This window comes from Lotus japonicus, chromosome 4 (assembly GCF_012489685.1).
Source record: "Lotus japonicus ecotype B-129 chromosome 4, LjGifu_v1.2".
In the NCBI taxonomy this organism is placed as follows: Eukaryota; Viridiplantae; Streptophyta; class Magnoliopsida; order Fabales; family Fabaceae; genus Lotus; species Lotus japonicus.
In genome coordinates, this window is record NC_080044.1 from 74,266,238 (window position 1) to 74,338,161 (window position 71,924).

Here is a 71,924-nt window from a genome sequence, read left to right on the forward strand (position 1 = left end):
CATATTTTACTTGTTATTATATATTTTTGAAATAATAGTGAAATTGATGCTATGAATAAAAAATAAATTGTAATGTAAATATATATAAATGAAACAAATTTTGTGTGTATAATGTGTACTGTCCATTGGTCAGTCACGGTTGGTTTTAGGCATCCAACACCGATTTCATTTGATGAAAATCACCAAAAACCAAAGTTTCACTATCCGTGTAAAGCGTTGGTTTGGTCGGATTTCAAATGTTGCGGGTGTGGACTGATCTGGTTAGTTAAATGGTAACTAGTGCGAAAAAAATGACGAGGATGATTTTTTTTCCAGTAATGAAATAAAAAAAATTCACAAAATAAAACTCAGAAGAAATTAATACATCATACATACCATTGATCTTGAAAATCCTTACAAAACAAGAAAAGAACACAAAAATAAAATAAAAGGAGGCACCAGATCCAAAGATGACACGACCTAAGGGCATGAAACATAGCACATATTTGGGGATTGGCGGTGAACCATGGTTCTTTGAATCAGTGGCCAAAGGGGAAGAGAGCAAGAGACAGTAGTGGTAGAGCATGGATTTTGACCATGATGTCTTTATTGTGATGCTTGTCAATGGTAAGGTGGATGAAGCTTCTCATAGGATGTTGTTGAAAAAGGTTGGATGGCGATCATATGAGGTAGATTTTGCTTGCTAAGATGTAACTCACTGCGTTTAATTTCTTGTGAAATGTCAATTCTACTAGTCATAAACACTTGAAAATTTTGGTAACTTTTTAAATTAATTCACACTCAACTTTTTCATTCTTTTCAACTCTTATTCACCTTTTTCTTTTTAATTTATTTCTCACTTTTTCATATCACATCTCATTATATATCTCATTTATCTTATTTTTTTCTATTTGTCACTTCTCATTTCTCATCTCTCATACCAAACTCTACCATATTTCGAAGGACACACTCCAATGTTCCAAGCATGCTTTATAAATCCAACTATAAAAGCCAAAGATGAAAAGAGTGTGGAATAGACATGGACACATCACAAACCATGTGGGATGTGTGAGTGAGCATCACAATCAGTTACAAAAAATCATCACAAAAGATAAACTATGCTTGCACTTTTCGTCGTGTTACGCCTTTTATTTTATTTTATTTACTTTACCACATTCATGACACATGCATTAGATAAGGTTGGGCTGGGCAACACGGTAGTGCGGGTATCCTCACACGTGAGTGTTTCATTAAAATTGGTATACAAGTGGAAATACATTTTGAAAAATCTTTTACCAACTTTGCTAAAATGAAAATGTTTTACCATAATTTGTTAAACAGCCACAATAAAAAAGAAAAAAAAATTGTCTTTGTTATCAAGTTGCCTGTTTGGAAATTTTGAATAGAAATAAATAGAAACGAATTGAACCCTATTAATAAATATAATTCATTTGTACTTTCTTATATTATATTGAGAGTTTTGGTTGCTTTTCTTCTCTACTTTTAATCAATTTTCAAATAAATCTAACTTTGCCTCTTGAAATTTCCTCTCAAGCTTCCTCATGGTGGAGAATATGACCGAAAAATCGAGAATTAGGCAACCTCACTGGTCCCTCTATACTCAAAAGTCTTTTCTTTAATTTCTCTCCATTCATTGATAAGAACACCTACACATGTCATTAAAATGTAGCCATGTATGAGGACATTTTGTTTTCATGGAGTAATTAAAATTTGCTTTGGTTGGGATTTCAATGAGAATCAGCATATGTCAGTTTCGATAATCCAAAATTTTTGCAATGAGATTCAGCGTATGACAGTTTTGAGAGAAGCTTAAATTAATTAGAGACACTGATTTGTATGTGGATATGATATTCAAACAATAATTTAACAAATTGTTTAAATATGTTAGTAAAAATATTTCTAAAAAGAAAATTACACAAATACATACAATTAATCGATGTGAAAAAGATTTTTTAAGAGGTTGTATAAATGATCTAGGCAAAGTTTTGGTTAAGCCACTCTAATCTTAGATGGATAGATAATATTTAAAATAAGTAAACTAGAAATTTCACATTTTATCACTTATTTTAAATAAAATTGGTCCACCTAGAATTAGGATAATTTAACCAAAACTTTACCTAGGCCCATTTCAACCAATCGTTTTTTAAATCCTCCACCTTATGATTTTGAAAATGAAAATAAAAAATATTTTAATTAGTTTTAGATAAATATTTATCTTAATTACACTTTTAACCCTATAGTACAACTAATGTGTGATTTTAGTCTCTTTATTTTTTATTAGCAAATTTAGTCCTTCATTCGACTTAAAAACCCTTACATTCTAATTTTTTTAGTGATTTTTTCACAAATATAATTTGATTAAATTATTTTAATTAAACCTTCATCCACTCAAAACTTACAAGTTAAAATAATAAATTTCATCTACAATTTGCGAAAATCTCAAAATTCTTTCTATTGAAACCCTTGTAAATTCTTCAAATTTTAATATTTTTCACTAAAGCTTTTTACTTTTAAATTTTCAAATTTATATTATATTATATTATGAATCCATCGGCCCCAAAATATATTATGTATGAAATTTAACAAAGAGCACCAAATTTACTAATTTTTAAAAGCACATGGACTCAATTAGCTGGAAAAAACTAATGAACTAAAATTACACAAAATTCAAATAGGGATCAAAACTATAATTAAAAGCCTAAGTATTTAATCACATCTATCTATTTTTTCGTTTTAATTTAATTATAATATGTTTTTTAATTTAATTGCTTTCACAATTTCAAGTCGGATAGAACCATTATGAACAACAAAGTTATGACTACCAAGTATTTAAAGTAGTGTATTCACAAAATGAGTGTTTAAACTATAACAACCTCGTGTCAACTGATCTACTCGCTTCTTCATGATAATTATAACATGCTTTGATGATTATATCTGATCAATTTCAATGCGTAAAAAAAAAGTCTAATTGAATTTGGTGTAAAAGTACTATACTGTCAAAATAAAATAATAGAAATATAGTTATAAACTTAATAAAATAATTACATCAAATAAAATAATCTCATGAACATACGTCGGTACAACCGCTAATCTTGGGGCATCCCAAACAAAGATATTTTAAAAATATTTATCGTCGCAGAACAAACAAGTAGAAACTTAAATTGTCCTTTCTGATCCTGAATATTTGTCGGAATCTGACCATCCAAAATATTTTAAACTCTTCAAACATATAACACAATAGTGTTGACCCAAATTTATAGATACGTTTGTACAGAAAAAAAGTTATAGATACACTTTTTTTTTATGACATCGATGAAAAAATGTACACCTCTAACTCTAACCATGCATCATGGTCAATGTGAATGCAGCCATAGGAAGAGACAAGCTTGCTGGTTTTGGGATGGTGGCCAGGGATACCAATGGCGAGATTATAGCCTTAGCTTCCATGTATTCGTCGGTGGTGGTGTGTCGCCAACTATTGGAGAGACTCTTTCGCTTCAATGGGCTATGGAATTAGCTACTCAGTTGAGGTTCAGGAGGGTTATGTTTGAAACCAATTGTCTTCCTTTGTTCCAGGCTTGAAAGAAGGCTACATGAAACTCTTACTTATTTTCTGTTATTCAGAATTATTGCTTTCATTTTTGTAATTTTTTGACTTCGTTGATATTTCTTTTGTTCGTCGTGATGACAATACTGTAGCTAATTATCTTGTGCAGAATGCTTCTATCTTTTCCAATGAAGTCTGGATGGAGGAATGTCTGCCGAGTTTAATACCTTTATTACACAATGACGTTTTGACTTCTATGTCGATTTGATTTTAATGAGAATTTGCTAGTTAAAAAAAACCATAATTTCTTAAAAAAAAAACCATCATTTCCAATTATTTCTGGTAGATAGAGAGAGAATATTCGGTCAAAATAATTTGGAGGAAATCTCTTATGTAATATCTTTGAAATTAAATCCAATTAATGATAAAGATGAAAAAGAAATGTAAGAGAAAATGACAGTTTATAAGCCACTATATAAGAATGAATGTTTTATTTTAATCAAAGGACCTACAAGAACATAACACTCGCCGCACACTCACTAGGAACACGCTCGCGTAAATTCTTCTTTGCCTCGTTTCCTAATTCCACAGGTTTCAAACGCATTCTTCCATTTTTCTCTTCTTCTTAATTTTCAATTTTTTTCATTCCACAAATTGATTAAATTATTCACAACATTTTGCAGATTCTTCATCTTCATCATCATTGTTTTGTACAAAAACTTACCACTGACATAACAATGGCGGTTCTGGATGTCCTTTTCGGAATAGCCAATGTCACATTCTTCTACACAATCTTAATATGGGTTTTGGTTGATAGTTTGAGACAGAGCAAGCTTAACAACAACATTGTATATTCCAAACAATGGCCAACATTTTTCACCACCGTAACTGTTCTCTTTAATGTTGTTATTTCCCTCTTGAACATGGCTTTTGTGTTTCATGAATACACAACTCAGAAAACCATAGGGTATAACTCATTTTCCTTAGCTCTAACATGGGTTTTGGCCACAGTGGTTTCATTTTACTCAATGAGGACTACACTCAGGGAGAACAATAAAAGGTTCCCTCTTGTTCTAATTCTTTGGTGGTTTTTCACCACTCTGACAGAGATTTTCTTAGTGTGTTTGGAGCTAGTGAGAAATGTTGAATCTGTTAATTGGTGGGTTTTCTTGTCAGAGGAGAACATAGTTGGTACTGTTTCTTTGCCTATGTTGTTACTTCTCTGTTGCAATGTGTTTTGTGGAAGGGAAAAAAGTGATGTGGAAGAGCAATTGCTTCAGAAAGAGGTGGAATCTTCAATGGAAATGAATGAACAAGAGGCTTTTACAGAGGCTAGTACATGGAGCAAAGTAACTTTCAGATGGCTGAACCCTATATTCCACAGGGGTAGGGTTCAAAAACTTGAGCTTGGTCACATTCCTTCTGTTCCTCTTCCTGAGACAGCAGAAAGTGCTTGTTCTGTGTTGCAAGAATCACTTCGCAAACAGAAACTTGAAGGGGCTTCATTGACAAAAGCTATTTTCCATTCTGTGTGGAAGCCATTGGCATTTAATGCAGTTTTAGCAGGTATGTTTTATTTAATCTTATTTCTACTGGATTTTATGTTCTTCTTTGTAGCATTAAGCCTCGTTTGGAAGTGCTTATATGAGCTTTTCTTACAACATAAACAATTATTTCCATTGCTGTTACTTTCTGGATTTTATGTACTTCTATGTAGCATTAAGAGCTTTATGTAAATAGCTTATAGCCTACATTTTAGTTGTTTTGAGCTTATTTCCATTAGCCGTTGAGAATTGAGATTAGCTTATAAATAAGAGGCTAAGAGCTTATGCTTACCTATAATATATTTTAAGTTTATTTCAATAAGTTTATCAAATTAGCTTATGATATTTATTAAGTTATCTAACCAAACGCATCCAAGTCTTTTATATACTGATTATTAATTAATTTATTTGTAGGTGTGAACACTATTGCCTCTTATATTGGTCCATTGTTGATTTCAAGCTTTGTGAATTTTTTACTGGAGAATGATGATAGTTCAAGTATCCAATATGGGATGGTTCTAGCATTCATTTTCTTCCTCTCTAAGACGGTGGAGTCATTGAGTCAAAGACAATGGTACTTTGGGGCTCAACGAATTGGAATTCGGGTGCGTTCAGCTCTTATGACTCTAGTTTATAGCAAGTCTCTATTGATGAAATGTGCTGGACCAACACATGGCAAGATCATTAACTTGATCAATGTGGATGTTGAAAGAATTGGGGACTTTTGTTGGTACATTCATGGGATTTGGTTGCTTCCAGTTCAGGTTATTTTGGCCTTAGTCATCTTGTACATAAATCTTGGTTCTACCGCTTCCTTTGCTGCATTTGCTGTCACGATTTTTGTCATGGTGTGCAACACACCTTTGGCCAATAAGCAAGAAAATTTGCACTCTAAAATCATGGAAGCTAAGGACTCAAGAATAAAAGTGACTTCTGAGACCATGAAGAACATCAGAATCTTGAAAATGCATTCATGGGAATGTAGTTTCTTGCAGAAAATCCTCCAACTTAGGGATAATGAGAGGAGGTGGTTGCAGAGATACCTCTACACATGCTCAGCAATTGCTACTCTATTCTGGGCATCTCCAACTTTGGTTTCTGTTGTCACTTTTGGGGCTTGTATCCTAGTGAAGACAGAGCTAACTGCTGCTAAAGTCCTCTCAGCGTTGGCCACATTTCGTATTTTACAAGAACCAATCTACAACTTACCTGAGCTCATTTCCATGATAACACAAACAAGAGTCTCGGTTGATCGAATCCAGGAATTTGTGAAGGAAGATGATCAAAACCAATTCATGAATAGGGATCCTCCAAAAACTTCAGGATTTGCTATTGAAATCAACCCAGGCGAATATTCATGGGAGACAAATAATCAAACCTTCAAGAAACCGACCATTCAGATTATAGAAAAATTAATGATAAAGAAAGGAAAGAAGGTAGCAGTTTGTGGGTCGGTAGGATCGGGCAAATCAAGTTTGCTATGTTGTATGCTTGGGGAGGTTCCATTAGTCTCTGGGGCCTTAACCAACATCTATGGGAGTAAAAGTTATGTAGCCCAAAGTGCCTGGATACAATCTGGAACTATAAGGAAGAATATATTGTTTGGAAAGAAAATGAATAGAGACTTTTATGAGAATGTTTTGGAGTGTTGTGCTTTGCACCAGGATATCAACTTATGGAGTGATGGAGATTTGACTCTGGTGGAGGAGAGGGGTATAAACTTAAGTGGAGGGCAAAAACAGCGAATTCAACTAGCAAGGGCAGTTTACAATGATTCAGACATTTATTTTCTTGATGATCCTTTTAGTGCGGTCGATGCACATACCGCGACTCATTTGTTTAAGGTTAGTAGTGCTGATGATTATTGCTATGGTGTTTTTTCCATTCATGCTCATGAACTTCATTATTTCACTTTATTTTTTTTTTCAATGAACTTCACCAAAAAGTGGAAATTTTATGCAGAAATGTCTTTTGGAGCTATTATATGATAAAACAGTTGTGTATGCTACCCATCAGCTGGAATTCTTGGAAGCTGCAGATCTTATTATAGTAAGCTACCGAACACTTTTCTTTCACTGATAAAATTAGAATGATTGATGGAATTCTCACCAGTAATATACTTTTGGCAGGTATTGAAAGATGGGAAAATAGTTGAGTCAGGAGGATACAATGATCTCATAGCACGCCCCAATTGTGAACTTGTTCGACAAATGGCTGCTCATGAAGAAGCAGTAAACCATATAAATCCATGCCAAGAAGATGATTCTGTTGGCTCCAGACCCTGCCAAAAAAATCAAATTGAAGCTGTGGAAGAAAATATTCAAGAGACTATCATGGATTGGAAGAGAACCAAAGAAGAGGAAGCAATGACGGGTCGAGTGAAATGGAGTGTTTACTCAACCTTTGTCACTTCCGCTTATAGAGGAGCACTAGTGCCGATCATTCTCCTTTGTCAAGTTCTCTTTCAAGTATTGCAAATGGGAAGCAATTATTGGATTTCTTGGGCAACAGAGGAGCGGGGCAGGGTGAGTAATGGGGAGCTTATGGGAACATTTATTCTTCTGTCTGGTGGCAGCTCCATCTTCATACTAGGAAGGACTGTTTTAATGGCAACAGTTGCCGTCGAGACTGCTCAGCGTCTTTTTCATGGAATGATCTCATCACTTTTCAGGGCACCTGTGTCATTTTTTGACGCCACACCTTCAAGCAGGATTATGAGCAGGGTAAGTTTCACCATGGTTATGCATTTGATCATTCATTGCTATCAGTTTTATTCATATTTCAATCACTCTCTTTATGACCATTGCAGTCATCAACGGATCAAAGTACTGTAGATACTGACATACCATTCAGATTAGCTGGACTAGTATTTGCACTCATCCAGTTATTGAGTATCATCATACTAATGTCCCAAGCTGCATGGCAAGTCATTCTTCTCTTTTTTGTGGTTCTTGCTATCTCCATCTGGTATCAGGTAAGGATTATCAATCTTTGAAATTTACTAAATCTAAATTACATCATTTTCATGTTAAGATCTTACAAAGCATGACCTAAAAAGATTATAGGTCAGTTCATTTCATGAGAAACCTCATTTTGCAATAAACCTTTGCATGTTGTGCTCACCTCTTCCATGATTCAACCTAGTATTCTAATGATGAGGGAGTTATGTACTTCTGCAGGCTTATTATATCACTACAGCAAGGGAATTAGCCAGGATGGTAGGGATTCGAAAGGCACCAATCTTGCATCACTTCTCTGAATCAATTGCTGGGGCTGCTACGATCCGTTGTTTCAATCAAGAGCAAATATTTTTAACCAAAAAAATGGCTCTAATTGATGATTATTCTCGGGTAGCCTTTCACAATTATGCCACCATGGAATGGTTATCAGTCCGAATCAACTTTCTCTTCAATTTGGTCTTCTATTTTGTTCTTGTCATCTTGGTCACTCTACCGAAGTCTGCCATTGACCCCAGTAAGTTTCTTACTACCCATTTCTTCTTATAAGTGATAGAGGTTCATACTATTGTGACTACCAATTTTCTACTAGTGCAATTAAGAAACTCCATGTAAAGTTACAGGTTATTGATTAACCTCTGGTTACAATTGTTGTGACTTCACAACCAAAAGAAAAATAATTTTGAAGATAAATTGATTTTTTCTACTTGAGCCTTCTAAAGGTGACTGTAATACCATGATTCTAAGTAACTAATTATTGATCTATGGGAATTGGCAAATATACAACACTAGAATAACTTTTGTTCTATGTTACTTATGTGTATTATTATGTGTAATTTCAGTGTATCATGGAAATATGTTAAAAAGGAAACCTAGTGCTTTGAAGCTACTGCCACGGCAGGGTTCCGCAAAGTGTTTGATCCATCACGGATCTAGGCAGTCTTACATTACATTTTCAAGAGGCTGTTTTTTTGTATATGTTTTTCCTCTCTCAAGATAGTACTCAAAGCATAAGGAGAGGTTCTCGAATAAGTCATTTCTAATAAGTTTAAGCGCATGAGACCAGTATGCCTCAGCTTAAGGCAGAATGTTAGAAGCATCTATTATGTCTAGGTTTTGGAAAAATGCTTAGGCTCAATGTATCAGGTAACTATAGAGTTTAGGGAAATTGTATCTTTGTACTAATATTGCATCTGTGTTGTGGTTGAATACCTCTCAACAATATGTATAAATAATGCCTGTTAAAACGGTAAAGAAATAATTTAGATTGGATCAACTAACAAGTACATCAGATTTTAAAGTTGGTTCTAATAGAAATCTTGGTTTCATATCTTCAACTTATTGCTTCATCTGGTTTTCAGGCTTGGCAGGGCTAGTTGCTACTTATGGTTTGAACTTGAACGTGCTTCAGGCTTGGGTGATTTGGAATCTTTGCAATGTTGAAAACAAAATGATATCTGTTGAGAGAGTATTGCAATTCTCTAACATACCAAGTGAAGCACCATTAATTATTGAAGATTGTAGGCCTGAACCAGAGTGGCCTGGGGATGGAAAAATTGAACTCCATAACCTTCATGTACAGTATGATCCTGCTGCTCCTATGGTTCTCAAAGGTGTAACTTGCGTCTTCCCAGGACGAAAGAAAATTGGAGTTGTAGGCAGGACAGGGAGTGGAAAATCTACTCTGGTGCAAGCCCTATTTCGAGTGGTGGAGCCTTTGGAAGGGTGCATACTCATTGATGGTGTAGATATTTCCAAGATTGGTCTGCAAGATTTAAGATCTAAGCTTGGCATAATTCCTCAGGATCCGACCTTGTTTCTAGGTACCGTAAGGACGAACTTGGATCCTCTGGAACAACATACAGATCAAGAACTTTGGGAGGTTAGTACTAAATTACTTTCTTGAAAATGTCAATATTTATCTCATTACTAAAGAAAACTGTACTTTTTCAGGTTCTAAGCAAATGCCATCTTGCCGAAATAGTAAAGCAAGATCCAAGGCTTCTTCATGCACCAGGTATAGATATATCTGTTAAACCAATCAGATCATTAAGAAGATAACATAATAACCGCTCCTCCTGCTCTTCAGTTATGGTGAAGTTTTTTCTTTTTCTTAAATGCTTGTATTGCAAATTTGTGTAGTGGCTGAAAATGGAGAAAATTGGAGTGTCGGACAAAGACAGCTAGTTTGCCTTGCTAGGTTGCTACTGAAGAAAAGAAAAATTTTGGTGCTTGATGAGGCAACTGCATCGATAGACACTGCAACTGATAATTTAATTCAGAAGACTATCAGGGAAGAAACAAGCGGATGCACTGTCATTACTGTGGCACACAGAATTCCTACAGTCATTGATAATGATTTGGTGTTGGTCCTTGATGAAGGTAATAGAAGACTCAATATGTTCTTCAATATTATAATCATAGCATTAATGACAATTAAACATAGGAGAACATATTTTCTCAAATATAGCAGTGTATCAGACCATCCAGAAGGATTTAACTGGAGGATTTTTTTAGGGAAGGTGAAAAAGGAATTCACATATTGGTGCTAGGTTGAGTTTAACTTAATTTTCATGAATAATGGTAGTACTGCACTCTATTTTGTGAACTTGGAGCTAATAAACACTACTGTTCGGATGTATACAGGGACAATTGCTGAGTATGATCAACCATCTCAATTGTTACTGAACAATTCTTCTTCATTCTCGAAGTTGGTTTCAGAATTTGTGAGGAGATCATCCCAAAGTAACTGCCACAAAGGATAACGAATGAGAACAAACACAATTCATTATTTCAATGCTGAGGAGAATGATTTCTGACAATGGAAAGCAGCTCAACAAGTCCTGAGACATTTACAACCTAACGATGAAAGTCAATATATATTGGGGCATGGTAATCATGATGCATAGTTATTTCACAAGCTTGAATGATTTTCAAACTGACTTTTCCTGTTTCAAACCATTTACCTCTTGCAATATTGGTTTCATTGCAAGTTATTTATAATGTTAATGACAACTCTAAATTTGGAGCTTCAGAGCCCTAGACAAGGCATCAAGAGACCTGTTTTTTATGATCCAATTTTTTGGATGTCATATCTCATATCTCATATCTTGTGCATTAAAATGAACAGTTATGATCCAGGTGTAACTCTTAAGCTGGCCAAGTTACACATACCAATGAAGGTTTTTATGTGGCTGGCGGAGAGCAGTGTGTGGACGGGGTATTTGTAAAAGACTCTTCGATTTTAAGTTAGTGGAAGAACCAACAGAATGAGACTAAGGTGAACAGTGATATGCTGTTGTTACTTTCTTTGTATTTGCTGTCCATCATTAACCAAGACCTGGATGCAGATATTACTTTTCACAGAGGCATTTCTCCTGGTAAATTCTCCAGTTTATCTTGAACAAAACTTTCATTCCTTGAACATATATTACCAAAATTGCAATATTTAACTAGTGCTCCTTTATGTTGTTTGGTTATTTCCTTTGACCTCACAATGTCATTGCATTTGTAGCTGAAAATATTATTCTTCCAGATGTGCATTTGTAAATGACTTTTATACTTAGGTAACAGTTTTCTCCACAAATTAGAATTGTGTGCACTGTTTTATGCCTCTCACCTCAAATTATTAAAGAATCCCCTATCTTGGTCTGATGTCCATCCCTACATTGATTTTAGAGACACATGTTCCCAGTTTTGAGAGAAGTTTCAGTTGAAATTCCAAACTCTTAATCTTGTCTTAATCTATGACTGTTTTAGTAGCTTTTGCATTATAATGTTTTACCACTTTGAAATACAGAAGGATATCACTTGCATTTACCATATTCTGCTGATGATCTTTTTCATTGAGGCTCTAAATTGGATGAGCTTATAACCTCTAGTTTTTGTTTTCTGAATTAGGTATCATCTGTTTATGATCAATCTAGAATGCAAGAAATTTGAGGAAATTCTAATGAGCTGATTTGTAACTGTGAGGAGCTGATCTGTTCAATTTGCAAAGGTTACTGATTCAGAGAATTCTCAGTGACTGATCTGCTATGCTCCAGATTCATGAGGCCCATTCCAGAGCTAGTTGGATAAGTTGGTATCAATAGAAGAAAACCTCTAAGATGGAATATTATGTTGTAGGTGGTAGGTGAAATAATAAAGTATTATGTCCAATTTTGAGAAAAAGGTGAAAGTTACCTTGTTAGAGTTTTTCTATGAAATGTATCAAACTTGCACCAGGCTATTCAATCTGATTCTTTATTGTGCCCAACTCAAACTCTGTTTAGTTGATGCAGAGTTAAGGACCAATTACTCTTTTCAGTATTTTTAAGAAAAATCAGAGAGAATCAAACACTAACTATACAAACGAGAAAAATAAGAGAGAAACAAACACTAACAATTACTCTTTTGGACAAATAAGTTTAACCCCTGCTCCTCAATTCACTATACCAAATACTTCACAAATCACTCCTCTCAAGGTTAATCTTGCTGACAAATATCGCTATGTAAGGTTCTCATGCACATGCCTCCACAACAACATAGTACTCGATCACCCCCTGCAGTTGTGTAACTTTTGTTCTCTTCTTTTACTCTCCGAAAGCAATAGATAAGAAAATGAAGACAAAATTGTGGTTGATAGAAATTTTTAAGAAAATATTCCTTGAAAGGCAAACTAGTACTTGTCAGTATTCATAAAACACATTTGCAATTCGGCCATTCCCATGAAAACAAAGAATCCAATGCTACAATTTTCTCACTCACTCAGTAATGATGCTACAAAATAATGGAGGAGATGTAGAAGAAGCAAAGACAGAATCTGTAAAGGTAGTGGATGCTTTAGGTACCTAGACATGAGACCTTCACGTAATCACATGATTAGGTCAATAAATCACCAAAGGATGTGCCAATTGTTTTAACCTTAGTGAGAATCTTAGGATCGACCACTATACTATTATTACCACCCTCTAGGTACTTTTCCCTAATATCAATACACACATTTAGAAAAACAAGACCCTATGTACTTGTCTTCTTTTATTTCCCAACTTTGTGTTTGCATTGGTGGCCAATTAAGTCTGCTACTTGAACCATTATAGCATAGAATTATGATGCACATCGTCCTCATCAACCTTCCTTCTAATTACTATTAGCCAAAACACACTGCACTATCAATGGCCTTAGAAGAACTACTACCACCATAAAAAGATATTAGTTGATACCTCTTTTTTTTAAGCAAGTGATCAAAATCATATTCCAAGTAGGAATAAGAGGCCCGGTACGTTCATGTGATCTTTGGAGAGAAACACAATCATTCATGCAAAATGCATGTAAGGCGAAAACTGATGGCTCGTGTATGTTTCTACTAAAACATGATAATCTAGTCACCACCTAGTCACTCATCAATTACATTTTCAATTTGAAAAAAGACATGTTGACATTGCAATTATACGAGAAATATATTAATGAAGGTACAAATTAAATGGTTCCTTAATCCATATACATCAATTTGAGATTAAACTTTGCCTTAGGCCTATATATACATATTAAGTCTACCACGTTCTCAGCATCCTCTTCAAGCCCCTCATCACAACGCCTCACCCTTTCTCTCTTCCTCTTTCCCTTCAGCAAAGTAGAGTGCAAGCATTCCTTCCTCCTTTCTTCTTTCATTCATCCCTTCTCGCTTTCTTCTTTTGCATTCCTCTTCCTTTCTCTTTCTCTACCACCACTTCCCTCGCCATTTCCTACTGACTCCTCGGCCAAGGAGGAGCCATGGCTGCCGGAGCCACTCCACCATGTGATAAATCAGACGCAAAAGTAACATGGTTGTTTCTCAATGGTGATTCTTCTTCTCTTTCCATTTTCAGTTTCACTCTGCTTGGTTTTCCTGTTTGTTCTGTTTGTTCCTCTCCCCAATCTCAGCATGACTTTGAAGTTTCTCTCTTTTTTCATTTCAATCTATATATGTACTTATATATAGATCCGCAGAATCTAAAGCAAAATGAACACGAGAGAGTGGCATTCATTCATTCATAGTGTAGCAAACTATTATCTTAGCTGTTCTTTCCCTTCTCATATTCTACCTATTGTGCCATGCATTTTTCCGCTAAAAAAATTAACTTTTCTTTGTTTGTGTTCACTTTTACAGAAGTCATTGCAGTTTTTTACTCTGATCCAGTCATTGAGTATCATAATGCTAATGTCTCCGACTGTCTGGAAAGTCATTCTCCTCTTTCTTGCGGTTCTTGCCATCTCCATCTGTTATTATTAGGTAAGAACTATCTATCTTTGAAATTTGCACAAACTAAATCACACCATTTTCTTGTTACGATCTTAAAATTTATGAAAGTCAGTTCCTTGTGCAGACATCTGTTTGCTGGATGATCCTTTTAGAACCGTGGATGCACATACAAGAACTCATCTATTCCAGGTTAGAAGTGCTGATGATTATTTCTATGGTATTTCTCCCATTCATGCTCATGGATTTTCTTATTTCATTTTTTTTTAAATTCATTGAACTTGACCACAAAGTGGAATGTTATGCAGAAATGTCTTATTATGGAGCTTTGGCATATGATAAGATGGTTGTGTATGCTACCCATCATCTGGAATTGTTGGAAGCTGCTGCTCTCATTTTTTGTAAGATACCAGGCATTTTTCTTTCACTTATTAGAATAATTGATGGGATTCTCACTAGTACTTTTGGCAGGTACTCGAAGATGGAAAAATAATCGAGTCAAGAGTGTACAATGATCTCATAGGATGCTTCAAGAGCGCACAATGATCTCATAGGATGCCCAAACAGCAAATTGATGCAATAAATGGCTGTTGATGAAGCAGTTAACCAAATAAGTCCCTGCCAAGAAGATGATTCTGGTGGCTCCAGGCCCGGCCAAAAAGATCAAATTGAAGTGGTGGAAGAAAATGTGCCGGAGACCATCATGGATAGGAAGAGAACCAAAGAAGAGGAAGCAATGACGGGTTAAGTGAAATGGAGTGTTTACTCAACCTTTGTCACTTCAGCTTGTAGAGGACCTTTAGTTCCCATTATTCTCCTTTGTCAAATTCTCTTCCAAGGGGCAGGGTGAGCGATGGGCATTTTATGGGAATCTATATTAATTCTTCTGTCTAGTGCTAGCTCCATCTTTATGATGGGAAGGGCGCTACTAATGTCGACAGTTGCTCTAGAGACTGTTGAGCGTCTTTTTCATGGAATGATCACCTGTTGCATTTTTTGATGTCACACCTTCAAGCAGAATTATGAGTAGGGTAAGTTTCACCATGATTATGTATAAGATGAAGATGCATCAGTTGTGGCCCTGTTGCCGCCATCACCACTAGGTGGTGGAGGTTTTGAAAAGGAAAAATGTCAAGTGGGCAAGGTACCCGAGATACTGTTGTAATATGGATCATTAGTATCCCTATATAAATAGGCATGTAATACTGAAACTCTAATTATTGTATTTAGAACGAACCGAATCAACTAGACGGAACTATAGCTGCTCTATAGTCGCAGATGTAAGCAATTTGATCGAAGTACGTGACCAAAACTTTTATGTGTTTCTCTTTACTTTCATTTGTATTTGCGTTTTTGTTCAAACACAAGGAAAAGTTGAAGTTTGATAGAAGGAATGCTACGTTTTCTGGTGGCGGCTTATCGATCATTTCTCATGTCTTCATGTGTATGAAAGTGCTATGCCATTGTTGTGTCTTTAATTTGTGTTGATGTTTCAAAAATTGTAAAATGGTCCTTAATATTTTAGAATCAATTTTTATTTTATAAGTAAAATTGAAGTTATAATAGAATATCTATTTTTGAGGAACTATCAGCCCGTTGCTATTCCAAGTTCTTTTTTCAATTTTGTTGGATTTGCTTATCAGTGGTTTCCCAAGTGAAAGGGTTGGTTTGTTGAATGTTGTTTATGTCATGGATGATTTCAATGAATCCCTAGTGCATATTGGTAGTGAGAAATTCTACCAATGCAAAACCTAGCAGAACTTAGAAAAAGAAAATAAGAAAAGACACCAAAAAGAAGAGCAAAGCTCAATTTTCTCAATTCCTTCTGAAACTGAAAATACAATTGGACTATTAGAAACAAGTAATTAACATGGAGGTCAAAAAAGTGATGACATGAGCATGGAGCAATTTTTTTGGATAATCCAATTATTCCATGGGCCTGCTACCTGATTAGTAACCCACAATAGGGACAGGGGACCATGTGAATGATTTAATTTGTAAGCATTTTATTTTCGACAATCCTATTTGATAATGATATATGCAGAAGAAACGGCAAAATATATATATATCTCAGATTTTTCATATCAGGTTCTCCTCCACATAACTAGGTAGTACGATTAATCAAATACTGTTGGGTTTATATTAGTAGGGTTAAATATGTTCTTAGTCTTGATGACTAGATCACTATCATAGTATCACTTAACATAGGAATGCCTTTATTAAGTGTCCATCCCGTACTCCTTCGCACTCTAATTTGTCCAGTTAGCAATCTTCTTATATAATGGCTTGACACTGTGACTAAATGAGACTAATCTGGAAGCTAATAAGTAGTAATTTCATTTATATTCTCCTTCATCAAAATGTGTGCAGTGTTTATTATGAATAATGTTCTCTTACACTTTTATGACACTCACAACAAGTTAAAGATAGGAAGAGAAGCTAGAGAAAAATAAGAGATGTGATCGGAAAAGAAGAGAAATATGAAGAAAAAGTGAAAGTAAAAGTAAAATCTGAATGAATCACTACTAATTAATTGAATTGAAGTTTCATGTGAGCAGGGGTGGATTCAGACTGTATATAACATTAAAGAAATTATAGACTAAAATATGTTGAAAATATTTTTTTTTCGAAAAAGAGAAATATTATAGATAAAACCATGAGAGAAAATTTCTCATGGAAATAGAAGAGTTTACCGTCTAAGGGTGATTAGATGACAAACACCCTCTGTCACAAAGTGATCTCCCCTGTATTTAGAGACATTCTTAAACAAAAAACATGGCAAACAAAATGCTAGGTCTTTAGATTCACTCTAATCAATTGAATCATACAAATCAAACAAATTTAATAATCAATTATGAACTATGTAATATATTAACACAGTCCAAAATTATATACAAGGTATCCACAAATAACAATCATTATTTACTCTCATTCTTGTCATCTCTATCTCTAACTTCATGACTATCACTATGTATTAAGAGTTACCACTAATAATATACAATTAAAAAAAAACTGGTGTGGCTAAAGCCACACCTAGCCTTAACATGAATCCGCCCATGCATGTGATGGAACGTATACGGTACAAAAGGCACCCACCCTTCTGCCCTTCATGCCTTTACATTTCAATGGTTTTTTTTTTTTGGTCGAACATTTCAATGGTAAATGGCAATGTCATTAAGCCTGGTCGGTGTGGGGGCCGGGCTCAGTACATATTTTTAGTCAACGAAACAGAATTCAAAAAGGCCCAACAAGGGCAAAATGGGTTACAAAGCAATCCACACAACCCGAATAGGAAGGTAGTGGATATAGCACGTGATACACGAGGAGAGCAAAATAATTGATGTGGGGAAAAGGAAAAGATGGCAAATAGTTGCCATGTTATCTCTTGCTTGTGAAGATGAGTGAAAAAATATGATTATGGGTTGGGTAATTTATGGAGCAACATGCATCATGTGACTACGTGAAGGTCTCATGTGTAAGTGCTATAGGGGTTTATTGCAGCATCCAATCCATGATTAGCTGACTCATCCAACATGAAGGATCCTTATCCAAGGATGATGAGTAGATTTTCACATAATCACACACGAATAATGTTTTCCTCACACCTTTACACCTAACACCTTTAGTGAGAGATAGAAATACGAGAAAGAAAAATAAGTGATATGATGAGTGTTGTGATAAAAATAAAAGAGAGAAATATGAAGAAAACTGAGGTGAAAATGATATGTAAGAAATTAAAATTAACAAGGTGTAAATATATCATTACTCTTGATACACAATATATAAAAATGTGACTGAACAGAATGAATGTCGCCAAATAATAGATGCTGCTGAAAGCTCCTTTAATTTTGATACGAAGAAATAAGGCATACACAGTTAAAGCTTCCGAGCATTGTGCTTGTATCCTTTACAAGACACACTGCAGAACGAGGACAAGCCTTTAATTTAAAGATGAAGTTTGATATACACTATGGAGGAATGCTACGGTTTCTGTTGGCTGGCCCGCTTATCGATCATTTCTCATGTATAACTTGTACATGTATGAAAGTGCTATGTCATTGTTGTATCTTTAATTGGTGTTGAAGTTTCAAAAACTGTAAAACTAATGGTCCTGATATTTTAGAACCAATTTTATTATAACTATAATTAAAGTTAGGGTCCCTTAAAGTTATAGTAGTATATTGATTCATTAAGAAGGAACTACATACGTACCGTTGCTATTCCAAGTTCTTTTATTTTTGGATTTGTTTATCAGTGGTTTCCCAAGTGAAAGCAGGGCTGGTTTGTTGAATGCTGTATAGGTCATGCATGGATGATGTTAATTCTCATAAGTAAAACTAGTTCAACAAAAAACTGGATGTTTTTTATGTCTGTTCTATTAATGTGTTCACGAATTATTATTGATGAGGTAATTCAATTAGCAACATTATGTCATCATGCAAATTAACCATATATACATGTACCAATTTTGTGAATTGCTTTTTCCTTACACATGTGCTCATAGAAGAACTTGGTGAAATAATGTGGCAAAGTAAGAAGCCTCCACTTTCTGAAAGCAATAGATCAGAAGTACAAGTAGACAAAAACACACACATAAATAACAAGTACTCCTCCATCATCACCATCACATAGGTACTTTGCTTTTTCTCTCTCAAAGTAATAGATAAGAGAAAGGAGGGCAAACATATACCGAAGCTGTCCATATCAATCTTTTCATCCAAGTTGAAGTTTAACATCATTTCCCCAATACATTTTTTTTTTCATTTTTCATTGGTATTCTGCAATAATAATCCTAATGCATACAAAAAGTTCTTTCAACCATGATTGATGTTTACATGACTCAAGTAGGACCCAAAACATCAAAAATATAAGTTGGTAGTTTGAATTTGAAGCACCATTGATTATCAAAACTAAGAAAACCCAACTCCTCCACCACTGTATTGCCTGGGGAATCCGATGAAAATCGATGTGGTGGGTGAATAATTGTTTGCTTCACATGATCTCCAACAAACAAACAATTCATTCCGTTCTCAAACTCAATGTTGCAAAAATGCTGAGCTATTTTGAGTGAGGATCCAAGAAGAGCCACTAGGCCTCCCCGACTTTTAGATTTCAATGCCTGATGAACCATGATTTAGCCACAGGACAGTACTTATCAGCTAACTATTACCTAATCAGATTGCTGAAGTACCAATCTAAGATGAATACTAATTAAGACATACTTCTATGTTAAATTAAACACACTTTATGTCTTTATCAATCCATCCATAAAAAGAAAAGAAAAGAAAAGAAAGAACTAACCATGTGATAAACATGCATCACAAACAAACCATGTGATGTGACCTAATCTTCAATGAAGTACTCATTTAATTGATTGAAGGCTTGTCGATTTCTGATTCTGATAATAAATTTTCACCCTGCTTACAGGTTACCAAATGGAGGGAAATTGCATGTTTGATGAAAAATGACGGCTCATGTTAGTCTATATTGAAATGGTGAAAAGTCCAATCACCAATCAATGAGTACGTTTTTATTTTCTTTTTAGTAGTGTTTGGCAAGCCACTAAACAGAGGAGGAGGGATCGTCATAACATGAAGCTCTGTTTCATGGGGGCTTGGGTGTACCTGCTTGATAATCTTTCAAGTTTCCACTAGCTTGGGTCACTATTATTGTCTTTATGGATTGAATTATTGAATGATAAATAAAAAAGAGCACCTATGAACCATAGCCTCAGTGTTCGTTCAACCACACTCAAAAGGAAACTAATTAACTCACTCCCATTCCTTCACAATCAAAATTCAAAAGGGTAATTCATATATTCATAAACGTGCAAAGACAAGCAATTGCTATATCGGCATGAGGCCCATTCAAATTTTGGAAATTAAATTGACCACATATGAGGTGGCACAAGAGTTTGGGACATGTACACATCACAAACCATGTGATCTGTGGGTCGGGGAGCAAGACCATCATTCATGCAAACACTGTTGTGTTCATGGTGCATGTGTACCAAACTTCAACTTTCTGAAAACCAAAGCTACAAATTAAAAGACATTACATCATGTCGCCTAATTAGCTTGCACGGGATGGATAGGTGTTGAAATATAAGAATTAAAAAACCAACATTAATATATTATTGCACAATCTCTGCCTTTTTTCTTTTTCTGTAAAACTTTCACACAATAAATGTACCACCTGTTACCAAATTGATCATGAAAAATTATGGCTCACGCATCTTGCTATCAAAATGGTGATACTATTACCCATGACATTTTCATTTAGTTAGTGTTCGAGTACTGTTTTGGCGGTAAAGGAGGAAATGAAAAAAGAGGCTAATTATCAGAAGTTTCAATTTGAAACTTCACAAGAATTTTCTTGTTGAAACTTGAAATTTTGTTTCTGTGTGTGATTTAGTACATGGGTACTATTGATTGATAACTTAGTCAATTAACCATCCTCCTTGTTATTTTGAGGTGAAGCAATTCTGTTCGACTGTTCTCTTCTTTTACTCTTTGAAAGCAATACATAAAAAAAGAAGTCATCAATCATACACACAAGTTGCCCATATCAATATTTCCATACTAATTAAGCTCAAATTCAACCTCATGTATGATCATATCCCAATGCATTTTCTTTTTCATATTCAATAAATGGTATTCACCACTTTATTTTATTTTTTATTATCACCACTTTTCTTTTTCACCATTGCAGCGCAACCATTTCCCATCATTTTCCCTATTCATTACCCACTTCAGTGCATGGACCCACGTAAACCTAATTCTTGGAGATCAATCATGAGTGGAATTGATATCACATGTGCCTAACTGCCTAAGTCTTAAATTCACACCTATCCTAGCATCTTCTTGTTGAACATTAATCCATGCATATTCCTTCACATAATCACATCCTTGATCATTAATTAATCAAAGATGTATCAAAATGAAACGAGGACTATTATTTTGCATCAAAAGGAGCTAGTTTACAACATAATCTAAAATGCACAACAACACAATTTGGGAGGTATCAAAAAGAAAATGCACAACAAATTCAGAGACCCTCAAGCAACCAATTAACAAATAATCTAACTCATCATCTAAATTTGTATGGTCAAATGTGATAATTGTGATTTAAATATGACATGCAATAGCTAATGTTCTACATACTCATACATGTAGTGTGGAATGTGTTAGGATGTGATTAGTAGGACAGTGGTTTGAGACTTTAGAATATTATGTTGAAACAGAGGAGCAAAGGTAGCAAGTAGAACGGTGTTGGTTTTGAAACCTGTGTATTATACAAGGCTTTTAGTTTGCTGGAGCTCACCTCACAAATGTGACTATCATGCCTATTTATAGGCTTGTCTTCACCACCGACTGTATATCTCGGTTGTTTAACTTTTTTAATTATTAGATAATTCTAGAGAGTTTCTAGATTTTACAAGGAAATACATTGTCTATATATTTCTAGTTCTATCATAGTATTATGTAGTAGTTTCCAGAAACTTGCAGCATATTTCAACAGAATGCTCTTTTCTTTACCAAGGATATATAAAAGAGCATTCCAAATTGTATGTTGTTTGAGATGATACAGTTCTAATTGAAAAATCAAGGAAATCGGTTAATTCAAAACTTGAGATTTGAAGGAAAACTTTGGAATGTAAGTGTTACATGCACATGAGAGAAGAAAAAAAAGATAAGAAAAAAAAAAGGCAAACATACACAAAAGTTGACTATGTCAATATTCCCTCTCTGCTCAAATTCAGCCTCATTTATACATTTTCTTTTTCATTTTCATTAAATGATATTCACCATTTTTTCTTTTTCATAATAACCGAGCGCGCAACCATTAGCTAGTGGCAATTTCATCTCCACCTTAATTTCCCCAGTTCATCATTACCCATTTCAGTGCATAGTGTAAATCCCTCTTTACAAAAAAAAAAAGTAGTTCTGTCCTTTTATTGAGATGAGATGAGATGAAGTAGTTCTGTGAAATTAGGTTCCTGTTCTATCTTGCATGCTGAATTGTGGGGCATCCTATACATGGTATCAAAATTACCATGGCAAGAGGGTTCTCTAAGATTATGGTGGAATCTGATTCCCAACTACCCATTGGAATGCTGGAAAAAGGAGTTTTGGATTCTAATGCATGTGCTCCATTGGAAGCATATTTTCAGGGAAGCTAATACAGTTGTTGATTCGTTTGCGAAGAATGACATCTCCTTGCTTATGCCAATGATAATTTATGATAGTTTTCCATTTTTTCCTTAGTTCCTTTTATGTTTGATGCTTGTAATACTCTTTATGTTAGAGAGTAGTTGGGTCTAGGCCCCATATTAAATTAAAAAAAAGTTCTGTCCTTAACACTATGTATGTGTAAATATAAAATTTATATCATATGGCATGTGCTGCATCTAACCCCTGCCGTCAAGATCCTTTAAGGGTTTTTATCAAATAATTTTTTTGGGGGGCCTAAACCAAATTAGCACTAAAATAGAGGGACCTATAATATATTTAAGCATATAAATACACCCTTCCTCCTTTCTTCTTTCATTCATCCCTCTCTTCTTCTCCGTCTCCTTCTGCATTCTTCTTCTTTTCTCTTCCTCTACCACCACTTCCCTCACCATAAACATGTGGTATTGTTAGGTAGGAACTATATATCTTTGAAATTTACACAAACTAAATCCCCCATTTTCTTGTTAAGATCTTAAAACAACTATTTTTCTGTATGGTTAATTTCTCTGCAATCTGAATTGTCGGTTTGCTGTCAGTTTGATTGTTTATCTCCCATGAATACACCTCGGGCTAGAATAGAGAAACAATGCCTGGAGGAGGAAAAGAACACAGTACTTCATATTGCTTTATTGAGAGAATCCCAGAGCACGCCTAGATCAACATTGCTTCCTAAAACAACAATTCTGATATTGTTGTAGTCTTTCCAAGCAGAATTCTTCTGGAAAGCATCTGATAGAACCGTAGCAAGTCCAATTGCTCCACTTGGTTCCACAACCACCTTCAAAATTTAAAAACAGAGCTTCATTTCTTTCAAGATCTCACTGTCTTCCACAGTTATCACATCCTCAACTAGGTCTCGAACCACAGGCCATGTGCAATCTCCAAAAAGTGGAAATGTTATGCAGAAATGTCTTGTGGAGCTTTTGCGTGATAAGACGGTTGTGTATGCTACCCATCATCAACTGAATCTTGGAAGCTGCTAATCTCATTTTTGTAAGATACCAAAAAAAAAAATTATTTCACTTCTTAGAATAATTGATGGGATTTTCACCAGTAATATACTTTTGGCAGGTACTTGAAGATGGAAAAATAATTGAGTCAAGGATGCTTCAAGAGGGTACAATGATCTCATAGGATGCCCAAACAACAAACTGATGCAACAAATGGCGGCTCATGAAGCAATTAACCAATAAATCCCTGCCAAACAACAAGCTTTTGATTCTCTAGTTTTTAGTATCTTACAAAAATGAGATCAGCAGCTTCCAAGAATTTCAGCTGATGATGGGTAGCATACACAACCGTCTTATCATGCAAACGCTCCATAAGACATTTCTGCATAACATTTCCACTTTTTGGAGATTGCACATGGCCTGTGGTTCGAGACTTAGTTGAGGATGTGATAACTGTGGAAGACAGTGAGATCCTGAAAGCAATGAAGCTGTGTTTTTAAATTCTAAAGGTGGTTGTGGAGCCAAGTGGAGCAATTGGACTTGCTACGGTTTTATCAGATGCTTTCCAGAAGAATCATGCTTGAAAGGACTGCAACATTATCTGAATTGTTGTTTCTGGAGGCAATATATATTGATCTAGGCGTGCTCTGGGATTCTCTCAATAAAGCAATATGAAGTACTGTGTTCTTTTCCTCCTCTAAGCATTGTTTCTCTATTCTAGCCCGAGGTGTATTCATGGGAGATAAACAATCAAACTGACAGCAAACCGACAATTCAGATGGTAGAAAAATTAACCATACAGAAAAATAGTTGTTTGCGGGTCATTTAGGTCGGGAAAATCAAGCTTGTCTTGTATGCTTGGCAAGAATGGACATTCCCAAGACTGCATTTTCAAAATCCTCATGTTTTGAGTCCTTAGCTTCCATGATTTTGGACTGCAAACTTTTCTGCATAGTAGCTAAAGGTGTGTTGCACGCCATGATAAGAATAGTGACAACAAATGCAACAAATAATAGGGCAGAACCAAGATTATTAGAGATGAAAAAATTGTCCATAAAAAAAAAATTAGGGGTAGGGGACCATGATTTTTATGTAAAAGCATTATCAGAATGATACACAGGTGTGAATGATTTTGTAAGCATTTCATTTTGGATAATCCTATTTATGTGATTAATAATTAGAATAAAGAAAAGGCAAAACCAAATGATTACTTGGGCCACCATTGTCTTTATGGATTGAAATAAATCAAAGTACAAACAATTATCTCAGATTTTTCGACTTCAGTTTCTCCACCATATAACTACATTGAGTATGATTAATTACAAAGTCTTGGGTTCAGTATTAGCAATCCAAAAGGTTGGGCACTTAAGGCAATTGGACGTCTAAGATCAATACTTATAAACTTTTATTTTGATCACCAAATTTCACATGTGGAATTCATTCTTATGTTTCATCACTAGGCCTAAAATGCAGCCGGTTGACGGTGGTCAAGGAGAGTGGTGACTCTAAATTTGGGTGTGGTGTGATCCAAAATCTCTTTGAGACAAATGGAGTTCCAACATCCTATCTTATAAGCTATTATTTTACTCTTCAATTCTCTCATGTGAGACTCCTTTCTAAAGAGTGTCATTTGCAGTGTCAAAATAGTTTCACAAACCTCTTGCTTAAGTCTCGCTTTAGAGCAAACCTTGCAGTTCGAATTCACATTTCCTCGCTTTGCTTAAGCGAGACCTACACAGTGACCATGAATTTTTTAATTTAATTTTCAAGCTTGCTTAGTCATGGACTCATGGCTTAAGCAAGTGGTTTCCAGAGGTAACATCAATTTTCCTTTTTTGAATCTCGCTAGCTAAAGAGAGAACTCCAAACTCTGCATAATTTATCGGTTTGAAAAAATTGAAGACTTCCATTTTATGAAAACATGTACGTCCAAGACTCTTAAAACTCACTTACCATGTTTTCCTTGAATTGGATGACAAATCATACTTCAATTTTTACCTGTGACAAACTTAGTTACAAGTTACAACATGTTAGCTTCAAAGTTTCACAAGTCCATATTACAATGCAAATCATATGCAAAGTGCACTTTATTTCAAACAATCCTTCTCCCAAATTTTCATTCAACCCTTTTGAGTCCCTTTCAAATCCAATCATCTACTTAGCTCGTTTAAACTCCGTGGGAAGTCTAGAATCATACAATGAAGCACACATTAAAAAATTCCACACGCATTCAAGCATCACAAAGTTCATGCACTTTATATGATCATTTGAAAAACAAAATTTAAGCCATACGAAAACAAATTAAACAACATATTTCAAGACCTAGTTTTAATTTTGACCCTAGTTTTCCACTCTAGACTTCATATTCTATCATGCTGTGGCTAGATGCTGCTTCCTTGAGGCATGATTGACGGACATTATAGTCTCATCCTTATAAAATTTTAAGCACAGATCTCAAAAGAATGTTTTTGGGTTACTGGGTTTAAAATTCTGTATGAATGGAATTGTGGCAGATTCATTTCCGTCACTAGAGCAGAAAGTAAATAAAGAAGGGTTTCACCACTTGCCGGAAGATTTCAAGAAAAAAAAATAGACTGGAAAAAACCCACTAGGTGTGAGTATAATTGGACTGTGAACATGTGTCTTTTTTGAAATTAAAAATGTCACTCTGGAACTAGTGAGTGACTAGGTGGTGACTAGACTATCATGTTTTCAGTAGAAACATACACAAGCCATCATTTTTCACCATAAGTGCATTTTTGCAGAATTTGGTAACTGGTTACGCAGTGTGAAAAAATCAAAAGACGAGCAATTTTTTTCTTTTGCAACAGTGTTGTATAAATGATTGTGTTGCTCTGCACATATCACATGGTTAATTTGTGATGTGTGTACATGATTATTATATTGTCCCAAACTCTTGTGGTCACCTTATTCTAGTATACTTGTGATTCTTTTCATTTTTTTGTTGTTGTTATGGATGGATTATATTTAATTATTTTTGCAACCGAACAATCTTTTAATCATATGGATCGGAACATCTCAACTCAAAGCCTCCCAAAATTGGATGTTAGATAACTTAAAACACACTGATCTCATTTGCTTAGAGAAATCACAAAATTGAACAAATTTACATCAGCCTTGTCATATAAATTAACTAACTTGGTGCCAAAATTCAAACTTTTCTGTCTTCACCATGCATCCCAATATTATTAGTCGATCTGGATACCTTCTTGTATGTATCAAATAGAATTCAGTAGTTCATCTAAATCACAACCCTTCATATGAAGTTTTGCGTTTTGAGCTCTTGTTTCTTTTCTTGGATTATATTTAATTATAAGACATGTTTAACATAGGAGAATGTCCTAATTAGTATATATCCATCCCGTGCTCCTTGCAAGGCACTCTAGCTAGTATGTTTATGTCTAATAATATCTATTTATATGGTGGTCTTATATATATCTATCAGCTGTGTGAAGATGGGAGTTCTAGCTAGCCATAAAGTAACGTAGATAAGGACGATGTACATCATGATTCTATGCTAGCTATAATGATTCAAGTATCAGATTTTGGCCACCAATGCAAACACGTAGTTGGCAAAAAAATTAAGACAAGTACGTTAGGTCTTGTTTTTCTAAATGTGTGTCTATTGTTAGGGGAAAGTAGAGGGTGCATGGTAATTAATATATAGTTGGCATGAGATTCTCACTAAGGTTAAAATAGTTGGCACTTCTCTTGGTGATTTATGAACCTACATCATCATGTGATAACTGATCGAAGGTATCATGTCTATGTGCTATAGGTGTGTTTAATTTTTGTACGTTGCAGCATGCATCTATCTCATGAGTTAGCTAGCTAGGCACAAAAATTATTGATGAACCCTGCATATTTGGTTAGTATGTTACGTTATAATGGAGAAAAAGTTAAAAAGAAGGCTTGGAAATATTGATATTCTCTGGTCCGTGACCTCACAGCCAAAGGGTACGTACGCAAATGGCTCATCCACACCACCTCTACGTTCCTACAACAACATCAATACCAAAAGTTCTATCAAAAAATTGGATCAACTTCAAAATCAATTCTGAATATCAGGAAGCAATTGCATGATAAATTTAAGCCAAAAACTAGATAAAACAACATTATAAGTAAAAGGGAATTTGCCCAGAATTTTCAGCAAGCAAATAATCAACAAAACATCCTAATTAAAAATATCACAAAACAACAATATAATTTATAACTCCTTCATCTCAAACACATGCACAATTGATATAGGCACACAGCAAAAGACTCTATATTGATGCTCTAACACCGAGTTACCCTTATAACGTTGGGGACCTTGATACTTTGAGGAGGAAAAACAAAAGCTTGAACTTCTATAGTGAGAGTGGATGTATCAAACACAAGAGAAGTAATACTTCGAGTAATGATATATACACACCTCATTTTTTAAACACTTCATTTTCACATCTTTTTATTTCTATCTCTCTCATCTTATCATCGATCACATCTCATATTTTCTCTCTCTTACTTTTTCTTTTCTTCTTATCCCTCTCACCATTCCACCTCTCCACCTCAAAAGAGAGGTGTGGATGAAACATTACTCGTATTTCTCAGATGAGGGTAAAAGCTGCTTCTAAGTGAGTGAATTTTCCTTCGGTCAAGAAATCTATTTATAGCAAAACCCTAATTGCTCCAAAATATTTTGTATTTTAAGATATAATCTATATATTTCTGGTCCTTTCAAAATCAAATTAAAGGCTAAGTAAAAGATCTAACTATTTTCTTTTATTTTCTAAGCCTAATAAATAAGGAAATAATAAAATTTTATGAAATTATAATTTTTATGATCTCCTAAATTAATTATCTTATTACTTTCAAATTTATTTTGAATTTAAAAAGAAGATATTCCTTTTTTTCATTAAAAAGATTTACCTAAAGATACACCTCCTTAAAAAAATTATTAAAATAAATATAATTATCTTTTAGATAATATGTAAATCTATAATATTTGAATATAATTCAATATTTATCCCTCAACTAATTTTCTATCTTTATCTCTTATTTTTTTTCAATAAAACAGCTTTATCTGCTCATAAACTAAATTTAAAACTAACACCTCATAATAAATTCCACAAATTAAAAATATATTTCTAAGGTTCAAAATAATCTTTTAATTACATTTTCAAACAATTTTTTTAATTTTTAAATTATTTTAACAAAAACAATTTTTATCCTATATTCTCTCTTTAAAAAATGAGGAAACCTCCTCTCTCACTTTATTATTTTTAAATATTCAGTTTCCCATGTTTAAAAATAAAAATAATTAATATTATTTAAACTATAATTATAAATGACAATTTAAGAAAAAAATAAATAAATAATAATTTAAAGTAAAATTGACTTTACCTTCACATTAATAACAATATTAGTTAGATATTAATAAATTTTATATTTTTCATTATATTAAATAGTAATTATAACTTTTTTGATGAGTTTCTCATTATTCATGTCAACTTGTGAAAAAATATTAAAAATAATAATGATAATAATAATAAGTAACTGCAAATTTGACTTGACATTCACATTAGTAATAATATTTTATATTATTTAGTATATTAATTACTAATTGTGCAACTTCTCAATTTATTATTATTAATGTCATTCAAAACTAAAATTTATTATTATTCATGACAGCATGAGAAAAATAAAATAAAAATCTATATCTATATATATATGTAAAGCACACTTGAACAATAGCATTAAGTGCATTAAGCAATAAAGGAATTCCTTTGTATTAAATACATTAAATAATAAAAATAAAAACTTAAATAAAATTCATCTACTTTATTATTCATTATATTAATTAATAATTGTTAAACTTTTCAATTTCTCATATATAAAATTAATTATAAATATTATTTTTATTTTAATTATTAAACACAACTTGAGGATTTTTTTAAATAATAATAGTAATTAAAATTTAGTACATTTACATTAATAAAAATATTATATAGTTAATAATATTTTTTATATTTAGAACTAATTCAAAAGTTTATAATTTGCCTTTTTCTATTCAAGAAGATTTTCTCTTTAAAAATAACCAATGTAAAACTTTCCAATATATATATATATATATATATATATATATATAACTTTTAAATTTTAGTTATTAATAATAAATTGATAAATGTTGAAATAATAACAAAAAAACTTACTACTATTTTTAACATATAAAAAATGTGTTAAGTATTAAAGTTAAATATCATGTTAATATATTAAGTATTAAATTTGTAAAATTGACTTGATTTTTACATCAGTTACAAGATTAATTAGTTATTTATTGTAATTTTTAGTATTACTTATATATTATTTTTTGAACGAATAATACTTATATATTAATCTTAAAACTTCTTAGAGATTTATATATAATTATGTGCGTGTGCGTATAAATATGAAAAAATAGACTTGAAATTTTGCATTAAATACATTAAGCAATAAAAAATTCCTTCATTTATATTAAAGTACACTAAACAATAACAAATCTCATATGTAATAAATATATTAAGTAAATAAATAAACTAAAAAAATTGAATTGTCAAAAACTATTTAACTACCTATATTAAATAGTGATATTTGTAAACATTAAAATTGACTTAACTTTTGCATCAATGTCAAATATTAAGAATTAAAATTAATCAATTTAAAAAAAATTGTTTATAAATAATTTAAGTAAAATTTTTTAAAATATAAAAATTATTCTAACTTTTATTTAGCCTACAATAACATTCAGAAAACATTAAAAATATTGTAAATAAACCCGTGCAACGCACGGGTATTATATCTACCCGTGCGTTGCACGGGTTTACTTACAATATTTTTTTAACATTATATAAAAATTATTATAATTTAACTAATTTAAAATTAAAATATTTTTTAATTATAAATAAAAAATGTGTTAAGTATTTTTAATTATTATTGAAATTTTTATGGCAGATTGAGGTTATGTATTTGCTGTTGTTATTGACATTTTGGTTGTCGTCTGTGTTTTGAGTACTCTTTTTCCTTCCCTAGGGTTTTATATAAAATTCCAATTTATCTTATTTAAAATGAAATATTTTAATTATTTTAATTTTAATTATTCATTACAAATTGAGGTCTATTTTTAAAAATTAATAATAATTGAAATTGACTACCTTTACATTAATGACAATAATAGATTGTTCATAATAATTAGTTTATATTCTTTACTAATGGTTGATAATAATTATAAATCTTATTATTTATTAATCATAAGTTAATAAATTTAAAAAAAATAACAAATAAAATTTATTACTATTTTTTACTTATAAAAAAATATTTATTGATAAATAATGTCGAAGAAATAGTTGAAAATTAAAAAAAATGTCTCTATAAGATATAATTATTATTATATCGAATGTATATATTATTTGAAAAAAAAAATCTTTAAATACAATTTTTGATCTATTATATAGAAGTAAAAATAACTTGAGGAAGCATGACAGAGAAAAATAATGACAACAAAAGTTGAATAAACTTAAATTTACTAAATAATATTTTAAGATACTAAAATTATAACTTATTATAATTTTTAAGTTAAAATTATTTCATTGTTGATAAAAGTGTATAAAAAAATATGTTATTATAACTTATTTTAAAACCATATTACTTGATTTGAAATATTTCAAATTCAGTTAAGGATTTTTCAAATTATTAAATTCGTTTTTAAAGATTAGTTATGATTGAAAAATAGAATAAAACCTGGGGACAATATTTCCCATAATTGAGTATCAATGTTTACAACTAGATATCTGTGATAAATTAGCCCCTCTGCAATTGAAACCACAATAATAAACCTAAAAACACGGAACCCAAATCAATAGAATAGGTTAAAACCAAAGTTTTTAAAATTAATTCAATGTTAATACAAAAGAAATTTAATTACACTATAATAATTTTTATATTATATCAAAAAAATAGTGTAAATAAACCCGTGCAACGCACGGGTATTATTTCTAGTATATTAGTAAAGCTCACTTGAGCTATAAGTATTAAAGGCATTAAATAAGTTAAACAAATTTTTATTCAATTTTTTTTTGAAGTTGTTTCAACCTTTAATTACATCCACTTATTATTAATTGTTAATTAGTAATTGTTAAACTTTTCAATTTCTCATATTTTAAATTAAATATTGATATTATTTAAATTTTAATTTTAATTATTAATTACTACATGAGGAAAATATGTAAGTAATAATTGTAAGATCAAGATTTGGTCATGTGGTACAACTCTATGTTTTGATGATAACAAGTATTTATTTGTGGATGAACAATTATGATACTCTAACGTTTGTCTTGAGTGTTTTGACAAACAGGTTCTGATTCTGACATCAGAAGTTCTGAAGATCTGAAGATCTGAAGACCAGAAGACCAGAAGACCAGAAGATCTGAGGATCAGAAGATCTGAAGACCAGAAGATCTGAAGATCAGAAGTTCTGAAGATCAGAAGATCTGAAGACCAGAAGATCAGAAGTTCTGAAGATCAGAAGATCTGAAGACCAGAAGTTCTGAAGGACCAGAAGCTCTGAAGGACCAGAGGCTCTGAAGGTCCAGAAGCTCTGAAGGTCCAGAAGCTCTGAAGCGTCGTCAGATCTGAAGTCAATGGTTAAAGGCAAATGTCACTATCAAGAAGTACAAGAGCAGTGTACTATTCTGACAAGCCTACCTACCAAGGTTCAGCCACAGCAGGTTCTGGAAGTTCCAGAAATGCCCTCCAACGGTCATATTCTCTCAACAGAAATATCCTTTGCACCTTGGACTATTTAAGGCTGAAGAAAAGAAGAAAGATATGAGAGAGAGAAACCAAGAGCTGCAATACAAGAAAAAATTCAAGCCTCTACTTTCTTCATCTGTTCTTATTTAGTTTACACTCAGCTTATTCAGAAGCAAACCTTTGTAAACACCATCCTCAAACAGTTGTTTGATTTTCCTTAAGGGACCAGGTAGGTCAGTATCCTTAAGAAGACTAGAATCTGTGCATCTTAGTGGTGATTCCTTTAGGAGATCAAGGTTGATCGGATCCTAGAGAAGACTAAGAGAGTGAATCTTAGTGTGAGCTAAGTCATTGTATTGTTAGTCACTTGTAGGTTTCAAGTGCAGTTGTAACAATTATCTGATTAGTGGATTGCCTTCATTCTAAGAAGGAAGAAATCACCTTAACGGGTGGACTGGATTAGCTTGAGGGATTTATCAAGTGAACCAGATAAAATACTTGTGTGCTTCTCTCTTCTCTCTATCTTTATACGCTGCACCTTCTATCTCAGAGAAACCGAAAAGATTTACTTTAAATCTTAAGGGCTTAATTGCACTTTTGGTCCCCCAACTATGGCCTTCCTGCGAAAATCGTCCCTAAACTTCAAAATTAGCAAAACTCGTCCCTCAACTATACACACAGTTGCACTTTTGGTCTTCCGTTAGCATTCCGTCAGAAAACTAACAGATTGGGACTAGTGACGGAGATAATCCGTCACAATTCACAATCCAGTCACCAAATTTCTTCATCTTCCTCAATATAACCACCACTCATCCCCCCCTCCTCATTCCTCACTTTCTCCATCTTCATCAACCTCAATCCCTCATCCTCCCCTCCCTTCTCCTTTCATTCCTCTTCACCCCTACCTCCCTCAACCATCAACACAAACTCTCCATACTGAAATTGAATTGGAGCGGATTGCTGGAGAGAAAGGGGTTTCAATCATCTCTGCCATCTGCCCTTCTGTTCTTGGTGTCGGAACCCCGCCACCACGCCTAGCCAGCAACCACCACGTCCTCCACCGATCCAAGCCCAGAAACGCCAACCTCCACCGATCCAAACCCAGAAACACCAGTGCTCCCCCCGACAACAACCGCAACCAGCACATAAACAAATCCCCCAAAACTCAATCAAAAATCAACATGAAGAAGATGAACAGGCAAGTGGGAGGGAGAAACTGAAGAAGAACACAACCTCGACGCTCTCCCTCTCAATCCCGCGACACCACCACCTGAGATCGGAATCTTTTTCGCTGGAGCTACCCTTATTCATCTTCCCCATCGTGTTTGGCTTTCCATACGAGAATCGATGCACCACCGCGACACCAGATCTGCATCGCACTAACCCAGATCTCGTTTGATGGTTGAGGGAGGTAGTGGTGAAGAGGAATGAAAGGAGAAGGGAGGGGAGGATGAGGGATTGAGGTTGATGAAGATGGAGAAAGTGAGGAATGAGGAGGGGGAGGATGAGTGGTGGTTATATTGAGGAAGATGAAGAAATTTGGTGACTGGATTGTGAATTGTGACGGATTATCTCCGTCACTAGTCCCAATCTGTTAGATTTCTGACGGAATGCTAACGGAAGACCAAAAGTGCAACTGTGTGTATAGTTGAGGGACGAGTTTTGCTAATTTTGAAGTTTAGGGACGATTTTCGCAGGAAGGCCATAGTTGGGGGACCAAAAGTGCAATTAAGCCAATCTTAAGGGGAAAGTTTTTATATTCAAAACTCTATTCAACCCCCCCTTCTAGTCGTTTTTCACACCTTCAATAATAATAATTTAAATTGATTAACTTTACACTAATAACAATATTATATAGTTAATAGTAATTTTTTAAACTTCTTTCTAATTGTAAAACTTTCTAATTTTTTGTATATTAAAATTAAAATTAATTTAATAATAATTATTCATCATAAGTTGAGGAATTTTTAAAAAATAAACTTATTACTATTTTTTACACCACCTACTAAAATGTAAAAGTAAAAGTTACTTTGAATCTTTGTATTAACATTTTCCTTTGTATTAAATAAATTATATTAAAATATTAAAAATGAATAAAATTGCCTAAGTCATTAGCTATTCAAACACTTACTAAAATGTATAATTCAATTGAAATTTTGTTATAAATACACCAAAAAATAAAAAAAATCATTTGTATTATATACATTAAACTAAACTAAAACTTGATCAATAATATTTTCAAATTAATTAGTTATTCAACTACCAACTAATTTTCATGTTTGTTATATAAGGTAGAATAGAACATGACAAAAGGCTCCTGAAACATAACTCTTTAGTTCTCTAAAAAAGTGTGGAAAAAAAAAACGAAACAAGACACTCTAATAAATAAAAACTACACTTTTATTTCAGGTAGGGAGGTTAATACGAGTTAGTGTAATGATTTAATAAAATATTTAATTAGATACAAAAATATTTCAAAAAATATATATTAGTCATAGTCATTTATTTTTTTAATTCAATTATCATAAAAAATTTATTAAATACATTAAGCAGTAAAATCTTCCTACCATTGTACTAAAATAAAGGATCCAATAGAAAATTTCTCTGTAATTAATATATTAAATAATAAAATTTAAAACTGAAAACAATTGTATTGTCAAAAGTAATTCAACTACCTAAATTGAATAATAATGGTCATAAACTTAAAAATTGACTCGAATTTCGCATTAGGGAAAATTAACAAAAATTAAACTTGATTAATGATAAAATAATGTTATCCATAAATAATTTAGATAAAATAGTGTAAATTATAAAATGACGCTATAAGGTATTTACTATTAACTATAACGTAATGTTCAAAAAAAAACTATAACCTATGTGTGTTTTATTTGAAGAAACAATCTCAATATAATTTTATGATCTTATTGCATATTAGTAAAAATGATTTTGAGCAAGCTTAATAGAGAAATAAAGTTATGACCAAAGTTGAATAAATATGAATTTATTACACAATTCTTAATCTATTTAATTTATATCTTATTATAGTTGAAAAAGATGAAATTACTTTATTTTTCTCCATTTTAACATGTGTAAACCTGTTTGGGAAATTATGATTGCCCTTTTCAAAAAATGACGTTCTCCGAAAAAAGTATAAAAAATGGTAAAACAACTTTTCTGATGGCATTAAAAACTAATTGCTTAATCTTTTTTTCAAATGGACTGTATTATTTTTCACATTATCAAATAAATAAATAATTAAATTTATAAAATGATCTAACATGTGTAAAGCTGTTTGGGAAATTGTGATTGCTCTTTCCAAAAAACGACTTTCTCCGTAAAAAGTACATAAAATGGTAAAACAACTATTTTGATGGCATTAAAAACTTATTGCTTAATCTTTTTTTCACATGGACTGTATTATTTTTCACATTATTAAATAATTAAATAATTAAATTTATAAAGTGATCCAATGCTGATTATTAAATATTAATTATTAAATTCGAGTAATATTAATTATTTATAAGAAAACTCCAATACTATTTATTGAAAAGTGTTTTTTTTTCAAAATTATTTAAATAATGAACATAATTATTATTTTTTATTTTAAAATAAAATTATTTTAACATTTATGTAATAATTTAAACTATAATCATTGTTATATAATGTTAAAAAATGTTGTAAATAAACCCGTGCAACGCACGAGTATAAATACCTAGTAATGAGTAAAAGTAAAATTGACTTGACCTTCACATTAACAATATTATCTAGTTATTAATAACCTTTTATAGTATTAATTATATTAATTACTAATTAAAAAATTTTAACTTCTCAATTTATTATTATTAATTTCATTCAAAAATAAAATTTATTAATATTAATGACAGCATGAGCAAAATAAAATAAAAATAATGAGTAAAAGTAAAATTGACTTGACCTTCACATTAACAATATTATCTAGTTATTAATAACCTAATTTCTAAATATTAATTAGGGGTCATTCAATTGGGGGTTATTCAAATTAAAGTGGTACTTTCTGTAATTTTACCACAAATAGAGGGTCACAATTACTGTAAATTTCACTCCTCTATTGCCTTTTTCTCTATATAAACACACACACACACACACTTATCTTATATCTGAGAGACTTTGAATTGTGACCCGCCCCTGAATCCTCAGTTTCTCAGTCTCTGTTTCTCAAGGGGGAAAGAACAAGTTCTTCTCATTCTCTCTCAACCTTCAACTCGGCATCATCATTCTGTAATTTAGATATTTGATTTCACAATTCGTTAATCTGCATGCGCTTGATTTCAATATTTTTTTCTTCCATTGTTGGATCTCAATTTTGATATTTCGTTCACATGCAATCTGATTATGCATGCGAGCAGATCTAACATTTTTCAATTTCATTCATAGATTGAATTTGTAATGGAGTTTCATCCATCAATTAATCTGAAAAAGAATTCTACGTTATTGTTTTTGTTGCAGATCGGAAAATGGTGTCAGCAACGACAGGATGGTACAGAGGAAAGCTCATGAACTGATTATGCATGCGAGCAGATCTAACGTTTCTCAATTTTCATTCATTCATAGATTGAATTTGGAATGCACTTTCATCCATCAATTAATCTGAAAAAAATTCTACATTATTGTTTTTGTTGCAGATCGGAAAATGGCGTCATCAACGACAGGATGGTACAGAGGAAAGGTGAAAGGTGTTCCTTTAGGGGATTGCTTGGTCATTGTGGCCTTGACATCCACCAAGCCCAGTCCCTTGCTTAAGAAGAGCATCACTCTTTCCTCCTTGATTGCTCCTGGACTGGTACTCATTGTTTTTCATTATTGCATGTTTGATTACAATTGATGTTTGTTCTGTGAGTAGCTTCTGGGGAATTTCTGGACATGATTTTGAGTAAATAAAAGTGATTATGGCATGTTTTACTCACATATAAACTTTCTGTAATTTTTTAGAAAAATCCATTGTTGTTAGTGTGTTAAAAATGTGATTTTAACATGATTTGGAAGAGAAATTAGCTGCAGGAATTTTGGGATATTTGTTGATATCTTATCTTGAGTTTTGGACTTGGATTCGTTGATCGAGTGGCTAGATAGGTCACGAAAATATGTTGTTTAACTTTGAGCATATAGGGCTTGAATTTGAAGTGACAATGTGATGGTTATTTATCCCATAAGATTGTCCCACATAATTGTTATGTCTTGAGAGATGTACTTGATCGATTCATCTTGATAGTTTCATATAGTTGCACTATAGGACTAACCCTTGAATTTTTTTGATATGTTGTTAATATCTTATGCGTGGTTTGTTGATAATATTTTTGAATGATGTTGTTATCTAATCTATCATGACATGAATTTGAATGGTATGCTTATCTTTTATTTAAATTGTATTTGTTTGAGTTAACCTTTTATGTTTGTTACTTATTGTTTAGGTGCTTAACATCTTTAGAAGATCGAGAACCATTCAGTGATGTTTAACCTATACGAATATGGAGGAAGACTTGAAGATAGTGGAGCAATGATTGGCAAAAAAGTTTGAGGCTCTTCGTGATAAGTTGATGAGCTCCATTAAGGGCTTTACTGAAGCTAATTAGTGAAGAAGTCTTTACTGAATAAAACTCATAACTTGAATCCACACCTTTATTGAGTTCAGTGGCGTGTTTGTTTCTTCGAATTCCATAGCCTTTCCTCCAATTTGAACCACCCATATATTTCTCACACTCAGAAACAATGTCATCACCCCCCTTCAACCGTTCACCGACATGTTTGTTTCCTCGAATTGCTTAGCATTTTCAATTCCTCCAAATTGGATCATCCATCTCTTCCTCGCTCTCCGACTCTTCATCGCCTTCATCAGACCAACCACTTCCCCTGCATGCCTTCGCTTCTTCTTCACCAGACTCAAGAACACTATCACCACCTTCTTCTTCTTCTTCATCACCATCGAGGAATGTGGGTTGAGTCAAAGTCCCCTCCCCCCCCCCCCGCAATTTCAATTTGTAGTTCCTCCGAAAATGCGAACAAGTCCTCCGTGTTTGACCCTCACTTTTTTCCAGTTTCCTCCTCTACACTCTCCGCATTGTTGTTCTTGTCGATCAGAACAAATAAATAATCAGATTGAAAAGCCTGCTACGAGTTTAATACACTAATTAACTCCTCCCTTACATCACAATCCAAAGAGTAATGAAAAGTAAATATTCATATTCATACATATGAAAAAAAAACAGAATCCTTTGGCTTGAGCTCTCCATTCATGCTCCATATGATTAATTTTTGTCAAATTCTATAGTATATATGTGTACAATTGATATCTGGAGTTATTTCTCTGTACAAGGGGTTTGTTTAAATAGAAACAGAATAAGTAAACCTCTAACAGAATTCTAACTAATCACTGTTGAAGGAGATTACGAAATATAACAACACTATTAAATTTGAGTGACTAAAGACATAGTTAACCAACAAAAAACATTTATTCAAAGTTCACTGGTTGTGATTCATATATCTGTGCTACATGGGAAACGTGGTCAAAATGTGAAATCGTAATAGAGCTTTGAGGTCATCAAACATTTAGAACGAATGGTAGAATTTTTTTGAACTAATTAACACAGCACATTTTGGTGAATCTGGATAAAATGAGATTATCACTTCTAGATTAATAGATTAGCTATTGTAGCAGCATGCCATTAAATAGATTGCAAACTGGACAGTTTATCTCATCAAATACTAAAGTTCTTTTCTAACATATAGATTTTATTCCTTTATGTCTGAGAATGTTATTTTTTAATCTACTGTTTTTTTTCTTCTTTCCCAAACTTGTTAGAGTTTTGGAAGGATAGGACACCTTTATGCGAGAAGATCGAAATACTGCACTTAAATTGGATCAGTACCCTGGCAGAAGATTGTTGATCACCAAGTCAGTATTCTGCTGATGACCTTTTCACTGAGGCTCTGAATTAGGTATTATCTGTATATGATAAATCTGGAATGCAAGAAATTTGAGGAAATTCTAATGAAGCTGGTTTGTTCACTTTGCAAAGGTTGCAGATTCAGAGAGTTCTCAATCACTGATCTGCTACATTGTCTGCAGTTTCTAAACTGCTGATTTAATTTGGTATGCACCAGATTCATGAGGTCCATTCCAAAGCTAGTTGAATAAGCTGGTATAATAGAAGGAAATCTCTACATTGGTATTTGATGGCAAAGAGAAACGGATATGGAAAGAAGATGGTGGATCTCCTTTAGCTTGAACCACAAGAAATTAAAATATACTTCATCCTATGATAATGTTCTGATTTAGACTTGAAATTTTTGGTGCAATAAAATAAACCAATTAATTGTTTCTGCTTTGCCACTAGAATATTATGTCATAAGTGGTAGGTGCAATAATAAAGTTTTATGTCCAATTTTGAGAAAAGGTTGTAAGTTACCTTGTTAGAATTTTTCTATGAAATGCATTAAACTGCACCAGGCTATTCAATTTGATTCTCTATTGTGCCAAACACAAACTTTGTTTAGTTGATGCAGAGTTAAGGACCAATTACTCTTTACACTAAGTTTGAGAAAAAATCAGAGAGAAACAAACACTAGAGTTTCTGGGCATTGAGTTACATCTAATTCAATTGGAGGAATTCTTACTTAAGTAGAGAAATGAAATAGGGGAATAATAGGACAGAAATTGGGAATAACATACATGGGCATGGTGGAAGATTCATTTCTCATTTTCTCTCCCCCTCCTCTATCCTTTGTTCATTACTGAGTTACTGGGATCCCTTAGGAACTTGTTTAGCATGAGCACTATAATTTTAATTTGATAGGCGCATTAGCACTATAAATTAATTATGTTTAACAAATATTTTTATCACTGTGTCCTTTTGTGAAAAAATGGGTGGTAAACAGTTTCAAAATCATCATATCTACTTCAACATCAAATTATATGTCCTGATCCTCAATTCACTATACCAAATACTTCACTAAGCACTCTTCACAAGGTTACTGAGTTACTCTTGCTGACAAATATCGCAATGTAAGGTTCTCAGGCACATGCCTCCACAACAACATAGTACTCAATCACTCCCTGCAGTTCTGTGTAACTTCTGTTCTTTTCTTTTACTCTCCGAAAGCAATAGATAAGAAAAAGAAGGTAAAACATACACACAAGTTGATATGTGTCCATATCAATATTTCCATGTTAATCTCATCTTTTACTCTCTGAAAGCAATAGATCGATAAGAAAAAAAAGGCAAACATACACACAAGTTGCCTATGTCAATTTTCCCTCTCTGCTCAAATTCAGCCTCATTTCCCTATACATTTTCTTTTTCATTTTCATTAAGTGATATTCACCATTTTTTTCTTTTTCATTAAAACCGAGCAACCATTAGCTAGTGGCAATTTCATCTCCACTTTAATTTCCCAAGTTCAACATTGCCCACTTCACTTCAGTGCATAGTGTAAATCCCTCTTGACAAAAAAAAAGTAGTTCTGTCCTTTTATCGAGCTGGGGGCATTATTTGCATCTGACAGAGGGGTAAATTTATATTTGCATCCCTCAATGTGTGTACGTGTGGGATCATTGAACATATGTGATGTAGCATCACAGTTCACAATCATATTCATATAGCATCATTAATTGCACCTTTTTTCTATTTTTATTCACAATTATTCATCTTCAATAAAGCACTGGATGCCTTTGCCACAAACTTTGCTCAAGTTTCCTTGACCGGTGACTGTTACTTTTTGATGTACATGTATCCTTTCACATGAAATTTCAATTCTCTATTATTAATGTAGAATAACATTTGGAATGAACAGTAGTAGAATATTTTTGAACTAATTAACACAGCATTGGATTGTTTAAGTACCAAGGAACACACGATGGTTTCTAATTAAGGCATTCTCCTATGTTAAACGTGATTTTTATAACTCTGTCCATAACAGTTGAGAACAAAAAGAAACACTCAATTACATGAGTAAGATCTCCTAAAAGATATCTGAAGCTGTGGACCACAGGTAAAGTAGACTGCAAGCATTGATCAAAATGATGGATAAGTGTCACAAAATTGTACTCACCTTTGATAATTATAGATAAGTAATTGACATCGATCCCTAGCTATATATAGAGATCAAAAAATTGATGAGCATGAAACAAGTTTTTTGGATAATCCAATTAATTAATTAATCTGAGATATGAGGCTTCTTTCTTGTAATTCATAAAAACAAGAAATTAATTAAGGAAAAAAGTGAATAATCAACAAATATGAATAATAATTATATAATTAAAAAGCTCATCAACGTACACAACATTGATGCTGGCCTGTCTTTTTCCAAATTTTGTTAATGTACTTTCCATGTTTTGTTTGGACAAATTGATCAAAGGTTCAAAGCTAGCATTCATTCACTGCATTTCATGAATGCAATTGGACTGGAACCATGTGCGTGCATGCTCGCCTTTCTCAGAGAACGATTGAGAGGTAGTTTACTTTATTATTTTGGTCTTACAAGGAGTAATTAACTAACATGTAAAATACATATTATCACGTTTTCTTCAACAACAACAAAAATACATACTATCGCTACTTAAATGAATTTTAGTTAATTCATTCATATATAAAAAAATGAACAACCTAAAATTTCTGTGCAACGCACTGGTCATCACACTAGTATTTATTTATGGGTGAATTATGTGATACCCATAAATTTTTTTTTTGGATGTGATATCTACCTTGAGTGACTAGGTAGATTATCATGGCTGATAAATGAAGAGTAATATGGTTATGGCAGTCGAGGTTTATTGACGACAGGAAAGACGACATTTGAAGATCGTACCCGACGAATTGAACAAACAGTGAATAATCAACAAATTAATCTGAGATATGAGGCTTCTTTCTTGTAATTCATAAAAACAAGAAATGAATTAAGGAAAAAAGTGAATAATCAACAAATATGAATAATAATTATATAATTAAAAAGCTCATCAACGTACACAACATTGATGCTGGCCTGTCTTTTTCCAAATTTTGTTAATGTACTTTCCATGTTTTGTTTGGACAAATTGATCAAAGGTTCAAAGCTAGCATTCATTCACTGCATTTCATGAATGCAATTGGACTGGAAGAACCATGTGCGTTAAACCCTCTGTGCGACTAATAGTTTTCATTTCTCATCTCATAGGAAACCCTTTTCACTCTGCTTAGCCCATGCTTGCCTTTCTCAAAGAACGATTGAGAGGTAGTTTACTTTATTATTTTGGTCTTACAAGGAGTAACTTATATTTATTTATGGGTGAATTATGTGATACCCATAATTTTTTTTTGATGTGATATCTACCTTGAGTGACTAGGTAGATTATCATGACTGATAAATGAAGAGCAATATGGTTCTGGCAGTCGAGGCTTATTGACGACAGGAAAGGTGACATTTGAAGATCGTGCCTGACGAATTGAACGAAGAATAGTGGTGCAGTTCAGGTGCCACAGACTAAAATTTTTGTGATACAAATAAGATGAAAAGTCGAAAAAATGTATGAAAAATTACATAGTAAATAATAATAATATTAACATTTAAAATTTATAAAAGAAAATATTAATACAAATACCTGACACAATTACAACGTGTATATTTTCTATTAATACATCTCATTTCACCTATCACACATTAATCTGGCTCAGAGTAGCACCACAAACACCTTATTTATTTATTTTTGCATTTTGACATATAACAAAAAAAAAATTGACTGTAAAGACTTGAAAAGGGTGTAAAGTTTTCCCTATATATGTGCACCAAGCCTTCTCGTTATATATCATTATCTCAGTCTCTCTCCCTATTTTACCCTTCACTCTGTTTCTCTTTTATCATTTCTCTTCTCTCAACACTAAGAAACTTTGTGTCTCGATCTCTCTTTTGATTAACTAAAGAAACACACTTTCTTCTTCTCCCCTTCCTGTCTCTGAGGGCTGAGAAGATGAATTGGGATTTTTTCTCGATCAATCAGCTGGTAACTCTTATTTTCTCTTCCTTCGTTTTCTCATTTTCATTTTTTATTAGTCTGTCATTTTATTTTCTTGCTATCATTTTTTGGTGAAGGTGGATAGATAAAATGAAATTATTATTTCTAGATTAGCGTCATTGTCCCACTCATCATGAATCATGATCACATTTCGTTTCCTTTCCGCAATTAATCTAAGCATGGATGTGATAATTTCATTCTTTTTGCATTAGTACTTCATTCTATATACATAGATCAGCTAAATGAAATTACTTTTAGAGCAGCATTCGTTCACTCATAGTGTACCAAATTATTATATTTGGTCTTCTTGCCCTTTTGATCATATTGTACCTGTTATAGTTGCCATGCATTTTTCAGCTAAAAAATTAACTTTTACATGTTTTTGGTTGTTCTCTTTTACAGAAGCCATTGCGGCTATATATGTAGAGATATTAGCATTCAAAGGTATATGCACAACTATTTTATATACTTCTATGCAGCATTTACATTTTGGTTTGGTATATTCCACAACTAATTGCTTCATTTGGTTTTCAGGCTTGGCATGTCTGGTAGCTTCTTATGGCTGAACTTGAATGATTTTAGGCTTGGGTGATATGCAGTTCTCTAGCATACCAAGTGAAGCGCCATTGAAGTAGGTCTGAACCAGACTGCCTAGAGATGGAATGATCGAACTCCACAAGCTTCAAGTGCAGTACGATCCTGCTGCTCCTATAGTCCTGAAAGATGTAACTTTCATCTTTTCCGGACAAAAGAAAATTGGAATAGTAGGCAGGACAGGGAGTGGAAAATCTACTCTGCTGCAAGCCCTATTTTGAATTGTGGAGCCTTTGTCAGGATGTATACTCATTGATGGAGTAGACATTCCAAGATTGGCCTGCAAGATTTAAGAACGAAGATTGGCATAATTCCTCAGGATCCGACCTTATTTCTAGGTACCGTAAGGACAGACTTGGATCCTCTGGAACAACATACAAATCAAGAACTTTGGGAGGTTAGTACTAGTTCACTTTCTTGAAAATGTCAATATTTATCTCATTACTAAAAAAAACCATGCTTTTCAGGTTCTTAGAAAATGCCATCTCGCAGAACTAGTAAGGCAGGATCCAAGGCGTCTTGATGCACCAGGTATAAATATATTTGTCAAACCAATCATTTCATTAGGATTTAGGAGGATAACTCTGATAACTGTTCCTCCTGCTATGCAGTTATGGTGAAGTGTTTTCTATTTTTCTTAAATGCTGTAATTGGTATGAAATACTCATCCAGTTTGTAAATTGAAGCAGTGGTTGAGAACGGGGAAAACTGGAGTGTTGGACAAAGACAGCTAGTTTGCCTAGCCAGGTTGCTGCTTAAGAAACGAAAAATTCTGGTCCTTGATGAGGCAACGGCGTCCATTGACACTGCAACTGATTGTTTAATTCATAAGACTATCAGGGAAGAAACAGAAGGATGCACAGTCATTACTGTAGCACACCGAATTCCAACTGTGATTGATAATGATTTTGTGTTGGTCCTTGACCAAGGTACTAGAAAACTCAGTATGTTCTTCAATAGTTATACTTATAAAATTAGTGTCAAACTCAGCATTCTATTTTCTGAACTTGGAGCTAATAAAAACTACTATTCGGATGTTTACAGGGAGAATTGTGGAGTATGGCCAACCCAATCAATTGCTAAAGAACGGTTCTTCTGCATTCTCCAAGTTGGTGTCTGAGTTTTCCACAGCATCCCAGAAAAAATGAAGAAAAAACAGACAGGAAAATAGGATACTAGCATACAATTGTTGTACAATAGGTAGGCTCAATGTTAGTTCTGACAATGGAAAGCAGCTCAAAATGTTCTGACTGATACATTTATAACTTAAAGATGAAAGTCAATGTAGAATACGGCATGGTAATCATGATGCACAGTTATTTCACTAGCTTGAATGATTTTCTAACTAGTTTTTCCTTTTTCAAACCATTTTTGCAATTAGCAATTGTTTCCGAAGTTTCTATGTTGATTTCATTTAAAATTATTCATAACTAACGTGCAGGTGTACTAATAACTTGTACTTGTTTGTGGTGCACTTTGACAGAAGTCCTTGCATGCAGCTATAGGGAGAATATATGGCATTCAAATAATTTCAACCTCTTGCCCCAGTTACTCCAATGGCTTCTGCTACACTTTGTTGCAGCTGTTGAAATGGAGCCAATATAGGTAAAAACAAGCAACAGACGCAATAGCCAGTAGGTGCAGACAAACTATTAGTCTGATGCAATAGCAACAGACTGCTCAGTGACCGTTTAAAGCCCAAAGAAGTTGTAATACTGATATGGACTTACTTTAGAGTTGCATGAGTTCATTTAGCACACATGAATTTGCTCAACATTCATTGAGCACGATGGTTATTGTAGTGAAGCATGCTAGCTTGGACGGGAAAGCTGAGAAGTAAAATAATTTCATGAATTATTCATTTTTGTCAAGTTCTAAGTGTATATGTGTGTACTCTTTGTTAGTAGTATGATTTTCAGAACGTTTGTTAGTAGTACGAATAAAATGGGTTGTATCCAAATGACAAGTCCTCCTTTCACTTCCTTGATTCGATTTCCTTAAAGAATCGGTATCACTACTGTATGAGTGTAGGATTGGCCTGACTGACTGTAGGAACCCAATCTCCAGTTAAGGCAAGTTTCTAATTATCCAGTGTGAATAAGATAGAGAGAGAGAATCCTTGAATCCCAAGATTCAATTAAACCAATATCTTCTCCTTGAATCCCAAGTTCACACACACAGGCCCCAAAATGTTCTCATGCTCCGAGAATTAAAGTTCTGATGAACTTTTTGTTACTCCTATTTTAAATTCACTTCAAACGTTTCTGAAAGTCATACTACTAACAAAGAGTATCTCAATCTTGGTTATATAAACCAATACAAAGAGTCTCTTATATTTTCCTATGTTAAACGCGCTTTTTATCCCTCCATCCAAAATGAGAAAATAAACACTAACCATGTGATAAACATCACAAACTATGTCATAATCATGATGACTTTCCCTAAATGCATGGTACTACTGGCTTGTGACTAAGAAACTAAGAATTATGTTCTGAAAATTAATTTAAGAAAATATGTTAATTTAAGGTAAATTATGTCTAAAAATGTTGAGCAGCAAAAGAAGAGAAAAGAGGAAAAGGAAACGAAAGCATGATAAAATCAGACCACCAGTCCTCACCAATTATGAACTCCAAGCATTAATTAAATCCCCATCTGTGATTGAGAGCAACAATACAGTGCCCGATCAATACACATAACCATATACCAATTCTGTGAATTGCTTTTACCTTACACATTTATGGGTGACTAAAAAGCCATTTTGCTCATAGAGAACTTGGTGAAAAATAAGACAATGTAAGGGTTAAATGCACATGCCTCCCCTTTCTGAAAGCAATAGAGAAGAACAAGTAGACAAACATACACACACACATACTGACACACACACACATAAATAACAAGTAGCTAGTGTGACTAGTGTCCTCCATGCATCATCACCATCACATAGCGTACTGGGTATTGCTTTTCCTCTCTCAAAGTAATAGATAAGAGAAAAAGATGGCAAACATATACAGAAGTTGTCCATATCATCTTTTCATCCAAATTAAAATTTAACCTCATTTCCCCAATACATTTGTTTTTCTCATTTTTCATTGGTATTCTGCAATATTCCTAATGCATGCAAAAATTCTTTCAACCATGATCGATATTATATGACTACTCAAGTAGGACCCAAACCATCAAAAAATTAAAGAAGTTAGTTTGAATTTGAAACTTTATATAGTGCATGGGAAATCCGATGAAGATATATGTGGTGAATTGTTTGCTTCACATGATCTCCAACAAACAACCATTCATTCCGTTCACTTATAAGCCTATTCTCAAACTCAATGATGCAAAAATGCTGAGCTAGTTTAAGTGAGGATCCAAGAAGAGCCACTAGGCCTCCCCCACTTTTAGATTTCAATGCCTGATGCACCATGATTTAGCCACAGGACAATACTTATCATCTAACTATTGCCTAATCGGATTGCTAAAGTACCAACCTAAGATGAATACTAATTGAGACATTCTTCTATGTTAATTTAAGTATCCTTTATCAATCCATCCATAAAAAACAAAAACAAAAAACACTAATAAACCACGTGATAAACATCACAAACCATGTGATGTGACCTGATCTATGAAGTACTCATTCATTTGATATAGAGAGAATAGCCATTAATTGTATATTCGGTCCCCATATTGATTATTAATGGCTTAAATAAGTTTTTCGTCCCTAACCTTTCCATAATACTTGGTTTTCGTCCCTCGCCGGAGCAAAGGTGGGGTTTAGTCCCTAACCTTTGCCAAAACGTTTGGTTTTCGTCCCTCCGGAGCTCTGGGTCAACGCCGGAGCTCCGGTGGCCCATGTGGCAATGCCACATAGGATTAGTCAGGCCACGTGTTATTATTATTATTATTGTTAAATTTTGGATCTCATCCTCATGTATAAAATTGAATTTGGTTTTAGTCCCTGGAATAGTAATCATGATTTGGCATGCATCCTTACATAGAATATTGATCTGTGTTTTGGTCCCTTATTGGACATTAAAAGGCTACTTAGGAAGAAAAAACGTGTTAAAGTATGACAATTGCTAAGGCCACAACATAATTTCATGCATAAGTCAAAATATTCTTACAAAATGATAGTGGTCCATCCACAAAGACATAAATTGCACAAGTGGCTTAACTTGGCTACATCAATAAAAATAGTGGTCCATCCACATTAGCACGCACAGGATCAAGCTGGAATGTGACAAATCCTCAAGAACCAGCACAGGAGCAAGCTGGAAACCAGGCACCAACAACAGCTCCAACCCCTCCAGTAAGTTTTCACCATTGACTTATGCATGAAATTATGTTGTGGCATTTGCAATTGTCATACTTTAACACGTTTTTTCTTCCTAAGTAGCCTTTTAATGTCCAATAGGGGACCAAAACACAGATCAATATTCTATGTAAGGATGCATGCCAAATCATGATTACTATTCCAGGGACTAAAACCAAATTCAATTTTATACATGAGGATGAGATCCAAAATTTAACAATAATAATAATAATAACACGTGGCCTGACTAATCCTATGTGGCATTGCCACATGGGCCACCGGAGCTCCGGCGTTGACCCAGAGCTCCGGAGGGACGAAAACCAAACGTTTTGGCAAAGGTTAGGGACTAAACCCCACCTTTGCTCCGGCGAGGGACGAAAACCAGGTATTATGGAAAGGTTAGGGACGAAAAACTTATTTAAGCCATTATTAATTAAGGGTATTAGAAGGATGTAGTGTTAGTTTCTTTGGGCATAAGCTGGTACTTTCTTCTCTGATTAGTTGAGTTTCTTAAGAGTATTAAGGGTTGGAGCACCCTTGTGCTTCTTTTTAATGCAATTTTCTAGCTTTTAAAAAAAATTATATATTCGGTTCCCTAGTATAGTGTATGGGTGATTTTGATCCCCTAGCATTTTATTAATGTCAAAATCTGAAATATCTCTCTGTTTCTTTACATCAAATCATTGGCACAAATCATCAGTTCTGGATACTGGCAAACATTTGCATGTCTTCTCTCAAAGCAGGCAACACAGCCTCTGTCAAAGTCACTAAAACCTTGAACCCTCCAATTAATCTATGTTTCTTTTTCAATTTTTTGTAATTTATTAGCTTCTGATATGTAACAGTATTATTCTGAACATATTTTGTTAGGTTGTGGTATACAACTCTATTGGTATTTCTAGTGAACTCTTGGATTAATAGTGAATACAAAATTCAAAACATTTTAAACTTAAAAGCTGTCAAGTGGCTTGTACTTTTTTCCTTCAGGGTTATTTGAAGCTCCAAGTTACTTATGCTACTTTGCTTGCTGTCTGGTTCTGCAATTATTGGTGATCTCTAATAGAAAATATCCAGAAATGTAAACAAGAAATGAAAAGAACTTAATTGGTCTTGAAACTGTGCATGAGGAAATTTTATGTTGTCTGTTCATAAATGCAGTAAGTTGTTGTTATCACAGATTGCAGAACAGCCAGAACTGTCACAAATTATGAATGGTGTTATATATCATTTCATCACCCCTGAGAACCAGGTGAATGGAGAGATATACAATCATGAAGAACTCAAGAAACAATTGCCAAATCACAATCCTCCATGGTTCTCTGAATGTGTCTCTAAAGCTGCAATGACTTCTTCTGTCATAGACTCGTAGTGCGCCACAGGTACAAGTACAATATGCACAGTTAGTATATGTCAAAGAGAAATAGTTTGAGGAAGAAAATGATTTCAAAATGTCAACAGAGGACAATAGATCTGAGAAGTTAATACCTGGTGCATCAATTATAACATAACCATTAAAAAGTTAAAAAAAATAAAATACTGCAACAATTGGTTTAACACTTAAAAATCGCATAGTAATATATTTCTAGCATAAATACAAAGAAAATCAGAAAGTTCCATGCAGTGAAGTTACAAGACTAGATTTGGAGCAAACTGGGTAGGAAATCTGTTCAACAGAAAATCACTATGACGAAACTATGAGCAAGAAATTAACCAGAATCACAGAAATATGAGAGCAGAGTTGCTGCAAGTATAGAGATATTAACATTCAAAGGGATAACATCCATTCATAATTTCGGAGGATTCACCTCAATAATGGATGTTACTCCTTTGAATGCAAAATCTCTATATGTGCAATGCCGACTCAGTTTGTATAGATGATTTCAAATGTCAAAAGAGAACACTAATAGAGCTGAAAGAGGAAGAGAAAGGGGAATATATGGTGGTCTGAACAAGAAAAAATCATATAAGAGAAAGAGAAGCTCAAGGAGAGAGAAGAGCATTGGCATTGGTGAGTGACTCTAGTTGGTGCACATATAAGAGTTGTGTAGTCCATAATATATAGGGAAAAAAGAATGAGATTACTAAAGAGGGGTGAAAATTCTATCCATAATAATTATGTGCTAATTATTTCTTGCGGAAAACTAGTGTTGGTAATACTTAGCATTTTGTCTCACCTGCATGATACCAGATGGAGAGATACCATTGATTTTCAAAACTGAAGAAAACCCAACCCCTTCACCATTTAAACTTGCTTTATCAATCCATCCATCCATAAAGATAAAAAATAAAAAACACTAACCATGTGATTGACCTCTATGAGCTCGATCAGTTAGTGAACATTATTGCAAAAGTTAAAAAAAAAATGCTTGCGCTTTTCTGTTTCTGATAATAAACTTGCACATCAATTACAATTACAGCAATAAACTAATTAACTCCTCTCTCATTCTAACACAATCAAAATTTAAAAGGGGAATATTAAGAAATGAGGTCAATATTATTAACTGTTTTTTTCATTCCTACCTACCAAAAAGTAACCGCTTCTAAAAAGAGATTAAATGCACATATTAAGAAATGCAATAAATCTTATTAACTATTTAAACATTATTTATTTTCTTATTTTATCATTTAAAATGTATTTTTCTTATAGAGGCATTATATGGAAAAACATCAATTAAAGCTTTATTGGAGTTCTAAGTGGACGGTTATTATAAAATAATTTTTTTTCTTTTAAGTAGACAGTTAAATTGAACTGGATGGAGTATATATATAATATGAGTGTTGTTACTGTTTTCTCCTACACGACTCAGAACTGATTTATTTGTTTTCTTAAATAAATTGAGTTGCACGACATATATCAATTTCTAGAGAAAAATTACTTTCAGAATACTCTATGTATTAAAGTAAGTGTCCAAATAAAGAAAAAATTAACTTAAGTGATTTTTTTTCATGTAATATTTTTTGAGGAGAATACTCCCTCTGTTCTTATATATAATAAGTCACAAATAACTAATTCTCTTAGATTAATAAAAGTAGTTATTAATAATAAATTTGTACCCTAAAAAAAAATATATATATATTTGTAAAAGAAATGATTAATTCTCCTAGATTACCCTCATTTACTTTTTTATGAATTTATCTCTCCAAGTTAATATTTTTAAAGTTCATTATCTCTTTCATATTAAATATGAGGGTGAACTTGGAAAAAAATATTTAATGCTTCCTAAATATTAGAAAGTGACTTATATTTTGGAACAAATATTTTTTTAAAAAAAAGTGATTTATAATGGGGAATGGATGGAGTATATGATAAGAGATAAACTGAAATGAGCAGCAAACAAAGAACTAATTAATCGTTTTTTTGGGTCGAAGATTTCGGGTTTAAGTAATGGGTGTGGCAAATTGTATGAATTTACGGGCTTTTTGGCCTAGTAATGTTTTTATTGTGTTTGGTAACTTGTGGGCCTTCTTGACTATGGATTATTTTTTGTTTCTTTTGTTCGGTAACTGATCAGGTTGTTCGTTTTCTGTTTGGACCACCCTTTTTCAGCCCCCCTTTTTTTTTACCTTAGATATTTTCCGGTAATTTGACTCAAAGTAATTCATTAATTATAATGAAACGTATGCTAGCTAGCTACTAGTATGGATAGCCTAAATGATACTTGATGGATTAAAATTTTCTAAGTTCATGATTCAAATCCCACTGGTATCTAGACACTCAATAAAAACGTAGGTAAGCTTCAAATCTTGTAAAAGAAAGTTAATAAAAAAAAACTTATAAATAATTGTTAAATGGAGAAGAGGGGCACCATAACCTTCAAAGTTCAAATACCTCTATAAATACTCTTTTCTCACTTTCTTCTTCTGCATTCCTCTTCCTTTCTCTTTCTCTTCCACCGGTACTTCCCTCACCATTTCCTTCTAGTTCCTCGCCAAAGGAGCCGGAGCCACTCTACCAAGTGACAAATCAGACACGGCGGTTCCTGATTTGGATCAAATCCTCAAAGGTGATTCTTCTTCTCTTACCATTTTCAGTTTCACTCTGCTAAGCTTTTTGTCCTATTCGTTTCTTCTCTTCCCAATCTCAGCTAGCATGGATCTACAATTTCCCTCCTTTTCCATTTCAATTTATATATATACATCCGTTAAATCTATAACAAAATGGACACGAGAGACCGAGTTGCATTCATTCATTCATAGTGTAGCAAATTAACTATTATATGATGTTCTTTCCCTTCTCATATTTTTACCTATTATATTATGCCATGCATTTTTCAGCTAAAAAATTAACTTTTACTTGTTCTCTTTTACAGAAGCCATTGCGGCTATATATAGAGAGAGACATTAGCATTCAAATTTCAAAGGTATCAGCTATATATATAGAGACATTAGCATTCAAATTTCAAAGGTATGTGCACATATTTTGTGTACTTCTATGCAGCATTTTTTTTTTTGAAAGAGTTTATTCAAGTTAATTTTATAGTATAATTGCTAATGTAAGTGTTTCAGAGAACTTAAGTAAATGACTTATTTCTCAAAAAAACAATGTAAATGGCTTATGGCATGTGCATAAACTGTTTTGATCTTTAGATGAGCTTATGTTGACCTATAAATTTATTAAATTAGCTTATGTTGTTTATTAATCTATCTACCCAAACATATCTTTTTATATACTTATTAGTCATTATTCTATTTCGTTTATGCTTGTAGGGGCGGGGTGAGGCGGTGAGCGATGAGTATGTGATGGGAATTTATGTTCTTTAGATGCGTTCAACTCTCATGACTCTAGTTTACAGCAAGTCCCTATAAACAAACAAAAAAACACTTGGTACCCAGGTTTCTTCCTTCTTCGAACTAGTTCAGTTACCCAGGCCTTGCAGATCTGAAGCCAATAATCCCAGATCCGAAAACCCTATATCCCCAATTCCCCAAGTCCATAAAAAACCTAACACATAGACACCACGAAATCGAAAATCCTTCTTTGAAAGAAGCAGATCCGAAGTCATTAGACGTCGAACCAAGGAGATGAAAGACTAAGGGGGGCAAATGGTAGCCTTTGGGACCAACGGACACGAAGGGGACAAGGACCTAAATGAATATTGAAAACTATAACTCGGGGTACCTGCATGAATTTTCGTATGTCAGGACCAAAAGTGAAAATGTATTTTTATTTTAAATAAAAAATATAAAAACCGGGGAAACCCCCTACTCTAGTTCAGATCTGACTTGTGTAACTTTACACGAGTAAAAACTTGTGCACCATAGGGGGACCGTTAGTGAACATTATTGCAAAAGTTAAAAAAAATGCTTGCCCTTTTTTATGTTTGTGATAGTAATAAACTTGCACATCAATTACATCAATAAACTAATTAACACCTCTCCCATTCCAACACAATTAAAATTCAAAAGGGGAATATTAAGAATTGCGGTCAATATTATTAACTTTTTTTTCTCATTCCTACTTACCAAAAAGTAACTACGAGATTAAACACATATATTAAAAAATGTAATTAATCTTATTAACTATTTAAACATTATTTATTTTTTATTTTATCATTTAAAATGTATTTTTATAGAGGTATTATATGAAAAAACATCAATTAAAGCTTTATTGGAGTTCTAAGTAGACGGTTATTATAAAGTATTTTTTTTCTTTTAAGTAAACAGTTAAATTGAATTGGAGAGAGTATATATATAATAGGAGTATTGTTACTGTTTTCTCCTACACGACTCATAACTGATTTATTTGTTTTCTTCAATAAATTGAGTTGCAAGATATATATATCAATTTGTAGAGAAAAATTACTTTTAGAATACTCTATGTATTGAAGTAAGTGTCCAAATAGAGAAGAAATTATTTAAAAAAAAAATCCACTCAAAATTCTAATAAATCATTAAGTGGTGATTTTTTTCATGTAATATATCTTTTTTAGGAGAATAAATGATTAAGAGATAAACTGAAATGAGCAGTAAAGAAAGAACTAATTAATCGTTTAAGTAATGGGTGTGACAAATTGTATGAATTGACGGGCTTTTTGGCCCAGTAAAGTTTTTCTTCACAATGAATAATTTATTGTGTTTGGTAACTGATGGGCCTTCTTTGCTATGGCTTAATTTTTGTTTCTTTTGTTCGGTAACTGGTCAGGTTGTTCGTTTACTGTTTGGACCACCCTTTTTTTGTGTTATTTTGATATTGTGTTATGAATAGAAACCGTAAGGATCAACGGACCATTAGATGATGGATTGGATAATTTAACCAGAGTTTGACATGTGTAATACACAGTTAACTAACTTCTTGTATATCTTTCAACTTTCAAGTGTCCGTTGATCAAAGTTTTTAGAGCTTTCCCTATGTTTTTCGATCAGTTTCTTCTCGCTTGTTCTAATCCCTGAATTTCCGCTCCTCCAGTTCGATTCTTATTTATTTTATTATTTACTTGACTTATTATTATAAATATTGCTAACTATCAAAATCAAAGACAATCGATTATCTACCAAATGGCAAAGAAGTTTCCATATTTATACCCCACATTTTCTTGTTGGAGGGGTTGCTCGTGGTGAAGTCAGTAAATCAGTCCCAAAGCTTTCTTCTTTCAAGGAAGAAGTTTTGTTATTAGGAACTAAGACCGAAGGCAGGTGCAATTAATAGAGAAATACGCGAGTTGGATTTTTCAAGGATTGACTTAGATAATGAACATCCGAAGAAAAAAAAACATGATTAGAGGTTGGGGGATGGAGAAAGAGCGAGAGACATCTCGAGAAAGAGAGAATGATTTAGGGGTGGTGAGAGTACTTTAGACATTTTATTCAATCAATCTCAACCATTCAATATTTTATTATTATATGTCAATGGTAAAATTCGAATCATGTACAAATACATGACCTATTAGCTAATGTATTGTAGCATGCACATATAAAATGGGAAAGATTAAACAATACTAACAGTAAGCATTCACAAGACGTGACTACTTGAAATTTAGCATTTGCTTTGTTACTTGATAAAAATAACAGGTACGTTCAGCATAGCGGGTACCCATGGGTACGGGTACCAATACACCTACCTTGCCCCATTTGTAAACGAGTAGTTTAAAAATCAATTTATTCAGTCTATGCGCACTCGAATCGTCGGATAGTTATACCTTTGACATATTGTAACCCATTGGTAATTGCGGGTACATGTATTTTTGCAATACCTACATATATGTGTGTGCGTGCCTGCGTGCGTACGACGTGTTTGTGTGTGTGTCTTTGGTTTCAAAGGGATTGTGAATGAGAGAAAAAATCTAGTAAAATAAGGAACACTCAACCTATAAATTGTGGGAGAAAACTATGATTTACCAGGAACAAAAATGAGAACTTATCTAAAAGCTCGATCAGATTTGATAGGAAGGCGTAGAAAATGGTAGCAATCAAACTCGTCTACCAAACAATCCAACAATGGTTGAGATAAGATTCCACAGTGAACCTTTTAGTGTTGTGGATGCACATACAAGAACCAACTATTCTAGGTTAGTAATGCTGATGATTATTTCTATGGTGTTTCACCCATTCATGCCCATGAATTTTCTTATTTCACTTTATTTTCTTTATTCAATGAACTTCAATAAAAAGAGGAAATGTTATGCAGAAATGTCATGTGGAGCTTCTGCATGATAAGACGGTTGTGTATGCTACCCACCATCAGCTGAAATTCTTGGAAGCTGCTCATCTCTTTTTTGTAAGAATAATATCAGGTTAAATGTGCTTTACCTAACAATATAGTTCACTTCCCAATTTTTTTTTATCAATTTACAATGGAAAAACCTTTCACGGGATGAACATTTTTAATGAAAATACTTTAATATTAAAACTAATTGAAAACTTCATTTTTTATATAATTTAAATGCATTTTTCATAATTTCTATAATTTTAGTATGTATTGATACATGTTTACAAATATAAGAGGAGTACCCTCCGTGTAACAAACGGGTAAGTAAAAATCTTTTATACTCCACACATGAAATTTCTCAAACGAAATAGCAAACTATATCTTGCAAAGCACGGGTAAAAATATTTGTTTCTTTGATGCAAATATAACTCTTTTTAATGTTTCATATTGGGAAATTTTTCAATTGTTTGTTTTGTTTATAAGCAATGATTTTTCTTATACAGTCAATACAATGAAAAACCTCGACGTGCAGCGCACGGGTAAAAAACGGGTTGTGTGATATTCGTTGTGGTTTTATTTTGGAGAATACTCATCTTTTTTTAGTCTCTTAATTCTAGCTGCTAAAAATTGGCAAATATTGATTTTAAGATATTGACAATAAGAGGCAAATTCACATAATTATGACCTTACCATGTCCCTTTTTATATCGATTTTGTTTTGAATTGTTATATTGGTCTATGCCTATATAATAAGAGTAAAATCTACTGTGCACGGGTAAGAACATTCTACATAAAATCTCTTTCATGTTAAAGTTAATATAAAAATTCATTTTCAAATAAATTTTTTGCTGCATGAGAAAATTTTCAAATAATTTAAGTGCACTGTTAATAATTTAAAATATATTTAGGATCAATTAAATATATCTATGTATTTTGGTTTCACTTTGTAAGTCCCGAACTTAATAGATTGAAATATATGTATTTACATGTTTAAGACAAAAACATTTATATCCCATGTACATAATTTTTTTTGTCCGTATCTACATCTTTATTATGACTGTTCTTTCATTTTTAGTATCTTAAATTATTTATAATCAAAATATCTATTGATTTGTCAAATATAATAGTAAACTTCGCCGTGCAGCGCACGGGCAAAAACACTAGTAACAACTGATTTCAAAAGCTTAAGTTGTTAGTTAAAAATTACTTTAATAATTTTATATTATATTCTAACACACATGATAGATCATAATTAATTAAGACATTCTTCTACGTACGTGTTTTATTTAGGCTTAATTGCACTTTTCGTCCCTTATGTTAGGCTCTTGTGCAATTTCAATCCCCTTTGTTTAAAACGAGCAATTTTGGTCCACCAAAGATCAATTTGTGCAAATTAAGTCCTGCCGTTAGTCTACTGCCAATTGTTAACGGAAATTGCAGAGTTGGCATGCCCATTAATATTTTATTAATATTTTTTTCACTTTAAGCATTAAATTTTATTTTTCCATATCACCTTCTTCACCTTCTCTTCTTCAAACACAAATCCAGACATAACCTTCAACATTTGGGTTTGAAAAAATCATGAACACCTAGGAAAAAGGAACAAATCAGCAGATTCAAACTTCTTCAAAACCACATTCAAAAATCATCCGCCAACCACATTCAAACTCAAATTCAACAAAAAATGCTCAGATTCAACATCATCTTCTTCACCCTTTCCTTCTCCTCCCTCGTCTCCAATCACCCAATACCCATTTCAAGCCATCTTTATCCCCCTCCGCCACCACCTCACGCGCCACCACGTCGACTTCTTCCTCTGGCCCCATCTCTCCCACAGTCCCACACACGCACTCCACCCTCTGTTCACTCATCCTCTCCTCGCTCCTCCTCACAACCTCAAAACCCTCATCCCTCAAAACAACAATAGGTCATAGTATCTGGGTCTTAGATCTGAGTTTCAAGGTGTAAATTGGGGGTGATAAAGGATTTCACGGAAGATTTGGGCTTGCTCACAAGAGGCGGAACTAGCACGCTGCCTACGCCGGCGGTGACGACGACGTCGACTTGGGTATCGACGATGACTACGGAGTGAAGATCTGAATCGATTGTTGAAGGAGAAGAAGAAGACAAGCCACCCACAAACACCAGACGCCGAGCTCTTCTGCGCCGACCACTGCTTCTTCTTTGCCGGGATGGTCGAGGTCCAGAGAGAGTGAAAGAGAGACACAGAGACAGAGTCCAAAGAAAATGAAATCAAAGATCAGGACATAAACGGGAGGAAGCGAGATTCATAGAGTTTAAGGAGAGAGGGATATGTTGTTGTTTAGGTGTGAGAGAGAGAAAGAGAGTTCAGGTAAGAGGGAGGGAAGAAGATGAAGAAAAGAGGGAGAGAAGAAGATGAAGAAAATAGAGAAGATGAAGATTCAGGATTTGTTGTTTTTTTTTTCGGTGAATATCAATTACTTTTAAAGTTTTGCCTAAAGTTTATTTTGTTGAAACAGAAACGTATTAAAGTTTTTTTTTTGAACTTAGAAAGGTATTAAAGTTTGATTTTGATAATTTTTAATTTTTTAAAACATAAAAAACTATTAATAAAATATTAATGGATGTGCCACCTCAGCAATTTCCGTTAACAATTGACAGAAGACTAACGGCAGGACTTAATTTGCACAAATTGATTTTTGGTGGACCAAAATTGCTCGTTTTAAACAAATGAGATTGAAATTGCACAAGAGCCTAACATAAGGGACAAAAAGTGCAATTAAGCCTTTTATTTATAAATTCATCCAAAGAAACCCTAATTAAAGCACAAGATTTAGGGGAATTAACTTTTTCCCCGCAGGACATGCAAATTAACTGATCGTGCGGATCACGAGAGCGGGGCTGCTGATCGAAGAAGTGAAGCCGGTGTGCTGGGTTGTTGAACGGACCCGGGAGGGGCTCCTGCAAGGGACTCCAATGCCAAAGTGAGTAGAGGAATCGAGTAAAGGGGTAGCTGAAATTGGAGAGAATAACGTACCTTAGAATGAGTGAGCTGCCCCCCTTATATACAAGTTGGAGTATTAGGGTTGGAGCCATGCAACGTCATGCATGGCTCGTACCGGTGGGTCGAGGGCCGTTGGATCCCTCTGCTCCCTCTGCGATTTGCAGTGATCCAACGGTTTAGACTGCCTAGGGGGCCCACCATCCAACCACCCTAATTCCGTAGGGTGGTTGGCTTAGGTCAACCCCTAGGTGGTGGGGTCCATGTCCTCGGGCTGGGGGTGAGCGTCGTCCCGCTCGTGGTCGAGTCCACTCGGGTGATTCCCTTCTCCTGGTCGTCCCAATTGGGCCCCACTCGGGTGATTCCCTTACCTGGTCGTCTCGCTCGGTGACACCATTTTCCTGGTCGTCCCAGAACAGTAGCCCCCCAGCTCTAGTCCACTGAGGTAGTGGGCTAGAAGCTTTCGGTCAGGTCCTCGTGGATTTCCCTACGCCCTTTGGGTCGGCCCCTGTCAGCCCTTACCGGAACAGTTGCCTCCCAGCTCTGCCTCACTGCATGAGTGAGGCGTGAGCTTCAGAATCTGCACGTACGGTCGTGGGGGACGATCGTCATCCCCTTTGATATGGGACGGTCGGAACCCCCCATGGACCCCGGGAAGGCCTAGTGGGACGACCGGCCCATCCATGGTCTTGGGACGGCGAGGTGGCCCTGAATCCAAACGTTTCGTAACAGTAACATGAAGCGACGTTTTGGCGGCGTCATTAATGCGTCTGACAAGAAATGGCACGCGTTACGTCGTTTCATCTCCTCTGCTGACGTGGCGGAAGCTGATTGGGTGGTAGCTTTCCCGCCTCCCCTAGCGTCATCATTACAGACGTAGGGTTTGGTGAAGCGTCGCTTCCCATTCCTAACTTCCCTTATAAAAAGGGGGCAGAAGGGGTTTCATTTGCGTTTTTCCCATTCTTCTGCACCTCAAGCTCTCATCTTTTCATCCTTTGAAGCTCTCCATTCCGACGTCGTAAGGCGCAGCTTCCCGGCGGTCGTCCTTTATTCCCCGGTGATCATCCTCTTCTTGTTACTTGGTGAGTTCTTCTCGACTTCTTCCACATTTTATTTTCTTCTTCTTCTTCTCGTCTCTTCCTCTAGGGGTTCTTAGGGTGCGTCTTTGCGGGTGGGAGAGGGTTGTCTCTTCCCCCCCGTGCGGCGGAGGGACGGTCCGTGGGCCGGTCCTCCGGCCCTGGGTGTGCTCTCCCTGCCGGGGACAAAGGCGGATCCTACTGGTTTTCCCCTTTGAGTCGTGGTCAATAACTTGAGATATTGAAACGACGCTTTCCCCTGTGCAGGTTTAAGCATGACCGAAGCCGAAAAGAAAAAGGGCAAAGCGGTCGGGGGAGGCTCCAAGCCGAAGATGAGCAAAGATGCTCCGAAACGGAAAAAGATCGATCGAGAAAAGTGGCCTCACTTGGAAGGTGACCGAGCGCATTTAGACGACTGGTGTCGGGAGATACTGGGGATCGAGTCCTGTTACGCTAATGAGGACGAGGGGCACTTCTGGCGACAGTATTATCTGTCCGAGAAGCAGATCGGTCCAGGGCATGACGTTTTTGCGCCTGGCAAGAAAGAGAGGCTCCCGCAGACCCCCCCATTCGGCATCTACATGCATATTTATACCATGAAGAAGGTGAAGGTAAGGATGCCGTTAACCGACTTTCAGGTTTCCGTGCTGCGGCATATGATGGTGGCGCCCTCCCAGCTTCACCCCGGGGGCTGGGGTTTCGTGCGCGGTTATGAGACCGCCTGCGCGCTTTTTGGGCAGGTGCCGTCCCTGCCCCTCTTTTTTCATCTTTTTGCGGTCGCCCATACCCAGGGTCACGGTGGTCACGGCATGGTAACTCTGAGGACGGTGTTCCCGATCTTCAAAGCCTTTGTCGATTCGTATAAAGACTTCAAGGACCAATTCTACCGGGTGGCGCCGACCTCGCCGCCTCCGTTCTGGTGGTTCGAGCCGGGACCAACGGGTGGGATGCGGGCGCGGTTCCCACTGGCCTGGAACGCGGCCCACTATCGGGAAAAGGTGACCTCATTCAGTTTCTCGGACGAGGGGGCTCTATCGGCGGCCGATTTGGAATTCAAGCGGTTGTTGATGGGCGCCATTCGTTATGTCATGGAAGGGGACAAGAAGGTCCCGGTTCGTCTCCTTCGATGCTATGACCTGTGTACCTACAGCGTTCGAAGGAACGCTAAGTTGCTACATAAGTTACTTATTTGTAATGCCCTTTCCCGTTGCTTTTTCCCATTTCGAGTGCTAATGTTGTTTTCATCGTTGGGCAGGTGGCATGGCGGACATTGACAGGACCTTGCTGGACGCGCTGCAAGTTGAAGACGGGCAGTCCACAGACGAGGAGGCGGAACAAGGGACTGATGCTGTCCAGGGGAAAGAGGGGCATGCTGAAAATCAACCCCAGCCCGACTGGGAGGATGGGGGCGGGGCCGTAGTTGGGGGGACCTCCGATCCCGTCCAGGAGCAAGGACGATCGGTTTCTGAGGAAGAGGGTACCCAGGGCCCGGCCTCGAAGAAGCGCCGAGTGGATGACCATCAAGATCATGCTGATGGTGAAGTGTAGGGCTCCGACCCGGAGCGGGCAGTGCCCGTCACCGTGGTACCCCCGCCTGAAAGGCTTTCCATTTGGGGTCCTAGGGCTTGCAACTGTCGGGAGCACCTGGCGCAGATCGACGAACTCGTGCTGACGGAGAATGACCAAAAGTACTTGGGCGATCGGGAGCCTGCCGGACTCCTTAATTACGTTCTCCGTGCCTCTCTCAAGACCGCATCTGCTGTCAGGTATCTCCAGTTGTCAACCATTCCGGAACTGGAGGAGCTCAGGGAGAAAGTTGAGAAGGATGATCAACTGATATCCTCCATGAACAAGGAGCTGGAAGAGGGGTGCTCTGCCATCGAAGAGCTAAGCAAGTCGCTGGACAGCCTGAAGCTTGAGAATGAGCAGCTGAAGAAAAAGGTTCAGGACGATGAGAAGGCTCGTGAAGATCTGGAAGGGCGACTGAAGTCTGCCGAGGGGAAAGCTGAGACCGGCGCGGCCCGTGTGAAGGAGGTAGAGGCTGCCTTGCTGAAAGAGCGAGAACAAGGTGCGGCCAGGATTGCCTATCTGGAAGCTGACAAGAAAAAGCTGACGGCCACCGTGTCCAAGATTAACAAGGCTTCTTTCAACAATGCGGTGAGCCAGCTGACAGTTGTCAACCCGGGCTTGGAGACCGGTCTGATCGGGTATCGAAAGGTGGTCTCCGAAGGCCGGTTCGGAACTGTGGATTCCAAGGGGAAATTTACTTCAACCTTCCCGGAGGAGAATGCCCCCTGAGGGGGTTGTAATTTCGTTTTGTTCTAGTGTCTTTTTCTTTTTCCTTTTGTCAAGTGTTTTGAGCCGTTCTGGGCTAATGTAATCGTCCGTAATGACAACTAATATTAATGAATAGATTGTTCGGTTTGTTTAATTTCTTAAATTGGGTTATTCGTCTTGCCCGATAGGGCGCTATAATTTTTTCTTTCGGCATTGTCTTAGTTATGATGCCCCGAGGGCTCTTTCGATTTCTTGTGTCCAGTGGGTCTTAATGCCCGGGGGGTCTTTTTAAGTCGTTGCCCGGTGGGTCTTTTTGAATTCGGTGCCCGGTGGGTCTTGTAATTTAATGCCCGGTGGGTCTTTTTAATTCGTTGCCCGGTGGGTCTTTTTAATTCGTCGCCCGGTGGGTCTTTTTAATTCGTTGCCCGGTGGGTCTTTTTAATTCGCTGAAAAATGAGATGACAAAACGCTCCTTCTTGATTCATTAAATAATGCAAGTGTGCCGATCGGTTACAAGAGGAGGACTGGAAGCAGTCCCTTGATTCTAGACTTAAGACAATAGAAGAAAAAACAGTAACCGGGTTTTAATCATTCAATGGGCGACTTTAGCTGTAGTAGCGGTTCAAGTTGGTGGCGTTCCAAGTGCGGGGAATTTCTTCCCCAGAGAGCTTTTCCAACTTGTAGGCGTCGGTGCCGGTTGCCTCGGTTACTCTGTATGGGCCTTCCCAGTTGGCGGCCAACTTGCCTCGCTCGGTCCCTCGGGCTCCGATGCTGGCGTTGCGGAGGACTAAGTCCCCAAGTAGGAACGTGCAGAGGACGACCTTCTTGTTGTAACGGATGGCGGCATGCTGCTTCGCAACCAGTTCCCTACAGTTTGCGACGGCTCTCCTTTCGGCGAGAAGGTCTAGGTCTTCACTAATGAGCTGGTCGTTCGTCTCCGGGTCATGGCCCATGGTACGAGCGCTTGGTTCTCCGATTTCCGCCGAGATGACCGCCTCGATGCCGAAAGTCAGGCGAAACGGGCTCTCCCCCGTCGTGGAGTGCGGAGTTGTGCGATATGCCCACAGGACATGATCGAGCTGCTCGACCCAATTGCCCTTGGCGGCATCCAGTCGTTTCTTCAGTCCCCTAAGGATCACTCGGTTCGCCGCTTCTGCCTGGCCGTTCGTTTGGGGGTGAAGGTATGAAAAACGGTAGAAAGGGGGGGTTTGAATAACGTTTTCAGTACAAAACTACCACCTTAAAGATTTTAACAAATCTTTTCGAGAACTAAGTGCAAAAGATAGAGATAGAAAAGCACACAAGGATTTTATCCTGGTTCACTTGATAAATCCCTCAAGCTAATCCAGTCCACCCGTTAAGGTGATTTCTTCCTTCTTAGAATGAAGGCAATCCACTAATCAGATAATTGTTACAACTGCACTTGAAACCTACAAGTGACTAACAATACACTGACTTAGCTCACACTAAGATTCACTCTCTTAGTCTTCTCTAGGATCCGATCAACCTTGATCTCCTAAAGGAATCACCACTAAGATTCACTCTCTTAGTCTTCTTAAGGATACTGACCTACCCGGTCCCTTAAGGAAGATCAAACAACTGTTTGAGGTTGGTGTTTACAAGGGTATGCTTCTGAATAAGCTGAGTGTAAACTAAATAAATTACAAGATGAAAGAAAGCTTAGAATATGTCTTGCGCGTGTGTATTGCTTCTTAGTTTCTTAGCCGCTTCTTTCAATCTTCAGCCTCTATATATACTCCAAGGATTAGGGTTGAGCGTTGCATGGAAATGCTACCGTTGGAGGGCAGTTCTGGAAAATCCAGCTTCTGCTGTGTCTGAGACTGTTAGGTAGGTCGTCAGGATAGTACATATGCTTTTGTACTTGGATAGCGACGCGACCTTTAAACCTAGGAGACTTCTGATCAGGGGAATGCTTCGTATAGGAACTTGTGAAGCCGGTTGATCAGAGTCAGAGGGAAAGCACAGATCCTCTGACCATTGTATCTTCTGGTTCTGAACTCAGAGGGAAGAACATGGCCTTCAGAGTTTCTTGCTTCTGGACTTCAGAGTTTCCACTATTCAGCTTCTGGATCTTCAGAGTCTTCTACACCATCAGAACATCTGAACCTTCAGTGTTTCTTGGTTGTCAGAACTTCTGGATCATCAGAGCTTCTAGCGACTGAGTCCTCATCAGAGTTTGTATAGCTTCAGATCTTCTGAAGCTTTTCCACTGTTCATACTGAACATGGTGAATGCGAAAGCGTTGCTTGGGTTACCCTTTATACACAGTGCTTCTGATTTGTGTGAAATTGAGTCAGGGTCAGAGCCTGTAAATAGCACACTCAGAAAAACACGTTAGAGTACCACAATTGTTCATATCAAAAGGTTAACTTGTAATCATCAAAACATAGAGTTGTACTACTAGATCAAAACTTGATCTTACAATCTCCCCCTTTTTGATGATGACAAAACTAAGATTTTTGATGAACAATTCTTAAACATTAAACTGAATTCACTCAGAGTTTAGAGATATAGAATAAGACTTATCATGATGTGAATAGTTTATCTTGCTCATTCTGAATTCAAGTCACTGCTTGATTCTGAGCTTAGCTCCCCCTGAATCTAATACTTGATGAAAACGTTAGTAAAGTCTAGATTCTGAGCTAAATCATATAAGAGTTCAGAGTGAAAAGCTTATGACATAGATGAAAAACGAATAATCAGAGCGCATAAGTGATCAGAGTCATGGACAAGGTATCAGAGTCTTGGGTATCAGAGTCAACTTAGAATCACTTCAGAAGAAGTGAAATGTATTCCTTGTATTTGCCCAGTGACACATCTATGGTCATGAAGGTGGAACTCTTAAAATCTCCAAAAGAAAAATAAGTTACACTAACACATCTTACACATCAAAAACTGGGTTTACTCCCCCTTTTTGTCATAAGCAAAAAGTGTGGGGTGTGAAAAACTTAGCTTGAAGTACAAGGTACTCCCCCTTAGAGAAGGTCTAAGTTTAAAGAAAATGAAAATGATGTAAGAATCAGAGTTAGGCGATAATAAATAGAGGAGTTAATGCAAGGGATGAACGTTTACCACCGGTCAAGTGAGTAAATAGAAGGGTCAGTTACCTCGAGAAACTGTAAGAGCATTAACTTTCAGAGAGAAGGTGAAGCCTATAAAAACGTTGGAGAGAAAGGTAAGCTTCACATCTCGAATAATTTTCAGTAAGAAAAATGGCATCATACAGAATGGCATTAGAAGAGCTCAGAAGGAAGGCATTTGAGGAAGATATGTTCCTCAATATTAGGCATCCCGATGGTACAAAGACCATACAAGAGCTGACGAAGACACTGCTTGAAGAAGATCTTGGTCCAGAGATGGAGAAAGATCTGAAGGAGTTCCTCTGCTTCGTGGAAGAGATTCAGGAGCTTTGCCAGCGGGAGCTGAATCTGCTGGAAGAGAAGGAGACTGTGGAAAAGAGACTCAAGACGACAGAAGATAGTCTAGAAAAAGATGATCTAAGCATCAAACTTGGCAACATAGAGTATGCATTGGATCGTCTGGAGAAGGAAAGAGTGGAGCAGCGCCAAGAATGCAGAAGAATGAGGAAGGATCCTCCATTCTAGATATAGGGAATAATGTATGATGGAAAGAGTTATGATGTAAACATAGAACAATTATGAATAAAACAGGTTTTGCAAACATATGTGCCACAAATATATATAGATATATGCATATAGAATCACAAATGAACAAATTAAAGTAAGTAAATAAGCAGAGTTTAAATAAAACAACGTTAAATAAAAAGGAAAAGGAAGAAAAAGAAGAGATCCTAAAAAACTAAGATTTGTCAGTACGGCGCAGAAGTTCCATCATCATGTGCTTCATCTCAATCAGCATGGATTCATGAGTGTCAAGACGTTGTTCCATGATGTCGAGTCTGGATGAGCTTGTCTGAGTAGAGCTTGAAGGAACGTTCTGAGCAGCTTGAGGTTCTGGAATGGAAGCAGAAGCAGCAGGAGTAAACAGAACTGGTGCAAGTCGCTCTGCCTCAGCCTCAGCTTCAAGACGTTCTGCCTCAAGTCTGGCTTGTTCAGCCTGAGCTGCTGCTTGACGGGCAGCTTCTTCTTCTTGTTCTTTCTGTCTCTTGGCTTCTTCAATGGCTTCAAGAAGCTTGGTTCTCTGTTCTAGTTCATGAAGAGCCACCCTCCTAGCAAACCTTTGCTTTGCAGCCTCAATGCTCTGACTTCCCTCTGCATGCAGGAGCTGCAGCATAACGGGAAACTGAGCCACCAGCCAAGTGCTCAAATCGTTCCACTCATCAGCCACATTTTCAGCATTCTCACTGAGGTCAGTCTGACCGTGCACATTGCGGAGCCTCAAGGAGGCTTCATGATTGAAAATATTGATGCACTCAGAGAGAGATGTGGGTTGAAGGTGAGTATAGGGAATGATGGAGAGGTTGGGTGCAGGAGAGGCTGGGTGATTGCTGCTATGAGCTTCAGAGGCACCTTGTGGAGAACCAATGTTAATTATGGGAGCATTGGGTTCAGAGGTTCCACGGTGAGGGTCTGAAGTTTCAACCAGAGGGTGAGGTGATCTAACCGAGGATTGGTTAGATACTGATTGTTCAGGTTCAGGGTCTGGTTGAATTGGCTCTTGTTGGTCAGGGACAGGGTGAGCCTGTTGGACTAAGGGGTCTGCCTCTTGGATAGGATTGGCCAAGATAGGTTCATCTGGGTCAACTAGACGTTCAGGTCTAGGGCCAGGATATTGCCTAGGGCTTGGACAGGTAAGGTAATATTCTTCCAAGGCAGATACCTTCTCTTTCCTAACCTCCATGAATTTTCTAAGTGATTCAGAGGTATTGGAGGGAGGAGAGTCAAAGACATTGATGGGGAAGGATACAGGTGTGAAGGCTGATGAAGAGTCTGTATCCGTGGTTCTGACAGCAGGACGTGCTGATGCTCTGGGAGCAGAGTGATCAGACGTTCTGGGTTGTGGTTCTGTTGGTTTGGGTTCTGGTTGATTGGGGATGATGGGTTCAGAAGGTAATGGGTCGTATGGAATGGTAAGGAGAGAGGTTGGATCTTCTGACCTAGAGGGTTGGTTCTGAAGCAAATTCCAGAGTGGTGCTTCAGTAGGAGAAGGTTGAAAGAATGAAGATCTTGGGGAATGTGGTGGAGAGGTGGTTTGTGCGGCTGGCTGGGATTCATGAATAGGAGTGAGGGGATTTGAAGAGTGTTGGAGTAAGGCAGAAATTGGGAGTGCATCAAATAAATTCAAATCATCATCAGAGGTAAGTGCAGGCTTACTTGTATGTGCTGATGATCGAGTCACTCTGGCAGGAGGTTCAGTCCTTCTGACCTCTGCAGCAGCTGGTTCCACCCGAGTAGGCTTCACCACAATTCTGACTTTCTTCTGCTTCTTCTTTGGAGGACCATCCTCACTATCATCACCATCATCATCATCAGGCTTGCTCTTCGCCTTCTTGACCAGAGGGACATCAGATTCCTCTGAGGATTCGTCCAGAACCATCTTCCTCTTGGTTTTCTTCTTGGGAGGAGAAGGAAACTCTGGAGCTGGTGGAAGTCTGCTGACGAAATCATCAAGGTCAATCTCGAATCCTTGAGCCCTGAGGTCTTCAACATAGCATCTGATGGCTTCAGGATGATCTGCTTGAGTCCACAGAGGGTAGTCATTCAGAGGCATTCTTCTTCCTCTGATCTCAGAAGATGTGTCCTCATGAGCAGGAGCAATCTTCTTCTGGACTAAGCCCATCTTCTTCAGAGAGTTGGCAGTGAAGACATCGCTAACAATTGTGCTCAAGTCCTCTGTGCAACCAGCATTGATCAAATCTTGCACCAAGTTGCTTTCAATGAGAAAGTCTGAGATCAGCCTCCCAAAAGGGATATATTTGATGGCTGACTTGATGGAGGAGGTGGTGCGAGACTTCCGGATGCATTCCTTCAAATAGGAGAACAGGAAGTAGGGAAGGCAGATCTTCTCCTTGTCTTGAATGAAGAACAGCATCGCCTTCTGATTGAAGTTGATGTAGTCTGGAGAACTGCCCTTTGGTCGTTGATTGATGCAGTTGAGCAGGATCTTGTGCCAGACCCTGAGTTTGGGTTGAAGGTCCATCACTTTGTAGCTCGTCTTGCCCGGTTTGAAAGTGGTGTACAGGGCCTTGTTGACGATGTCCTTGGTTCTGGGTTTCAGCTTCGATTCCGTCAGTGAGAACCGATACCCATGAGCAGTTTCTGCACCTAGCAGATTCACGAATGACTTCTCCGTGATGATGATCTTCCTACCCAGTATGTAAGAAACCACCTGAGTGTCATCACAATCAGCGTGCTTCCAGAATTCCTTTACTAGCTTCTCAAACACCGGTCCTCGAAGTCGATTGAAGTAGTTTCCCCAACCTTGAGCTTGGACTTCAGGACGGAGATCAAACCCATTTGCAGCCAAGTTGTCGAGGTTGAATCTCCATTCTGCCAGGACTTGGAGTTCCTCAGGAGGAAATACACAGTGAACGGCACAGCCCCGTTCTGCAATAGGAACAATCTCCTCTTGAGCTTGAGCTTGTTCTTGTGCTGGGTTCTCAGAGCCCCGTTGACCCGTTGCCAACCCGACTACCATGTGAGGAAACTGAGGTGCATCTGCAGTAGATCTTCTGGTTTGTCTCACCATTTTGAAGAGGTTGAAGGTTTGAGGTAGAAGATGAAGTTTGAAGGATGAAGAGAGATCGAGAGAGAAATCACGAAGGAGGCGGTTTTGAAAAGCAGGGAGTGCGAGAGTGAAAACCGGAAGTGAGAGAGAACGTGTGTGTATAGTGGGTTTTGTCAAATAACCGTTGTTGATTCAAAAAGCACTTTAAGATCAACGGTTGAAAATTAAAGATAGACAGTAACAGTAAAATACACAATCACACACAGGAGATAAGCATATCTACACGCAATCACAACAGACTGTCACACGGGCACAAGGAACTATGCATCAGAAGTTCTGACGCACGTGTTGTTGTCTCAGCTTCAGAGTCAGTACCAGTGGGCACACACACTCTGATTGAGTTACCTTCTGGACTAGACATCTTCTGATCAAGAAGTATCATAGTCAGAGGTTCTGATCTATCTTCACTCTGGACAAAAGTCCATGTTTAGATTTTTCAGAATAAAATTAAATCTATCTTCAGCTAAGGGCTTTGTAAAGATATCTGCCCATTGATGGTCAGTATCAACAAACTTCAGAAGAAGTACGCCCTTCTGCACATAATCTCTAATGAAGTGATACTTTACCTCAATGTGCTTTGCCCTTGAATGCAAGATAGGATTCTTGCTCAACGAAATTGCAGCAGTGTTATCACAATAGATTGGGATATTGCTCTCAAGGATCTGATAGTCCTCCAGCTGATGTTTCATCCAGAGCATCTGAGTGCTGCATATTGCTGCTGAGATATATTCTGCCTCTGCAGTTGATAGAGCAATGGTTGATTGCCTCTTGCTTGCCCATGAGACTAGATTGCTTCCCAGAAATTGACAATTTCCAGAAGTACTTTTTCTCTCTGTTCTATCTCCAGCATAATCAGCATCACAATAACCTGAAAGCTTATACTCTGATGTTTTCTTATACATCAAGCCAAGGTTAGTGGTGCCTTTCAGATACCTTAGGATCCTCTTAACAGCAGTTAAGTGGGTTTCCCTTGGATCTGATTGGAAACGAGCACATAAATGAACACTAAATAATATGTCTGGCCTAGATGCAGTTAAGTACAGAAGTGAACCTATCATGCCACGATAGAGCTTCTGACATACTTTACCACTTATATCTTCTTTTTCCAGAATGCATGTTGGATGCATTGGAGTCTTGGCCACTGTAGATTCCAGCATATTGAACTTCTTCAGAAGTTCTTTAGTGTACTTGCTCTGATGGATATATGTTCCTTCTGGTGTTTGATCAACTTGTATTCCCAGAAAGTACTTTAATTCTCCCATCATACTCATCTCAAATTCAGCCTGCATCATCTCAGAAAATTCTTTGCATAGAGATTGATTAGCAGAACCAAATATAATATCATCAACATAAATTTGCACAATTAAGATATCATCTTTATAAGTCTTGCAAAAGAGAGTTGTATCTACTTTACCCCTTACAAACTCATTCTCCAGAAGGAATGAGCTAAGTCTCTCATACCATGCTCTGGGAGCTTGCTTCAGACCGTAGAGTGATTTCTTCAATTTGAACACATGGTCTGGTTTCTTTTCATCTTCAAAACCTGGGGGTTGATGAACATAGACTTCCTCTGAGATATAACCATTTAGGAAGGCACTCTTTACGTCCATCTGATGTAGAACTATGTTGTGATTTACTGAGAAAGAAATCAATAGTCTGATTGCCTCCAGTCTTGCTACTGGAGCAAATGTTTCAGTGTAGTCTATTCCTTCCTGCTGGCTGTAGCCTTGAGCAACTAGCCTTGCCTTGTTTCTGACTACATCTCCTTTCTCATTTAGCTTGTTTCTGAATACCCATTTCGTTCCAATAACATGGACATTCTCAGGCTTCTTCACTAAGCTCCAAACATCGTTCTTGGAGAATTGATTCAATTCTTCTTCCATGGCCAGAATCCAATCCTTGTCCTGAAGAGCTTCATCTATGGACTTGGGTTCAATTAAGGACACCAATCCTTTCAGACTCAGCAAGGTCTCTTCAGAGGGTCTGAAGGCGGATCTGGTTCTGACTGGTTCATCTTTGTTGCCCAGAATCAATTCCTTAGGATGAGCTGCAGTGATTCTGCTCTTCTTCAGAGTTTGTGAGTTAGAGGGACCAGCTTCTTCCTCTGGTTCATCTTCCTCTGGCTCAACTTCCTCTGGAGCTTTGCCTTTGTCAGAAACATTAATGCTTAAATCTGCAAACTTTTCAACTAGCTTTGACTGGTCAGAGTCAAGCTTATCATCAAATCTAACATGAATAGATTCTTCAATAGTCTTAGCATCAGTATTGTAAAATCTAAAACCTTTAGATCTATCAGAATAACCAAGTAATAGACACTTAGAAGATTTAGCATCAAATTTATGCAATCTATCCTTAGTATTGAGAACATAACAAACACAGCCAAAAGGATGAAAATAAGAAATGTTGGGTTTTATGTTCTTCCACAATTCATAAGGAGTCTTATTCAGAATTGGTCTCACAGAGATTCTGTTCTGAATGTAACATGCTGTATTTACTGCCTCTGCCCAAAAGTGCTTAGCCATGCCAGTTTCTTGGAGCATGGTTCTAGCCATCTCCTGAAGAGTTCTGTTCTTCCTCTCAACAACACCATTTTGTTGAGGAGTTCTGGGACAAGAGAAATCATGTGTAATTCCATAGGAATCAAACAGACTCTCAAACTTGTCATTCTCAAACTCTCCACCATGGTCACTTCTGACACGCACAATTCTACAAGCCCTTCTCGTTTTGCACTTGAGCAATGAAGGTAGAGAACACAGCATGAGACTCATCCTTGCGGGTTAGAAACTTTACCCATGTCCAGCGGCTATAGTCATCAACGATAACCATCCCATATCTCTTGCCACCTATAGACTCAGTTTTCACTGGTCCAAACAGGTCGATATGCAGAAGTTCTAACGGCCTTGAGGTTGAGACAACATTCTTTGCCTTGAAAGGGACTTTTGTGAATTTGCCTTTCTGACATGCTTCACAAAGAGCGTCTGAAGCGAACTTCAGATTGGGTAAGCCCCTGACAAGGTTTAGCTTGCTCAGCTGAGAAATCTTTCTCATACTGGCAT

General features: G+C 35.8%; 2 protein-coding genes, 1 long non-coding RNA gene and 1 pseudogene across 8 annotated transcripts; all 4 read left to right on the forward strand.

Moving 5' to 3' along the window:
- Nucleotides 1-4,051: 4,051 nt before the first annotated feature.
- Nucleotides 4,052-12,356, forward strand: LOC130711227 (putative ABC transporter C family member 15). Of its 3 annotated transcripts, none has more exons than XM_057560752.1 (13): nucleotides 4,052-4,138; nucleotides 4,231-5,113; nucleotides 5,506-6,935; nucleotides 7,054-7,140; nucleotides 7,221-7,814; nucleotides 7,901-8,065; nucleotides 8,271-8,565; nucleotides 9,410-9,930; nucleotides 10,002-10,065; nucleotides 10,191-10,430; nucleotides 10,695-10,940; nucleotides 11,190-11,428; nucleotides 11,949-12,356. In XM_057560752.1, exons 2-11 carry the CDS (start codon nucleotides 4,285-4,287, stop codon nucleotides 10,811-10,813), a joined length of 4,344 nt encoding a protein of 1,447 aa, XP_057416735.1. In that variant the 5' UTR covers nucleotides 4,052-4,138; nucleotides 4,231-4,284; the 3' UTR covers nucleotides 10,814-10,940; nucleotides 11,190-11,428; nucleotides 11,949-12,356. The 3 variants fall into 3 exon arrangements, with proteins under 3 accessions (XP_057416735.1, XP_057416734.1, XP_057416736.1); XM_057560751.1 differs by having other exon boundaries at nucleotides 11,179-11,428; nucleotides 11,949-12,355; XM_057560753.1 differs by lacking the exons at nucleotides 9,410-9,930; nucleotides 10,002-10,065; nucleotides 10,191-10,430; ... (1 more) ...; nucleotides 11,190-11,428; nucleotides 11,949-12,356 and adding an exon at nucleotides 8,891-9,174.
- A 1,225-nt stretch (nucleotides 12,357-13,581) lies between these two features.
- LOC130710946 (uncharacterized) lies at nucleotides 13,582-15,773 on the forward strand. 3 transcript variants are annotated; one of them, XM_057560345.1, is made up of 5 exons: nucleotides 13,583-13,869; nucleotides 14,179-14,301; nucleotides 14,396-14,488; nucleotides 14,577-14,669; nucleotides 14,740-15,769. In XM_057560345.1, the coding sequence occupies exons 1-5, from the start codon at nucleotides 13,803-13,805 to the stop codon at nucleotides 14,781-14,783; spliced, it is 420 nt and encodes a 139-aa protein (XP_057416328.1). In that variant the 5' UTR covers nucleotides 13,583-13,802; the 3' UTR covers nucleotides 14,784-15,769. The 3 variants fall into 3 exon arrangements, with proteins under 3 accessions (XP_057416326.1, XP_057416328.1, XP_057416327.1); XM_057560344.1 differs by having other exon boundaries at nucleotides 13,584-13,869; nucleotides 14,396-14,460; nucleotides 14,740-15,766; XM_057560343.1 differs by having other exon boundaries at nucleotides 13,582-13,869; nucleotides 14,577-15,773.
- A 20,602-nt stretch (nucleotides 15,774-36,375) lies between these two features.
- Nucleotides 36,376-39,668, forward strand: LOC130710947 (uncharacterized). 2 transcript variants are annotated; one of them, XR_009010512.1, is made up of 4 exons: nucleotides 36,376-36,496; nucleotides 36,725-37,058; nucleotides 37,687-39,211; nucleotides 39,292-39,668. It is a non-coding gene; the product is annotated as an uncharacterized LOC130710947 (long non-coding RNA). The 2 variants fall into 2 exon arrangements; XR_009010513.1 differs by having other exon boundaries at nucleotides 36,384-36,496; nucleotides 39,299-39,668.
- Nucleotides 39,669-43,060: 3,392 nt separating this feature from the next.
- Nucleotides 43,061-45,724, forward strand: LOC130710945 (putative ABC transporter C family member 15; annotated as a pseudogene).
- The last annotated feature ends 26,200 nt before the right edge of the window (nucleotides 45,725-71,924 follow it).

Coding starts and splice junctions, on each gene's coding strand:
- LOC130711227 (XM_057560752.1), top strand. CDS start 4,285: ATGGCGGTTCTGGATGTCCTTTTCGGAATAGCCAATGTCACATTCTTC. Junction 6,936..7,053: donor CCGCGACTCATTTGTTTAAG/GTTAGTAGTGCT, acceptor AATTTTATGCAG/AAATGTCTTTTGGAGCTATT. Junction 7,141..7,220: donor AAGCTGCAGATCTTATTATA/GTAAGCTACCGA, acceptor TACTTTTGGCAG/GTATTGAAAGATGGGAAAAT.
- LOC130710946 (XM_057560343.1), top strand. CDS start 13,803: ATGGCTGCCGGAGCCACTCCACCATGTGATAAATCAGACGCAAAAGTA. Junction 13,870..14,178: donor AACATGGTTGTTTCTCAATG/GTGATTCTTCTT, acceptor TCACTTTTACAG/AAGTCATTGCAGTTTTTTAC. Junction 14,302..14,395: donor TCTCCATCTGTTATTATTAG/GTAAGAACTATC, acceptor TTCCTTGTGCAG/ACATCTGTTTGCTGGATGAT.